The 72,089-nt window shown below is 39.6% G+C and overlaps 2 protein-coding genes and 1 long non-coding RNA gene across 5 annotated transcripts; 2 read left to right on the forward strand and 1 right to left on the reverse strand.

The window, feature by feature from the left end:
* Positions 1-1,933: 1,933 nt before the first annotated feature.
* tsnaxip1 (translin-associated factor X interacting protein 1) lies at positions 1,934-8,373 on the reverse strand. The gene is made up of 11 exons (XM_053319618.1): positions 8,328-8,373; positions 7,423-7,531; positions 7,126-7,266; positions 6,904-6,997; positions 5,757-5,953; positions 4,918-5,059; positions 3,811-3,977; positions 3,577-3,690; positions 2,624-2,733; positions 2,257-2,380; positions 1,934-2,019 (listed from the first exon to the last, which is right to left on the reverse strand). The coding sequence occupies exons 3-11, from the start codon at positions 7,204-7,206 to the stop codon at positions 1,945-1,947; spliced, it is 1,104 nt and encodes a 367-aa protein (XP_053175593.1). The 5' UTR covers positions 7,207-7,266; positions 7,423-7,531; positions 8,328-8,373; the 3' UTR covers positions 1,934-1,944.
* A 135-nt stretch (positions 8,374-8,508) lies between these two features.
* Positions 8,509-41,709, forward strand: ranbp10 (RAN binding protein 10). 3 transcript variants are annotated; one of them, XM_053319224.1, is made up of 15 exons: positions 8,509-8,793; positions 18,897-19,008; positions 26,980-27,032; positions 31,977-32,144; positions 32,284-32,306; positions 33,094-33,278; positions 34,382-34,494; positions 34,800-34,908; positions 35,034-35,182; positions 35,317-35,533; positions 37,694-37,833; positions 38,053-38,204; positions 40,074-40,185; positions 40,860-41,001; positions 41,279-41,709. In XM_053319224.1, the coding sequence occupies exons 1-14, from the start codon at positions 8,592-8,594 to the stop codon at positions 40,988-40,990; spliced, it is 1,866 nt and encodes a 621-aa protein (XP_053175199.1). In that variant the 5' UTR covers positions 8,509-8,591; the 3' UTR covers positions 40,991-41,001; positions 41,279-41,709. The 3 variants fall into 3 exon arrangements, with proteins under 3 accessions (XP_053175199.1, XP_053175198.1, XP_053175200.1); XM_053319223.1 differs by lacking the exon at positions 41,279-41,709 and having other exon boundaries at positions 40,860-41,254; XM_053319225.1 differs by lacking the exon at positions 41,279-41,709 and having other exon boundaries at positions 38,056-38,204; positions 40,860-41,254.
* Positions 41,710-41,746: 37 nt separating this feature from the next.
* On the forward strand, positions 41,747-44,782 carry LOC128358831 (uncharacterized). The gene is made up of 2 exons (XR_008321416.1): positions 41,747-42,741; positions 42,804-44,782. It is a non-coding gene; the product is annotated as an uncharacterized LOC128358831 (long non-coding RNA).
* The last annotated feature ends 27,307 nt before the right edge of the window (positions 44,783-72,089 follow it).

Genomic DNA, 72,089 nt, shown 5'->3' on the forward strand with positions numbered 1-72,089 from the left:
AAACCACATCTCAGGTCTCAGGGGGCTATGACCCGTATAGCTCTAATGTTAGCTTAGGTAATTATTGCTGTGTAACCTCACATTGCTGAGTCAGTCTTCTCTACTTGTGCAACTGTTACTTTATGTTTAGTATTCATCATTATTTTACAACTTAACTGTTTGTCAAGAAGGTTTATGTGAGCAGTGCTACAGCATTACATCCTTCTACAAGATCTACTGATTAATATGTCAGTCTACTCTAGACCATCAGGTGATCCTTTATATAAATGAAACCTAATATTTTGTTTGGATCTAAGTTTTGTCAATATGTTCAGTGTGGACTACCTGATTCAACAAACATCCTTTATTGTTTTGTCAGTATCTGTAAGCTACATTTCATACTTTTAACTTTTTGTCAGAGTCTTTCTCCATCTTTCTTTCGGTTTCTCTCCTGCTTTCTTGGTTTCATTGTGCTTTTTTTTGGCCAGACACCCCTCCAAACAATGCGCCAAAGCATCAAAATGAATCAATAATGTCATAAAAGCTTGCTGTAATTAATCAAGAAAAAGAAACTGTCGGCATGCATTTAAGCCGGTAGACCAGCCACTCTGTCAGAGACCCTTACTCAATATTAATGATGACAGCAGTGATACAAAGTGAAATATTTGGGGCAGGGAACAATAAAGCCCTCTGTCTTATTAAAATCTTTACTTGTACAATTTTAGTTAGTTTTCAAATGATAACAGTATCTGACTACATGATATTAAAAGGTTTTGTCAGATTGTCCATTGTGGGTGACCGTTTGTCATCTAACAAATTTCTAGCCGTTTTTTTAATAAAAGTTGTTTAGCTCAAAATCTCCTCACAGTCAACGTTTGAAGTATTAATTCATACACTTGTCAGTTTGCACATGATACACAAAATATCTATATATGTGTGTCCATTTACTGGCCATGGAATTACTTTTATTCAGACTTTGATCATGTAGAAAAAGTTGCAAAAGTTGTTACAAGGTTCTGAATTTGCAGATTGATGGGATAATTTAAACAGAAAAAGGAAGGGGGGGGGTGCTTTTCAAACATGACATCAACTTGTACAGTAATATTGGCATTTACAGATTACTGTGCATGTGTGAAAGGACCTTATCTGAGCTGGCCACTTTATCATTAACAGCACATTCATTAATCTCTTTCTCCAGACCATGTACTACAAGGACTGGCTGGGTGTATGTATAAAATGCATGGCTACACTTCAACTTAATGTTACAGTGAGTTAAACTTATTGTTGATTCATTCCTGCGTTTGCTCTGATGAACCAACTGTTAGTTGATTTGTTGGAGAGTCAGTCTCCCAGTGACTAAAAGCTTTCTGCCCCAGCTGGACCCTTGTTACCCCACAACCAAGTGACAAACAGAGCATCGACCGTAACTTGATATCCAACTCTGTTTTTTCTTGGGATGAGGCTCTAGGAGGTTCTCTTCAAATGACAGATGCACTGGGGGTTGCAACGGGCCAGGAGATGTCTTCAGCAGGGTGTCTTGAGTGTCATATGTGGTGTGACTTGCACAAACACACACCACACACATATTTTATGTATTTTAGAGTTGAAAAGCTTACGATTGTAATACACTAATAAAAAGAAAGCCATCCAAATAAGTTGCATTTGATACTAAATGTGTCCTTATTTAATCCTCTAATAGTATATACATAGTTAGGAAGATATATTATTTGATAAGGTTTTAATTTCTGAGCTACTGTATCAGTGACAGCAGCAGATTCATAATTTTTACCTCTTAATCTAATATTATTGCTCATACATCATCAGGAATCAATAATCTATTACAGAGACTCAAGACTTAATGTCACATACAACATTTTTTTCTGGTATGCCTTTAAGCTGACATGTTGGCCTGCTTCAGAAATCAATAAAATGAATACTACCATCTCGTATCAGTTGGCGAGGGGTTTAAAAGTTTGATAAAGCAGATTCTTCTGATTCATCAAAAGCAGGAGGCAAGGCTGCCACACCGGACTCTGCAAGCTGTCAGAGTGAAATCAAGAGAGCAAAATGTTAGAAACTGAGCAGAAGAAAGTCATGCTGTAAAGAAATAAAGCTTTTTTTTTTTTTTTTTTACATTGTTTCTCTGGGATATCCACATTGGTCTAAGGTGGTGACCGTTCATGTAAATATGTGGTAGAATAGTTGCAAATGGAAGCCTGGGGTCACATTTTCAAAACAAGTTCTGAAAAAGACATCCAAACCCCTGCTGGTACGTACTAGGTTGCAGAGTCTCTGGGAGGAGATGGTGTCATTGCTGCTGTCTGATTCACTTTGAGCCGAGGCCACAAGTTCATCTATTTCCTGATCTGACTTCAGGGGGAATGCTGTCCTCAGGGCTGCCCTGTACATACACGTACACGTACACATACAAACACACACACACACAAACACACAAAAGGCTCTCTTTTGACACAGAAAAACAGAGACAGCCATAGAGAACAAAAACTCTTTTTCTGTTTGAAGGGGTTTTTTTGTTCTTTTTTGAATTGCTGGTTTAAGGATTGAGGGTCTAGTATGTTGTCCAAAACGTAAAGCCCTTTGCAGCAAATCTGTGAACAATAGTATGTGCATTCATTTATATCACCTAAACTCCTGGACAGTGAGTGTATCGCTCTCGGAGACATCAGACTTGAGCGGCTCTTTTAGTTGGTCAGACTGAACCTGGCTTTGCTCCTGGGACACACTCGCACCCACCTAAAAAAAAATCAACAAACAACAAGATTAGTATCACATAGGCCCTGTTTACACCTGGGATGAATATGCATCTCGGGTGATCCGATCAGAAGCAGACAGCTGAGACACATTACTGTTCACACCTGTCTCCTTTATGTGTCTCAAGCTGTGTGTGTGTCCAGATTTCGTTGCTGCCTGCGTGACTTCTACTAGAAGGTAAAAGGACCCTGTGCAGTTATCACGTCATACAAACACCAGATTTGTTTTTAGTGTGGGCTGAAGAGTTAATAACAAATGTTTCGAGAACTAACATGTATGACTATTCCAACTGTTGATTACTCCAACCACGTACATCTGTGCTCCTCTCCATTTTTTGCCACTTCTGGCACGCTTTTACTGAAACAACCGCCACACCCTACACTGATGGCCTATTTTCCTGTAACATCCTGGCTGGGGTGTCAAAGATATATTAGTGTTTACACTAAAAACAGTTATGTCTTCAAATGCGCCCCAGACCACCTCAACAAGTGGTTTAAGATGATTTTTGTTTATTATTTTGTTGTTGTTGTTTATCTAAAAATGTTGCTCTCATTTCTATTCTGTTTTATTTCACTGCCTATATATTTTATTTTGTTATTTCAACATGTTCGAATAAATAAAGTAAACTAAAGTGGTTTAAGTGATTGGATAACAATACGTCTGGTGGATGTTCACAGGGCCTTAGTGAAAGAAATCTGCGCACATACATAAATCTGTATGATACATTTGTGGGTAAAATGTTGAGGAGACTTGTTTGGGGGTTGCATGTGTCACACAGCTACCATAAAATGAGGAGAAAAATGTGGCCAGTAATCTATACTGTACCTGCACAGTGTCAGGGTCATGTGTCTCAGTCTGCATGCTGCTTCTTTTGAAGAGCTCCAGCAGGATGTCATATTCACTCTTCAACTGATCAAAGTCGCCCTGCAGGGTCTCTAACTGGATAAAAAACCATGGTGGAGACTGTGAGGATTTTAAAAAATGTTTAAAAATGAAATCTGTGTATGTGCACATGCAAGTCAGCACTATTTGCACAGTATATGAGTCTACATGAGGTACCTGCTGCTGGGTCTGTTTGTGCGTTTGTTCCAGGCTGTCCCAACTGCGTCGAGGTACCACATCCCAGTACTCTGCCTTCATCCTGCTGAGCTCCTCCTGGGCTTTGGTCAGGTCTTTCCGACACACCTTCAGAGCAAGCTGCAGCTCCACAGGGTCCTTATTCTCTTCTATTCACAATGTTAACAAATACCATCATATCTTTATGTTTGGATATTACATGTTTGGTTGATTTGCTATATAAATAATTCATTTCTTAAAGATGGAGCAACTCTTTTACCCACTTAATGACAGAATTTGACAGAGCCTCGACCAGAGATTATGAGTCAAATGTTTTTAAGGCAGGCCTTTATCTTTGGTCATCAATCCTCATTCATCACTATTTTGGGAGCCCTTCCTTAAAAGTCTCATGTTCAAACCATATGGATACATATCTGAAAATGACCACTATTATAAAATGTGTGTGATTCACAGAAGGGCTTGAAAGCTTAGAGTATCCCCTTTAAAATGATAACAAACACAATTTTATTTAATATTGACAAATATCCTGAACATGAGTCTAAATCAAGATATGCACCAACGTCTAAAATGCTTCTGTTTTTTATAGGGGGAGGTTAACTTCAACAGCTGATAACTGTCATACAGCTGTGACTCAGGAAGGGTTATCATACCAAAATATTATCTACAGACATGGATCCTTTCCAAAATTATAAGTAACCTTTGCCACCTTGAGTGGTATTGACATCTGGTCTGGCCCATGGACTATATAGTACTTAAAACAGTTTGACAGGTGATGCATTTCAAGCAGTGTGGGATTAAATTTCAGTTATGCTTCTTCTTCTAAACCTTCCACAGAATAGAGGCAGGTGATCTTCCATGAAGGCCACATTCTCAGCCTATCAGTTGGGCAATCTTTATGGGTGCTTTTACTATGATTCATATAAAAAAGCCCCTTGAAACGAGTTTTTGTGTTAGTGCATGCATATGGGTGAAGATTAGCCAGAGACAGGCCCTTCATTTTTAACACTTACACAATCAGGACAACCAAAGTGGAAAGATTACAGGTCAGTGGGCAGGAAAATGATGACATGATTTTCTGCCTGTACTCACCTGTCCTTTCATCTGCAGGATGCTCCTCCTTCACAGAACATCTTGTTAGGTCATTGAGCTGCCAGATCAGCAACTTGCGGGCATCACGCTCCTCCCTGTATTGCGTATACTGGTTGGACAGTTCAGATTTCAGATGGTCCACCTGGAGAGGAATAGAAGATAGTGGCGCAGCTGACACGAGACAATGATAATCTACCATCTACCTTTCAATCTGAGCAAAGTCTGTGATTCTCAAACAAAGCAATCTTTGGATAAAGAGATCTCAACCTGAGACCTTAGCTTTTTCATACATAGGAAGGTCTGTCACAATAACTACTTTTGTTAGACAATATATTGTCTCAGAAATAATCATGATAAATTATATTATTGTCATTTGAAGATCATTTTATACCACTGATGTAATAATGATATAATAGCATAGTAAAGCAAGAAGGGTGGGGGGTGGGATTGTAGAGTGGGAGCTACGCTTCTGTAAAAACACAGACTGCCATTGTGGGTCAGGACAGAGTTATTTACCTTTAATTCCATATAAGCAGCGCTGCTGCTTCTAGTCTCCACTCAGGACGTACACAGTGAGGAATGGAGGACACTACTTGCTTAGCCAATGTGACATGAATAGCCTCTTAGCTGCTGAAGTGTGGCAATTTGATAATATAGTTGATATTAGTTATTGTATGGTAAGTCGATAACGTGAATGTGACAGGCCTATACACATGTATAAAATAAACAGTGCAGAAGCAGGGATTCATGTAGATTAATTGCACCTACTTGTACATACTTAAAAGATACATGAATAATAAATGAATAGTGGTCAGAATGCCAAAGTTTATGTCATGTACCACTGCCTGCATGGTCTTTTCTTTCTCCCTCATGGCCTCAATTTCCTCCTGCAGCTGCTCTTTCTCCCTTTTCAAGGCTCCAATCTCAGCTTGCTCCTCAACCCAGCGAGCTTGAATCTTCCTGTCACATTCCTCTGTCACCAGCCTCAGATTGGATCGCAGCGGTTCCAGTTCTCGGATATGATCCTGCTGATATGCTGGACAGACAAGCAACCCAGGGAAATGATTCCCCCACATGGCTGAAATCATTGTAGGTGATCATATTATCTGATTTACGAAATAGGTCATTTTATAAGCTTCTCCAACTCAAAGACCTGCTTGGTTTTTCTCATTTCATATAATTGTAATTCCTGCCAGACAAAACAGAATCATGCAATCATTTCAGAATCTGAGAACTTGTGCTTAAGTATAACATTTCAAGGGCTGGATTGCTAATTGATTAATTGGAAAAACTATATGAATACATATTTTTCAGAAATGAAATAATCAAGTGTAGTCTCTTGTATGAAACAACCACCATTTAAAACACCTCCCACAAATTTGCAGTAGCCAACTTCTCATAGCATTTTTAGTCTTAATTTTCAGCACCATATGTTTTGATTTTGTCAATATTTTGTACTCAGCAATCTGTTCAGGCTCAGTTTGATTATGAGTATTTCATTATGTTTTTTCTCTTTTTTTTATTATGTTCTTGTTCCCTCTGTTTGTTTGAAAGCCAAAATATCTCCAAAAGTATCAAAAATTAAGACTCTAAGGGGCTTATTTTTTAATATAGTTGTTATTGTCTCATGAGTTGCCAGGCTTAAGTGGAACGTCAGTGTATTTAATATATATTTTCAATTCAGATGCATTTCTGGATTTCAGGCCACGGCACACACACAATATATACCCAATAAATGTGCTCTTTTCTTGAAGAAAGGCAATCCATTTCTTCAAAGCATAGCAGTTTTCTATTTCTGGTCGGCCTGAAAGACAGGATTTTCCTTTATTATAACTGATTCTTTGTTGAACTTGTTTTTTCCCCCCTCTCCTTGTCAAAGGCTGCTTTGTTCCTTTTATAGCAGTTTACGAATCCATTCAGAAGTGTAGTGTAATTCTTCTTAGGAAATGCAAATGATCAAGGCAGCTCACTTGTACAGCTACTGACCTAAAGTGTTTTCATATTCTTTTCTGATGGCAGACAGAAGGGGTTGGTAGGTTTTGAACTCTTTGATGAAACAAGCAAAGACATCACGGTAGACCTGTGGTCAAAGCAGATGAAGATGTGTGAGTATACTCTCTCAAACAAAAAAATAAAAGTGTGTGTGGCAGGGATTATGTGGATTGAACCAGAACTTTTTCGTCTTGTTTAATGTCAAAAAATAAACACCTGTAGCCTCAGTTGCTGATATTTAGGTTCATCTGGGTTGATAGTATGCAGCTCCTTGATCACATAGCTCTCCAGGTACATCAGGAGTCGAGGCTTTCTCCCTGAGCCTGCATAAATGTAACTGCTTCCTGTGCAGCACAACTATAGGGTAAAACACACACACACACACACACACACACACACACACAAACACAAATTATCTGGGTGTCAAATATTCAAGCTGTTATTCATCACAATTGCTTATCATGAGTGCACTTGTGCCAAATTTGATGAACCTTTACCTGGCTTGCTTCTTACCTTTCTCACTGGAGATAGTTGGGCAGGAACAGCATCAGCACTTTCTCCTTCTAGCCCTCCCTCTGACGTCTGGACAGCGTTATTTTGTAGACTGTGGTCATATATATGTCTAAAATAAAAAATAAAAAACATAGCTCGAACATTTTAGTTTAGTTAGTTTAGTAACGTTAGTCTGAATAGTCATAATAATACAATAATGTCGTTGTTAGTCAACCCATTTTAATATCTTGCCTTTGTTTTTGTGACGATGTTAAAGGTGGAAATTTGATATCTTTGTGCGGTGACATCTCTAGCCAATATACAACGACTAAAAAAACTTTGAAAGCTCTTGTTCGTTTTAAAAGTCTGAGTTTAAGCCTGTTAATCTCAAAAGACACATCAGCATTGTAGCAGGGTTTCCATGGCAACAAGGACGGAACACGCAGCAAAACCCATATAGCTGACCGCGGCGCGCCTGATCTATTTTTCAATGTGAAACTTTCTTTATGAATAAATATAAAGAGAACATAACTTTCTAACTACGGGGAAAATCGTGTGTGTATGAGCAATTAAGTGTGGCTACCTGTAAGAATGATAAATATACTTGAAAAAAAAGAAAAAGAAAAAAGGTTACTACATATCACGTAAAAACTGGAACTTCAAATAATTACAATGCAAATATAAGTTGATAACACAGATACATTACACATTCACTACATTAAAGGCTCTGTACGTGTCTCAAACAATACGCATATTTTGGGGATATTAAATATATATTTTGCTATTACTGCTGTCCATTAATTTTCATCGAACTAGCAAAAAAATAAATAATGTTCTGCTTTCTTTGATACATGTAAGACGTACCGAAACCAAAAATATATATGTATAATTTTAAAATGAGCTGATGAACTACATTTCCTAGATACCTTTCTCAGCAGAACGGTAGTGGAGAGCAGTGTAGTCCTTTCTAGAGACATTAGCGTAACAGCGAGCGAGCAGCGGGACTACACTACCCACACTGCACTGCTCCAGCCTACAGTACATTCTGCTGCTTATCCGGGGATGTCACACCACTGCTATTTTCTCCCCTCTAGTCCCTCTCACTCTCTCAGCCTACAGCTCCAGCGGACTGACAACGGTGGGGGGATTTGGTTAGAAGAAAAGAAACGGACAATACAGAAGCCACAAAAATGGCAGAGCTTGGAGCGGGAAGCCTGCCGTTAGGAGGGGATCCTGCTTTTAACTACCAGGAACATGAGCTGAACGAGCGGCTGAAACGGCTGTACCCGGCTGTGAACGAGGAGGAGACCCCTTTACCCCGATCCTGGAGCCCCAAGGATAAATACAGCTACATCGGGCTGTCACAGAACAACCTGCGGGTGCATTACAAAGGTAAGAAGAAGTAGTCACAAACAACAGCAGCAGGAGAGGGGTCTCACCTCATAACTGTCACTGTGTTGTTGCGTGAGTGTGTGTGTGTGTGTGTGTGGGGGGGGGGGGGTCTCACACATTCACACTCACACACTCACAGTATGCGATTATGTTGACTGTGTGTGTGTGTCAGTGTGTGTATGTGTGTGTGCAGTCCTGGTAAATCTAGTCTGAGCTGCCTCTCCTGTCCTGTAACCTTGCTTTGTTTCATGCCCAAATGGGTGTCAGTGAACTCGCTAACCTCCTGTCAGTTGCTCTCATTACCGTCACACTAAAGAAAAATCACCTTTAACGAACACGACCCTCCTTATTTGTTTATTTACCGTTTATGACGTTATTTGTTTGCAGTAAACTGACACTGCATGTGACGTGCTCCACAGTTTGTACTGGAAGGGGGGCATTGGCAGCAATAACGACGCATAGACTGGGGGAGGGGGGGTTCTGCCAATAAGCGAACTAATGGTATTTAATAAACAGAAGCTAGCTAACGGCTAGCTATCTCTAGCAAATACAGTAGTTAGCCTAGTGGCTAACTGGCTAACGTTAGCGAGCCTAGCTTTTCCTTGTGACTAATATTGTACTGAAAACAACAGGATAAGCTGCCTACAAGATGGATACCAGCCAAACTTGTTGTTAACCTTCAACAATGTAGCACTGTAACGGGTGTAACGCTCCCAATTGTTTGGTGTTTTTCTTTATTACAGCCAGCACCAAAATAGAATAAAAATGGCTTTGTTTTGTTTTCTCGCGTGATTTCTGTGACACAGTTTTAACTCGTCTTAACTATCACACGATGTGTAAAAATCATTTTCTCAGCCTGGAAGCAACCGGTCCAACTCCTAACTCAGATGTGTTATGTGCCCTGAGCACAACAACAGTCTCATGCCCAGCCTCCAACAGGCAGCCAGCTCGTTCTCAACAGCTGCTGAGAAGGAGGAGGCCTCTGCGCATTACATTAGGCCAAATGTTGCGATCTTGTTATAAATCTGTAGTATCGGCACACTCTGGCATTTACACAATAACACAATAACAGCAACTTCGCTCATCAGATGCTGGAGTCAACTATCTATCCGGATGGCTAAAATAAGTCTGTACGAGCAGCCAGGCCTGTCAGATGGATTATTTTATATATCCAGCTCCTAAATCAAAACAAGTGACGTCTCTGTTAAGTCCTTGTTCTCAGTTTTTAGCCTGCTGTGTTGTTTTTCATCAGTCAGGGCAGCTCACCAGTAGCAGGCAAGCTAGCCCTGCTCTTATAACACATCCATGCTTCTGTGGAAAGTATAAATCTTAAGAGATGCACTGAAAGGCCATTCTTGGCCCTGCTGGCTGTTTACACCAGTGAAACATGTAGAGGATGAGAGGATGCAGGCAGGAGGCTGGGTAACCCATTTTGAAAGGCTTATTTGGCACATACCTAGTAGGTGATCCTGCTGTTTGTGAATAGCAGCTCAGGCCTAATATTTGTTTAAATGTGGACTCACAGGCAGACAGCCTGATATAACCCACAGATTCTTTGATGCATAATTGATCAGCTCCATGTTTATGGGAACAGTGTTCACACTCAATATAACCTACATTTTATTTAATAAGTCATATAAATGCAAATGATGTGTCCTTTTCTTTTCATGCTGTTTTTGCTCCATAGAGTCCTGATAATGACTGTATTTTCTTTACATTCCATTTAATCACAGCTATTGATATTCTAGCATGTCTATAATTAGCTATGTGCTTGTCATAGCTGTGACATTAGCACCAAATGATGAAATGGGCCCATGTATGCCTTCATATAAGACATGTCTTTTAATGTTAGGGTTATGTGGGGCGTCGAGTCTTCATGTCTATGAAAAGTGCCTAGATCAAGTGACACTGCACAATTGTTCAGGGATGACACATAAATAGGCCAATTCTGGAGTGTGTAGGATAATTTCTCTCCTCCTGGTTGTTCTAGCTCTCTCTCTGTTCCCTCACCCTTGTGGTTTGGATGCTATTTTGACCAGTGTGCCAATTTTCTCTGTTCAAGGCCACCGTGTCTACCCAGTCCTTTTGTGCACAGACACAGATTAATCTACACAGTCTTAACAGATAGCTACATAAATAAACACTGCAGCGCGGTTAAACAAATATATTGACCCCAAGCTAGAGGTATTACACTGATTGAAAGATGTCACTTTGTACATAAATTACAGCACTCAGGTCCATGAAGGATTTATCTGCTTTATTCTAATGGAGACATAATTACATCTTTCTTTTGACAGGCTTTATAGATTGATAGACATACAGTTTTGCTTGACAGATAGGGCAAACACATATACACACAGAACATTCTGTAATGTATTGTAGTATACCTTCTAGTGTGTGTGCTCTTGTGAAGTATGAAATGATATATTGCTGATAAAAATGGATCCAATGAATCTCTTGATTGTTCTCTAAGGATGACTGACACGATGATTAAGGACTAGGAAAAATAAATAACTCATTAAAAAATATGAATACAAATAGGTTTTCTGTGGGCGTGTGTTGGAGAAACATACTGTAAACCTGCTGTTAAATAAATCAGGTATTTTTAATATTAACCATACATTTATCCTTATGTCAACTAATTCAGCTAGTAAAAATGTATCTGATATTTTTCAAACAATAGCTACTAAGTGCTTCACAATAGAAGCATTTAAGCCCAAAGCATATCAGATATCTATCTGATCAATCTATAAATAACTAAAACAAGATCAAATAGTGAAGGTGAATAACTAATGAAGAGTTGAAGCAGCAACCTGCTTTCCCACTTTGTTCTACTTTATAAAGTGGTTTCCTTTTTTGTTTTTTTCTTCAAAATGCATTTCAATAACCTCTTGGGAGGGACATGCATTTGCTCAAGTCTAGTACACTGGTTCTTTTCAATATTGAAAAGCATCAACTCATTGAGCTCTGAGCTCCCCACCCTACCACTAAACACTGTGAAGGAGACTCGTTGTGGCCACTTGTTGACCATCTCCTCAACCTATTTACCTATAGTCACTATCTAAAGCTGAAGGCCAGATGAGGGTTAAATGATTAAGGTTAATCAAGCTCAAGTCTATTGTTCCCCTGAGCTCTATGGAGAAGTGCCAGATATACTCCAAAATGGACATGAATGCATTTTTTAATATACTACTTTTATATTAAGGCCTACATGTTTTTCAGTGCATGCAGTTTGTGCATACGGTCTGTATACAGATGGTCTACTAAGACCCTTGTGGCAGATGACAAAAAATTGTCACGCAGACAATAGAAAGCATAATGTGCGTTTTAGCTTCCTTTAGCTCATTGTTTTGTTTTTTGGCCCACAAGCTGTGCTCTGGTCTCTTTTTTCCTGGTTATGACATGCAAAATGTAATAACCAGCTGTATGGTACCTGCCCAGCATCAAATGACAGACAGACACATTTAACAACCAGTCAGTGAATATAGTGGAGTATTTAGCAGTTTGAGAGCTAGATATATCCCTTGGCTGGTAGAGACCAAAACGAAGCTAAAAGGAGAGTGAATATTAGACTCTGTGTCTGCTGGATGTATAAATAAGAAATGACTTGTAGCATGTTTGCAGTGACACCTTTACAAGCTGATGATACATCAGTGTTGTATTTCGAGTTTGTTCTTCTGCCCCAATATCACCAAAAGTAACAATTCATGCAGCTTTCAGCTTCTACACTTGTGACGGCAGTTCATTCCTCTGAAGATGAATCACCCTTTTCTGACATGAACCGTGAAAGGTACTGACCATCATCCCAACTGCTCCACACCCACTCAACCTCCCCAAGTGATGCAAGTCACAGCCTGACAAAGCTAACAGAACTACATCATTTGCAAAAATCTGACATGCAATCCGGAGGTCACCTAAGCGGACTGGACATCCTCCAGTGCTTGGCTGTGCCTAAAAATCCTGTCCTTGAAAATCACAAGCAGAATAGATGACAAAGCACAACCTCGGTGGAGTCCATCTATTGAGAAAGTGCTTGTCAAAGTGCCAAAGATGAAGACAAAGCTTTTGGTCCAGTTATACAAGGACCCAATTGTTCATGGTAACAGCTCCAGCAGCCCATAATCTCACTGCAGCCCCTTTATGACACCTTGGACTGTTTAAGTATTAAACACACTGCTACTTTGATACAGAGAGTCAAAAACCTCACTTAACCCCTCTTGAAAGAGACCGGAATACAGCTGGGACCACTATATTTAGCTAATGTTAGCCGATACCTGTTGTCAAGTAGTGCATTGTGATTGACACAAGCTCCTGATTTGTCATCTGCACCCTGTGTCCTTGATTCTAAATTATTAATCTATTTATGTGATAGGGGTGAAACATGTTCAAAAACAAATCTATTGAATTCCCTTTGAGTCAGAAATTGACATTTTTTAGCTCTATGGCTCTATGGATAACAATGCTGTCTTATAGGTTGGTCGGTTAATTGGTCGGTTGACATTCGAAGGGTTGCCACAAAACTTTCTCCAGAGATTCGTAGTCCCCAGAGGATCAATCACCATGAAATATCCTGTCAATAATTGGGTGGATTGCCATAAATATAGTGCACACCATCATATCCACCTCAAGATGAACTGTAAGATGGTGAACATGGTAAACATACCTGCTAAACCATGGTATGTTAGCATTGTAATTGTGAGCATTTTAGCATACTGACATTAGCATTTAGCTCAAATCACCACTGTGATTCACAGAGCCATTAGCATTGCAGTGGAATCAGCCCTGTAAGACTATCAGAGTTTTTAGATAGATGTTAAGACTTGAGATAGTTAATAATGCATAATAAGAATTTTAAAGCTGTAAGTCATCTGTGGTAATGAATGCAACCAAATGAATGTGGGTGTGAGGGAGATGTCAATCAATGACTATCTTTATACATCAACACAGTCATATGGAGAGGTGAAAACACCTGTGTATGGGGCCTATAAGGGATATTTCCAGTTTATAACAGCTTGGGCCTAATTTGTCTAGTTTTACCATCACTACTCATTTACTTACTAAATGATTGACTTTATTCATTGCCGTTAGTTACTCTGTGAGTTTTATTTTCTTGATATTGAGTATTTGCATTTTTGTGCAATACACATATAGCTTTTTAAATTTTAATCAGCCCTACAGTCTTTTTTTTTTCATCCAGTCACAATCCAGGGTGGCAATCAGAACTACTGCTTGTTATCTTTTGTGCACTTTGGTTAGAGTTTGACAGGTTGTAAGATGCAAGGACCAAGGTCTGCATGTGAGGAAAAGGTCAGGTAAAAAAAAAAAAATCAATAAAAACATTGATTTGAACATTGACGCCTTGGTTACTCACTAATCTCCTCCGCCTGCTTTCAAGGTGTTTGTACTTGTTCATTTGTGGTGCTCTTTTGAAGAACTCTGTACCCATTGTGACAATGTGCATGCAGCCTTCATAATTGTGTCCTCTATTTCATCCAGATCTCTCTCTCTTCTTCATCAGTGTACTCTTCTACTGCTATGACTAAACTGATAGATTTTGCACTCTTCTCTATTTTATGGTCAAGCATAAAACCTGGGGTGGGATAGCTAGTAGTCAGCAACTGAGGCCTCACAGTGCCCATAAGAACAAGACATTAACCTTTGATCCTTGACTTCTGGTGGAGAGGTTTGATGTCAAGTAACAGCTGAAATGTGTGACACCACAATGCCGATGCGGCGGCAGTTTTGTCTCAATATTTCACTTCAGTGATATATTTATTTAACTATTACAATTTGTAAAAAATCCCAGGTGACTCCAGTATTTTTAAGCATGATATATGAACACAAAATTCATATCTAAGTAGTGCAGATTGGGCCGAACCGATTATCCAAATGACTTTACACTCGACACCACACTTCCGTTGTTCCTCAGCAATACACCTACCAAGTGTGGAGTAGATCAGCTGTACATTTGTCAAGAAAATTGATTCCCGGAGCATACTGACTGATTTCTTAATGTTTGTAAGTTCCATAGGTTCAGAAAATGTTGTAAACTCAATTATGAACAGTTCAGCCAATCATAGTGTCATTAACATGTAGGACTTATCTTAATATTACAAATCCTTGTTGGTAGTTTATTTTGAAAGTCTGTCGTTGCCTCGCATCATTTTATTTTGATAAATTGTGGAAGTAGCTCAGTCCATGTGTATTAGCAGAAGCAGTCAGAGATGTAATGTAAGCAGGCATGCAGAGTTCAGATATATTAATGAGTTTTTTTAGTAAGTTAAACCTCTGCAGTGACATACCTCTGCTGACCGACCCGTATAACTTACGGTTAGCCCTCTGCTAACGCTATTGTGGATGAAATACTCTAATTGTGCGTGTAAAACATTATGAAGTTGCTGTTTCGTTAGTCTGAATAGTCATAATAATTATACATTCACTACATTAAAGGCTCTGTACGTGTCTCAAACAATACGCATATTTTGGGGATATTAAATATATATTTTGCTATTACTGCTGTCCATTAATTTTCATCGAGCTAGCAAAAAAAATAATGTTCCGCTTTCTTTGATTCATGTAAGACTTACCGAAAACAAATATATATGTATAATTGAAAAAAATGAACAGCTGATGAACTACATTTCCTAGATACCTTTCTCAGCAGAACAGCAGTGGAGAGCAGTGTTGTAGCTATGCGTCTTCGCCACTGCCATGTTGGTGAGGTCAAGATCTGCTAAATGTTTATATCTTTAACATTTCTCATCCAAACAACTTCACACTCAACACTACACTTCTCTGGTTTCCCAACAATACACCTGCAAAGTGTGCAGTAGATCAGATGAATGGTTGTCTATAAAACACACACACACACATACACACACATACACACACACAGACTCCTTCCTTTACAGTTACAGTTACACTTTATGTGGTGATGTTAAATGTAGTAGCCATCTCTTCCTACCCATCTATGCAGTTGTAAAGAGACCTGTTGGCCTGCTGAGGACTCGTTTTCACCGAGAGGAGCTAAAAATAGGCCGCATGACTGTTGCTGCAACCATCGGACCAGACAGTCACACACAAATCACACAACACACACGTGCACAGGCATGCTGCTGGTGACATGAATAAGCATGTAACAGCACACCACAGCAGCACAGTCGATTTGTGAAGTGGCAGAACAGGCAGAATTGAATTTTATCCTATAAGTCACGCTTACCTGTCTCGTTACTCTACACATTTCTTTGGTTGTTCTGAAGACTACTGTAAAATATTCACAGTATTACATTAACCATATTAGGAACTAATAGAGTGACATTTATACCTAATTATGATGAGTTCATGAAACAGGAAACCCCAAATGTTACATCAAATTTAAAAAGTAGAGATATGTATGTGGGTCAGTGATAAATAAGGCTTAGCAAGATGAACAATTGAAAAATATCTTAAAAAATAGTGTTAAAAGCAGCAGGTTTGTTAAAATGTACATTATTGCCAAAGGTCAGACTGAATGCTCCTGAAAATGTCAAATGGTGTAACCACAAAAGAATGATAAATATTAAATATTTTATTTACCAACTGTGTTTTTAAGTGTACTTACACAAATAATTACTTCATTTTAAAACATAAAATGAAAAGAAACATTTTTGGAGTATATCTACATATGGATTTTAAAGCATTTTGTCAATATTGAGCAGGACATATCCTAAAAACAACCATTTTTTTCTAAATAAGTTTTGACAATTGATGTGAAATTTGTTACAAAACATAGTGTTGCATTACAGCAGTGGATTATATTTATTCCAAATTTTAGTTCACATTTTATTTCTGTACATCAGAATGATAAAATACTGCTTACACCAATTGACACTGGGTTGCATCACTTCATTGACCCATATATGTCATAGCTGAATATGAACCCAGTTTGAGTCATATTACACCATTAAGTCATCACTGTGTGACAGGGCCAGCTCGTGATCATTACTGTATGTCTTGTATCTGTTTCCATTCCTCATTTTTTCCCCCTAATCTTAAATAAATCTTGAGTTGAAATACCAGGGTTAAAAAAACATTTTTACACTTGGCTGCAGTGGGCAAAGTTGGTGTATTGATGGGTGAAAAATGTGTCAAAGTGGAATGGAAACTTGGCATATAAATCGTCACATACATGAAGCATGTGACTTAAATGTTTACTGATACTTCCATTTCACTGTAGAGACAAAATATGTCAGCATCAAATCATCAGAGTCAAAGTTCCTCTAATTAACCCCCAATACATAAATATCAATACTTTTCTGCATTGTTTTCCATAAAAACTACTACCCATAATTGTAATGAATGTGGAACGCCACACACACACACACACACACACACACACACACACACACACACAGCAACAGCAACAGCCTCATCCTATCTGCTGACAACCAGCTGCTTCGTATAAGGTTACAGCCTATCTACATTTCATACATACATACTCACACACTCACACACTCACACACACACACAGAGGACTAACAATGACTTGTATATTACAAGTTATGTATCAAGGCAGGTGAACTCAGTCAATGAATGATGTGATTACATGAAAAAGATAATGATGTACACGCATACTGTGGAGGCTAGATAGTAGTTATACAACACACTACTGAATATGGTAGTCTCTCTCTCTCTCTCTCTCTCTCTCTCTCTCTCTCTCTCATATGACCCAAGGGATTGCATAAGCAGCCATCTATACAGAATGACAGACAGTAATGATTGTTGTGCTTGAATCTAATTTGTTCACACGCAATACATGAGCCCTCTGACCTTGTTGTGTACATTTTTACCACATACTGAATATACAGCTTTTATATCATATTATTATTATTATTATTATTATTATTATTTTATATTATCAGTTATCTTACAGTTTAACCCAACATATTTCTCCACATATCTGATTGATCAAAATCAATTCCATATTTAAATCAACTCAAAACCTAGCTGTTCAGTCTGGCTTTCCACTAAGAATTGTTTATAGTCTTTTTGGTCTATTTTTATTGTATTTGTTTTGATGTTTTCAGTTTTGTTCTCATTTATTTAAAATTTCTAAACATTTTAAACATCTGTATTTTCTGTTCTTTGTCTTTTCATTTTCTTTTATTCTCATAGTTTTTATTCATTTCCTTTATATTGTCACTTGTTCTGTCTTATTATCAGCTTGTCAATCAACTGTAAAGCACTTTGAGCTGCATTAACCTGTATGAAAGGTGCTTTAAAAATAATGTTTGATTGATAATCTCATTACACTAAAGTCACTTTGAAAAAAAGTCTTAATTATTGAGTAAAAACCAGCAGTGATTACCAAATTTCAATTTAGGTCCCATATCAATCTGATAAATGGATTCTTGAAAATTAGAAGTATTACGCAGAGGAACATAATAATTAATAACACTCTTGGGTAAATGTAGGATAAGAAAATAAAAGCTGATGAAAGCCACATTAATGTAACATTGAGTGCCTTTGCTGTTACCTAGTGTGTGCTTTGGCTTGTACAGAGAGCAGTCAGCCTCTGGTCAGCTGGCAGGCTGTGTGTTGAAAGCCCTACCTCTACTGCTGGATCAGATTAAACCGAGACATTTTTTGATGCTGTAATCAGATCAGAGAATCTGCGGAAAGCCAAAGTGGACACCAGATTTGCCTCACATAATTTCTTCTTAGGTTGTATTCGGGTCACAAGACAAATTCATAAAATGCCCAATTAGTAAAATAGAAAATAATGTAGCGTCTTCCTTCTTACAAATGACACTGCTACAACTTACTAACCCAGTTGGTGCTGTTATAATCACCAGTGCAAAAGTGTTAGATTTTTACATTCATGTGCAGAAAATCAGCAACCAAATCCAGGCCAGTTAATACTCTGAATCTCCATTTTGCTGGTTAAATAATGATGGAAGTGGCACTCGACTGTCAGCCCAACTCTTTACAGCCACCACAAGCCTTCACAATGCATTTCCCAGCTGTTTGAAACAGACTTATTGACTCCCTGTACTGCAGAAGACCTCATTCCTTTTGTGAAATCATTTTCTCATGTCCACCTCGTGTCTCCCCTCTCTTTTTAGGCCACGGCAAGAACCACAAGGACGCAGCATCAGTACGAGCCACACACCCAATTCCCGCCGCCTGTGGGATCTACTACTTTGAAGTCAAGATTGTCAGCAAAGGGCGAGATGGGTAAGCACTAAGCAGATACTTATACTGCCAGTTTTAGCCGGTGTGTCTCACGGTCCTGTGATGGCTTTTTCTAGCACGGGGTCAGTAGGTCAGTGTTTCACTCCTTACAAACACCGCACTGCACCCAGACAAAATAACAGCATTATTACAGTACCTCAGTCTTTCCTGTTGGCTTATTTTTGTTTATTTGGTAGTGCTTTTAGATGTACTCTCCAGATATTACACCCATTTTTCTTCAAAATGTAAGATAAGAAAGCTCTATGCTCCTCATGGATGCCTGGAGATGGCAACAAAACACATTTTCTGCATTTTACACCACCTAAACTCCTGGATTAAGTCAAGAAACAGCCGTCTATATTAGTCAGATTGATGGTTCTATGAAAACCAAGAATGTGTTAAGAACAGTATATAATTGGGTGGATAAAGACAGGAAATGATTATTAGCTAAATGGCCATTTCATATTTGAAGTTGTAGTTTTAAAAATGATGTAGCCTAAAATGGTAGGTAAAGGTGAAACAAGGACAAACAATTGATATAAATGAAATAGCCTTCCAACACACCACAATATGATTTAGATGATTAACCTTGGTTAAACAATATTAAAGCTGAGGGTTGCTATTCACAATACTCATAAGGCCATCTTTTTTTTTTGATGAAAACAAACAGTCTCAGCAATAAGGAAAATAAATAAACAAAGATAATGATATGTACATTTCCACATACATATACCTACATATACACATACACACATACACACACACACACGTACACACAGCGCATCCATATAAATAACCGTATAAGTATTAACATATATTCAAAAAAAATAGATGTGCACTCATACCTACATACTTATACCCTACCAGTTAGCAATAGTAGTATTAACAGAAATTAACAATATTTATCATTGTGCTAATAATGTAATAATTACCTATTCAAATAGAATAAATACACAAGGCCATCTTTAAAGTCTAGCAATTGCAACAAATTATTTTGGATGAATGAAATGGCCTTACAACTCACTTAAAAACCTATTATTGGCCATAACAAGAAAGAGACACAGAGCGTCCTTGTAACCATAGTAACTCACTTTCACCCCACTGTGACACATGGCATGAGAGGAGAGAGGGAAAGACACTGTGCTGCTGCCGGAAGAGCCGTTGGTTGAGGTTGCCCTGAGCAGCGGGCATGGGAATACATTAGGCCTGCACGATTAATCGAATTTTCATCGTCATTGCGATGTGAACGTTCGCGATGAACCCATCGCAAAAGCTGGTCTGTAATGCGATAAATTGGCCACGCACACTTTTTTTTTTTTTCGTGGCGTCCAAAACATTTTGCCTTGTAACAGTAGACCAATAAAATTGATGAGTAGTTCACAGAGGTCCAATGAAATTGTGTGATAAATCAAGCACGCTTTATTATTGTAAATCAGTCATTTGTACTGACTCTCATCAACATGGAAAATACTCGAAGAAAATCATATGATGCGGCTGTTACGTACTTTATTATTTTTTCACTTTGCTTCATGGTTGATACACGTTGTCGTCCGACTCGTTCATAGGAGAGAACGGGAGAGTTCGCTCAGTAGGTTTTAATTCAAAGCAAGACGTACAATGACAGGTGCCAACGAGGTAGATTACTCCAGTAAAAGTAAGACTTAGTTTAATGACTTAGAAGTCGCCAAATTACTTACTTTAACGAATTTCGTTAGTTTATATAATGCAGATTTGTAAAATATTACTTTTATGAGGGTCACAGTCACAGACTGTAGAAACTTAGCATTTGATAATTGTGGTAGCAGCGGTGCAGCAGATGTATTGAAGTCCATGCAGCACGCTGTATGCAAACTAATATTAAGCATATATCCTATTCATTACAATGTCCATGGACATAAATTGAGTTCTTTTGCCTTAATAATGATAAAATAATACACAATAAATGCGTGATGGCTGTCAGGCATCGCCAGACCAACCATAGCTAATATCTCATATTACAACGTGGGACACCTGAGGCTTAAAATCCGGCGCGGCTTGTACAAGTACAAAATTGATTTTCTTTCTAAAATTAGAGCATGCGGCTTTTAATCAGGTGCGCTCTGTAGTCCGGAATTTGCGGTAATTACAATCAGCTATTCAGTGTTTTAGAGTACCTAAAAGCAGGCAATCTTTTAAAGCTGAAAATCTGAAAGAGACAGGAACTGTATGCAAACTTTAAATATTTTCTTATTTATCGCAAGTCATATCGTCATCGCAATATTGAACAGTGTGATCGCACATCGCACATTTTGCTGATATCGTGCAGGCCTAGAATACATCACCATATAGATCTGTGTGTATTTTTCTCTTTGCCCCCTTGTTCACACGTGCACTGTCACTGTCCTTTTTCCAGTGTCACAATGTTATCAGTTATGAATTTGTTTTCCACTGCGTGACAAAATGGACGTGTGGCATGTGAGGCTGTGAAAAGTGTCGACTTGGCAACTCTGATTCTAAGTTAAATGTGCAGAGCCTCTGTTCTGGTGTCACACAACACTGACTACAAGCTTATTGTTATTGTTAGATACTAAAACTAAACTAAACTAAATATCAACCTTTTTGTGGATTTTTCCAACATAAATCTAGTGCTTCCCAGGAGTTATTTACTCAATATTTAATTGAGTCAGTATTAACTTGCAATTAAAAATGTATTACTCTCAGTATTAAAACTAAACATTCAGCCTCAGTTGTACTTTGAGATTAATAACATTTTAATTTTGCCTTACATGCTAAACATTAGCATGCTAACATTTAGGGTGTCAATTTAGCATGGTTGTGTAAAACAAGAATAAGGCACTGACGTCAAGAGATATTTGATATATTGCAGATTGAAATACAAATAATGAACTACCACACATGCTAATATGCTAATGTGAAGCTAACATTTCAAATGTTAGCATTTATCACGCTCATGTTATGGCACATCAAACATGACAGCCTAAATGTTGCTGTCGGTGTTTAAACATAATGAGAGTGTTAACATGCTACCGGTGGATCTAAAAGTGGGGCCCTTGAGAGGGCTCCAGGGGGTCCCCAGCAAAAAGGGGGGAATGATTTATTTTCAGTAAGCTAATGACAGAATGTATGACTATTTTGGTCATGGGTTTCATACACTTTCTGTTATAAGACATCTAAAAGCAAGAATCTTATAACAACATGGGGAACCCTGGGACTAAATTCTATCAAATTGGTGGTCTATGGTCTGGATTATGTCAGTTTAGGGGTCGAGTTGGAGACCCACTGTGATAGCAAACTAATCATTTAAATGTAACATACTGAATTTGAGTATGTTACCATGGTTACTGCATGTGTGAGATCTGATTTCTACACACTTAAAGTATATGATTTTTGATAGGTCTATAATACATTATTATTATAGAAGTTAATCTAGAGATCCTGGTATATTATGAGATTGAAATTGTCTCCACCAATACATGTTTTCCTCCATAATGTGTGTGTGGCCTGTCTTTGCTAACCTTCTTGTGGTTGTTGCGGTGGGGTCAGACATCCCAGGGCATGATGATAGCTTGCAAATTTGCAAATTTGTGAACTTGCTTCAGCAGCATTTCCCTCACCTTGAGTCTGCATGAAAACAGCAATCTTTAAATCACCGGTCCAAGATCATTGCCAAATACGACAGCACCTTCCCAATAACGTCACACACGACCTTCACTAGGTCTCCCTCGTCTTGTTGTCCTGGTTCAGTACCATGACAGAGTTACATCAGCAGCGGTAGACATTTAAACTGTTGTATATGTGCAGCTTCAGTGAAGACAGGGATGTAACAACCCCAAAAAACGGCAGCTTTAGCAACAAGCCCCGGCTCGTCAGGTGTGAGGGGCAAAACCTGACTGTCGAGGTTCAACGGAGCTGAAAAATTGAATTTGTCTGAGTGTGACATTTAGCCCAGCTATTTCCAGAAACAGGAATATGACAAGTAAACCGTAAAAATAGACCAAGTATTCATAAATGGCAAAAGAACTGTCTGTATGTGTATCCTTTAGAAAAAAAAAAGTTATTCTTTTGAGGGAAAACAAGAGCTATTTAAAAGGATGGGGTCCTTTTATTAATCTTGAACATATAGACTTGGAGAGCATACTGAGTCAGCAGAATGAAGTTGGACATGATTGATGGAAGCTTAACATGTCTCTCTTTAAGTTGGCTGTATGGTGAGATGAAATTGGACATGGTGGTTTCTTGCTGTAGGAGAAATATTTGTATTTCTTCTTCATTTGTATATTGTGTATGAAGTAAATGTATATAAAAGAACGTCTAACAGAGATGAATGGTAGAGTAGTTTGTTTAAATAAAATTTACTATCAAACTTACTCTAGTTTAACAGTACTTATGCTTTCATTGTGTTGTTGCTTATACTGATATGTTATCTGTGGATTAACACTCAGAACTACGACTAGATTGGATTAATCAACCAATCCAGGCATTGTTTGATCCCAAATGGGTGTCTGAAGGGATGACATCATGCTGGTCTGGGTATTTCTAAGTTCACTTTCCCATAAAACCAAATTGAAATATAATTGATCAGTGCTCAATAGTACTTCACTTCAAATGTTGCCCTACAGTAAGCCATATGATAGTAGCGGTAGGCAAATGGCGACATCAAAACTTTCAAGTAATCTTTCACAAATCTACTGTGCAATATATTTAATTTCCCGCTTCTCTTTTTTCTCCTTTTTTAACAATTATATACATTTATTTTTACTCTAATTGGAACTCGCGCTCAAAGAAGCCAAGTCTCTGCCTTCAGTGTTGCCACCTGTGTTGCTGTGCATGTGATAATAAAAGCTCTTGAATGTTGAATTCAAACAGAAATGGTCTGTTGAAAACATTTTCTTTTTTCAACTTTCAATCAGCCACAAATGAAACAGGCCAGTGATGATCATGTGTGAATATTCAATAAAGTAGCGATCTCTACATTTCTAGTAATATGTTCTGCAACACCGAACATGAACTCACTCATTTTCTTTAGCTAAATGAGTATTACAATAAGCTGTAACTCTGTTAGCTCTCACTTACCAATGGTGGAAAATGGCATCTGCCATCAGATACCATCCAAAACAGTGTTATAAATCAATTTCATTTTAAATGAATTAAAGGAAGGAAACAAAACATAAAGGCCTGAGTTTCCCCCATATGAAAATATAATGAAAAACATGGCCCATGATTGAACCTGCCCTCAGCTAAGTATTTGCTGGGATTGATGGGGTTGTCGATCAGAACCAGTGACTGCATTTTGCCAGGCGCTTAAACATCTGGTTTTCAAAACTCACTTTTAACCTTTACCCAACACTGGAACTGAAACTTTCCCCCATCCTCCCCATTTCAAATCCGAGGTTACATAATACACTGTTAACACTCCCCAGTTCCAGCTGAGCAGCTCAATGCAAAGCTGTGGTGTAAAAGGTATCTACAGTGCTGGTAACTAACGACCTTAGATACAAACAGGAAATCCTTCTAATTCAACTGAGCCACAGAGAGACACCACAACTTTAATATAGGACAGAACAACATAGGGAATTCATATTTAAGGTTTGACTTTGCCACAGAATCCAAATGAAATGAAATTCCATTCATTCTTCAGAAACAGAAAGACACCACATATCAGCAAACACTGCATGAGTAATGCCATGATATTCCACTACAATAACATACATACTACTGAAACTGGGCTTTAGAAGAAAACGTGAAATTGACCTCTGAACAAGAAAACTAGAGCCAGACTTATATATCAGTCAGCCAATATTATTGGCCGATATTGGCCTATCACAGATATATCGGTATCAGCATTTATGTTGTTCGATATGCACCAATATTTTTATATAGGCAGCATTTTATGTACAGTACTGTACAAAAGTCTTAGGCCACCATTAGTTTGTTGTTTAAGCAATGCTATAAAGATGATATGTAATTATTTATCAGTCTCTTTAATAGAATACAAGCAGAAAATACAGGACATGTGAATGCAGTATTAAAAAACAGGAAAAACAGCTTCTATACGCTAAAGTGGCAAGTATTTAGTGTGACCTCCTCTTACACCTGAGTAATAGCAGGAACCTGATTCTTTTAAACCTAAATGGAATAGAACCTTAATTATTGTCTTACTATTTCATGTCAAAATGACTGCTGTGAAAAGGGTCAGTTCCACCAGGTTTGAGCATTACATACACATGTTGTTTAACTCATTGGAAGCTTGCTAATATGTATAAGACCAACTTTCAGTCACATCATTCCATTCAAAATGCCAAAGATCACAGAATTTGACAGACATAAAGTCATTATTTAGCATCAGCAAGGCCACTCTCAAAGGAAAACCAGCAAACAAACTGGATACTCAAGACGTGGTATTCAAGCTGTTATAAAGACATTTGAAGAATCAGGAGAGGTCAAGGTCATGGTTTTATTTTTCAGCATGATAATGATCCCAAGCACACTGCTAATGCACTGAAATCATATTTGGAGAGAAAAACAGCTGATAAAACACTGACAGTCATGGATTGGCCTCCACAGAGTCTAGACCTGAATATTATAGAGACAATATGGGCTCACCTGACAGAGGAAGAAATAAAAGAACAACTCTGGGAAGTGCTGTAAAAAGCCAAAAGACCACTTCAGAAAACTTCAGGGCAGTCTCCCTAAAAGAGTACAAGCTGTGCTTAGTGCAAGGAGAGGTCACACTAAATACTGAGTTTTGCCTGTAGAAGCCATTTTGTTCTGAAAATGGTGTTGTACATCTTGTGTACATATTTCCTGTAGAGACCGAAAAATAAAAAGTCTCAATACAGCCTCAGTCTCTAAAATCTTGTAGAAAAATCTTGTTTCAGCCCACCAAAATGTAATGAGGACTGTGTTTAATATACTACCCATGCAAACTGCCATTTCAGGTATTCTTACTTGACTAATAGAGACCCTGCAACGGACACAGATCAACATGTACAGTAAATAACGTGAGGAAACGCAGTAGATACATTTTCTAAGGAAAATGATTTTCATGTAGGTGTGTGACAAGCAAAATTGTAATTTCTGGTGTTGCAACACATACACAGAGGAGGATTTAAGATTGCCTTCTTCTGCATAGGTTATACATGTACGGTATGGTTTATTATATTTGACTCATATGGTAACCTGCAATGATACATGAGGAGTTGTGTTGTCTTTATTGTTGTTTTCACACCCTCAATAGTGTTTTTCCATGGCCCAAGTGATGGTTTTATCCATTTTGTTCAAGCTGATTAACACAACATAATGAAATCTGTGTCAAAGCCGCTAAATGATATTGGATTTTTTCTGTTACTCTGCATCATGGTTGTTAGTCCCACTCCCAGTGCGACTTACTGGACAACGATCAAAACATCTTCCAGTCCATAGCCTCCGGTGATATGACATCAGCGTCTTTCCCTCCTCTTACATTCCCAAAGTCATTGAGGAAAAAAAAGAAGGAAACTGGTGAATAAGGACACTCATTGGGCTCACACCCAAAATTTGTATTGCTGTGAGTGAGTTGAGTGATGACATCAGCGTGACATTGCCAAAGCGGGCTGAGACTTTTTCAAACAACTGTCAACATTGAGCAAAGAGATGTTTCACTTGCCTGTCAGAAGCTTGCTTACACAAAAAGGAAGAGGGCCAACAACTTAGCCTCATTCGACAGACTTCCAATGTCAACGCTGACCTCTAACCTTTTAACTCTCGCTCTCACTTTTCATGCTATGACTCTGCATTGGAAGCAGTAGTCCACAATGTTAGGAGATTAGCGATAGTATAACTTTCTCTAACAGCCATCAAAATATCATCGGAATATTTGAGAAAACGGCTAAAGAACTAAAAGGTTTCGGGAGTCAGAAGAACTGAAGTGAATACAGATGTGTTTATTTGTATGATAAGTAAAGATGTTCTGATGTTTCTTCTCTTGTCATGCAGGTACATGGGTATCGGCTTGTCTGCGCAAGGAGTCAACATGAACAGACTGCCTGGTGAGTAACACGTACCATAGATAGAAGGATAGACATTTTGATCAGATATCTCAACGCTGAAATTAACTTAAGGATGTTCCAATGGGCGGGTAGATGTCAAAATGTATTGATACATGGACTGTAGAACAACAGGACTCAGTCTGTGGCCGAAGCAATCAGTGAGATGGGGTGAAATGAAAGGATTCCCCAAGGTTACTCGATGTGAATGGAGTATTTTGTGAGTACCGCATCACGCCAGCATCCAGCAATAACATCGGCTTGCTAGGCCGGTGCCAGAATTTCAACCTCTTAGCAGTCGGATTGGCAAGTTGAGAAGAAAAAAACAAATCCTGCTGCGCTCCATCTTTTGTTCAAGTTTGGTTACACACAGAACGGCCCGCGCAATACAATTAAGCAGCTCTGGAGGGACTGGCCAAAACCTTGACCCTGAACTTTTCTAATCGCTTATTGGCCCCGCAGTTGTAACTCTACAACCCCATTGGCTCAGATTACAATCAAACACTGACAATGCTATATATGTGGTGGCTTAATTTTAGCCTTTACATCATCAAATTGTTTTATTAGTCAGTGGAAAAGGCTTGTTAAACCGTTGTCAGGTTGTAGATATTAATGAGGTGGATTTGTGGGAAAGATGGTTGAGGCAAGATAGAGTAAAAGTAGATGAAAAGAATAAAATAAAAGTGACAAGATTTTGTGGATAAATGAAAGTTTGTGACTAGCTGGAGGAGTGCCAACATTTATGAGATTTGGGGACGAAGGCAGGAGATGAGGATGGCGTTGCTATAGTAATTGGAAGTGGATTGCATATCCAGTCTGAACAGTCTGTCAGCTGCAGAGAGAACATGTTGAGACATGTCCCCGAGCAGTCATATGGATCAGTGACGGATGACGTTGATTGGGTTTGTGGTCTGATGTAGGACCAACATTGCGACTCAGTTTGTGAAGCCAAAGTGCTGAAAGTCTATTTTCTGTAGGAAATATTTTTAGCTTGAACATTTTATAAAGCATTTTATGAAATATGTTTTTATACAGTTTCACCAAGTATGTTAAAAATACTTTAGTTTACACTGCACCTGACCCTATATAAACCAAACTCACTGGATTATTGGCATCTAAATGAGGGTGAAAGTAAGCCCAACACAAAGCAATTTCTATTTAAAAAACTTCCTTCTGACTTGTGAGAGATTCAAATATTTTTGTCCCGCATATGCATCCAACTCTAAAACCGCTGAATCCTACATTTCCCATAATACAACTCTTTTGTTAGGCTTTTCCTGCCTAGCAAAAGAGACACTAAGTTTGTTAGGCAGGCTTTCTGTTGTAAACTTATAGTCTCCAAGCCCAGCTAATCATGATGACATCACTGTGACATCATCTGCGCCTTCAGATTGGCCATAAACAATATACAGTGGTTCCCCTTTAAAGTTTTTTGTACATACTTGGGCTTTTTTTTTACATGGCAGCACCAACTAATTACCAAGATAAAGATGAAATAATATCATGGAGAATTACCAGACAGCTTTTATCACTCGTTTCTTTTCATAATTTCAAATGCCAAACGTATCATTTTATGCGGACTGCCCTTTTCCTGTTCCTTTGTTTTACATGTGTGAATAAAGCTGGATTGACGCAAAGGTGCTATCATGTAAGAAAGCAAGACAGTGTATGAGTTATCCAAGCCTTTGTCTGTACTGACACACAAGCATTTATTGTTTGCTGTGTGCTGACTCTGAATGGTAACACAAACTGTCACATGATCGTGTTATTTATTGCTGTGAGTTAGATATGAGTTTGGAAAAAGGGTTCGAAGCACAGAGAAGAAATCCCACCCTCCACACACACACACACACACACACACACACACACACACACACACACACAATGACATCCATGAACGGCTCAGCGATCTCATAGCAATGACATAGGCGGAAGCATCGTGGCCATATAACATCCCGAGGGCCTGACTAAAGCCCCCTTGCCTCTCCCAACCAATCAGACCACTCCTCTGCTCAGACCAATCACATTGTTGTGCTTCCAGCTCTGTCTGGGACCGTTTGACCTGCTTATTGACCAGTCAAGATCAGTCCAGCGACCGAGGTTTGTGGAATGCTGTGGACCCTGGGGCGGCCAGTTCAGCACAGTCTAGATACACACACACACACACACACACACACATACACACATACACACATAGACACACACACTCATTCATTCATTCTCCTCTCTTCTTGATTCACATGTGTCAAATGTGACACAAAGGGTGGAACAGCGTGGAACGGTGATGCATGTATGGACGCGTTTTACACACCTGCTCACACACAAGTTATGACAATATTTCGGGTTGCTAGGACACCACTACACATCAGTAGTGGATATAGATCCTAACAGTACTACCCTGACAGACTGTGTGTGTGTTTGTGTGTTTGTGTGTTTGTGTTTGTGTTTGTGTGTGTGTGTGTGTGTGTGTGTGTGTGTGTGTGTGTGTGTGTGTCCTGGACTGATGGATTGAGTTTATTTGTTTGCGTCCGCTCCTCCTCCTCTTTGTATCTGTTTCTGTGTGTGCTCACTTTATGTGTATATGTGTGTGTGTGTTTCCTGGTGACCTCACGCACCTGTTTGTCTTTATATATCTACAGTATATGTGTGTGTGTGTGTGTGTGTGTGTGTCCGTCCCTTAATAGTACAATGTTCTCCACTGCTGACCTCTGTGTCTGATCCTGCTGTGGAGGCCTGCCCATTTCATTAGCATGTTGGAGCAGTGAGCCTGGCTTTAGAGGCAATATCCCTGTCAGCAGATTAATCTAATACCTCACCACACACACACACACACACACACACACATACACACACTCTCACACACAGAAGTATATACACATATGCAGAAAAGAAAACATGGAGAGACAGAACAATATGCAGCACCCACATTAGAGGAAACAGCCCCGGCGCAACGCAGCGCTAACACAAACACAGATGCACACGTTTGGCTTAGGTTAATACTCTGTTACATACTCACAGATACACATACATACAAGTACGCATCTAATATCTCAGCTCACCCACGACCTACTTTCACTAACCCCCGCTTTGCTTTTTGGCAACAGCGGACAAGCTGTGATTGAGGAGAGACACCGACAGAGCAGCAGCAGCAGCAGCAGCAACAAGCTGAAGCCCAACTCCGTCCACCGGGTTGAGTCCCCCACCCCCCCACCCCCCACCACCGCCTCCCTCCGTCTCCCTCCGTCAGCCCTCTCAGCCCAGGAAGAGGAATTCCTGCAAAACTAGATTAGCGTAGAACTTAGGGCACGGCGAGCTTGTCATCCAAATAACTGCGAGCGAATCTCTGATGACAGTTGTTTTTCTCTCCGTGTGGAAGAATGCTGCCGTAGAGAGAGACTGTCGCCCCGTATGTCAGCTCCGTTTGAACTGAAAATCACAGTGAAAGAATGTCTCTGTTGATCCAATCTGTTCAAAAAGACAGGAGAGCCAATTTAGATTCACTGGACTGGAGATCTATCTTGTCTTTTCTGTTAGTAAGAGTTACGATCAAAGTCAAGCAGAATTTATTAGCTGTCATTTTAGTAAAATATCATCCCTGAGGTGGTTTTAGGCATCAGATCAATACCGGTGTCAATATATATTTCTCATCAATAGGCTGTACATATGTAATCCTATAGGGATGGCTCTATAGCAGAAGACAGGGATATAAATACATAAAGGTTATTTGAGGTTAGACTGTAGGTTTGTGGTTTGAGGTTTAAGGCTTTATTTAGCTTATGCAGTGTTTTGGTGGTTTTGATGGTTCTTATGCTTATAAAATGTGTTATAATGATTTATTTTACAGATCTGCAAGTAATGTGGTTAATTATAGAGGTCAAATAAGAATAGCTGCTCTAAACCCAGTTAATGTGAATTCATTAATAGCTTACGATTCTCTGTATTGCCTTCTGTTCTTACGTCTTTTTAAAAGAATCTCTCAGTCACCGCTTCCCCAAGATAAATCTGATCAATCTGAACTGTGGCAAGATGATAAAAAAAGAGGCATTCCACCTAATTTGACACATAAAATTCAGTGAACATGTCATGAAGAAGTACTGCGGAGCTTCTGAAGTGTGCAAAAATAACACGGGTGATATGATGAGGGTTATCTCAGTTCTGGGCTCGAGGCTTAAAACATTTTAGCGCTACAAAACTCAGGAGGGGTTTGACAGAAGTTGGCAGAAAAGGATGTAATGAAAGACACTATCCAGTTGCATTATAGGGAATGACAGATCCAGCTTTAGTTGAGATTGATAGTAAATGTCAGAATATTGCATCTTGTTTCCTTTTGATTTTGATTCCCTTTCACCAGACTTCATGCAGTTGCAATATAAAATAGCAGTTACACACTCATCAGCACCAGAAAGAACAGGAACTTGGGGGAATTAAATGAGCAAATCATGACAATCCTCCTCCTCCTCCTCCTCCTCCTCCTCCTCCTCCCCTCCCTCGTGTTCTGTACTCCTGATTCAGCCTCCTGTGCCGCTGTTCCTGTTGGCGGTGACTCACCAGTTTCTTTACATAGACCAGATTCCCCTGCTGGTCATCCAGTGCACTGCACCACACGCCAAATAGTTAGAAAGTATGTGCGTGCATGCATGTGTGTCTGTGTGTGTGACGCCCTCCAGGCAGCAGCAGTAGTCAGATGGGAAAATCTGAGCAGCACAAGTGAATGAGTAACTACCCCCCCCTCCTTCCTTCCTTCAGCAGCAGCTACTCAAGTGACCTGGAGCAAGTCACTTCACCTCAACTGCTCCAGTGAACTCAGAGGCTGTTTATACAGAGCTGCTCCCGCTCCATACGTGCAGCACACACTTCAATAAAAGCAGAAATCCTCACTGTCAGACTTTTCATAAGAGGGCAAGTATAAAATAAAAAAAGCTAATCCTAATCCTCGTCCTATTTTAGGATGGGACAAGCACTCGTACGGTTACCACGGAGATGACGGCCACTCCTTCTGTTCCTCCGGGACCGGCCAACCGTATGGCCCGACGTTCACCACGGGTGACGTGATTGGCTGCTGTGTCAACCTCATCAACAACACTTGCTTTTACACCAAAAATGGCATCAGTTTAGGTCAGTGAAGATGATTTTTATTCTATATGTGAACAGTTATTTGAATTATTAATTGTGTGATGTAATAATGGATTATTTAACTGATAGCTTGTTATATATGTATATTAACTTTTAACTGCTTGTCTTTTTTACTTCTTAGGTGTAGCCTTCACAGACCTCCCAGTAAGTATCATCATGTGACAGCATGATATCCACAATATACCAAACAATACACATCTTCTCCTCTGCTCTTATCATTTTATTTTACAGCAGCTTGGCAAGCATTAAAAAAAAAAAAACTCTGAACAGAATCTTTCCAAACCAATATTCACATATTTCTACACATCATATTATCATAGTAAATCCACATGATGCTTATCACGCCGCCTCTGTAACAAACTGTAACAGATATCCAGCATGCAGGTCCATATCTAATTGCAGCTTGTGTTGGCAATTGGATCAAAAACTGAAGCTTTTTATTTTGTCCGGTGGCTGCAGTCACCGGAACATTTAAAGCCACTTTAATGGTTTTAAGTGGCCAAATCGGTTTTCAAGAATAGAACAGAAACTCCAAATCATAGTTGGCTGCTGGCCGCCGTGGCTTCCAGAGCAGATGGAGTTACCAACCACTGTCAAACTTAAAGAGCACTTAAATGGATGTTTTGGGGTTTTTTTATTGTTAAATTCATACACTGCTGGTGGCTTTATGTACAGCAAAAGACATCATTTAATAATGAGCTCTATGAAGACAGTCAAGTAAAGAGCTTGTTCACAGCTTGTTATGTTAACCAACCTGTTTATCCAGCGTTCATTTCTTCATTACAGGAACAACCTGAAACGCAGCTTATTACTTTCTTATAATAATAGCTTTGTATAGTAATGAATGATCTAATATAGACTTTAAAGACTTTTATGAATCAATAAAAAAAAAAACGTATAACTTGACTGGTTTTCTTTCTTTCATTACCAGCCCAACCTATACCCCACTGTGGGGCTTCAGACTCCTGGTGAGATCGTAGACGCAAACTTCGGCCAGCAGCCGTTCGTCTTTGACATCGAGGACTACATGAGCGAATGGCGAGCCAAGATCCACGGCATGATCGCTCGCTTCCCTATAGGAGAGAGGCTCGGGGAGTGGCAGGCCGTCCTGCAAAAGTAAGAGTCATTATTATACCCACACCTCTCCAAACACACACACACACACACACATACCTGTCACCATCAGGCCACCATGTTGTTGTGAAAATGACAGCATGTAGCAGCTCAACAGAAAAAAACAAACATGAAATGATGAGCAGTAAAAGCTGGCAGTGGTACATTTTACACACAATTTACAAAACATGACCGTGTTTTGAATGAGCATACAGAGACTGCAGGCTCCCATCGGAAATGAAGGTGATGTGACACCTCTTAAGCAGATGAAAACACGATCACTCTCATTTAATAGTTTTAAATATTCCTGGCTATATCAGCTGCATTGTGACTGATAATGAGTATATTTTGGGACTTTTTATGCAAATGGACAGTAGAGAGAGAGATGGGTGGAAAAGTGAAATTCATGCATTAAAGCTCCCTCATCAAGCCGGAACCAAACTGGAAACGCTGTGATCATATTCTATAGTGTCATATTATATACTGATTTTCCAGCAGAGTCTACTGTCTTCCTGGTGTGATCAAATGTTGCCGCAGAGCAAAACCAATGATTAAATTCAAGATTTCCACATCGCTGGCCGCCTATACTCTCTGTCTTTGCTGTTAAGTCCACTGTGTAGGTGTAGTTACCTGCACAGTCTGTGAAAATATTGGAGTTTTTTCATTCTGGGCAGACGGTAGACATCTGTGAGATAAGAAAAGTACCTTTTTTAAAGGTGCAACTCTTATGTGACTGAGTCAAAGAGTTACATGCAAAGTGCTGAGCTCACAAATTAAGTGACTTAATCACTCCGTTTAGATACTTTTTTGCTAAATTATAAACTCCTCTTTTATTGTTTCCAAATGCAAAGTGATGCTACTAATTAGTTGAGCACCACAATAACTGATTTGTATGAATGTGATGAATCTATGTTCTCATTACCTAAAGGGATACTCCATAAAATTTGTATTTACATACACTACATGAAGTTGTATGGTATCTTTCAGTGTCCACACCACAGCTCAGATGACCAATGATAAAATTAAGGAAATATGGCCTATTCATTTAAATCTGCAAAAAATTTAATGTTGAACCTTTAACTTATCTTTGGTGTTTTGTCTCCTAGTATGGTGTCCAGCTATCTGGTGCACCACGGGTACTGTGCCACCGCAACAGCCTTCGCCAGAGCCACAGAGACCATGATACAAGAGGACCAGACATCTATAAAGAACAGACAGAGTGAGTGACTTAAACAACCACACACACACACACACACACACACACACACACACACACACACACACACACACACACACACACACACACACACACACACACTACCTGTACACTGTCTTTACTTCTCCAGCAAAGGTTTAGTTGCCTTTTTGCTATAGAATAATTCCAGTAACGGGAATCCAGAATAACATACTTATTTATTGTATATTGTTTGTCACTAATGATGTAACCTTTATGAATGATGTATTGGTCTCTATCTAATGATCAATATACTGTATAAATAGCATCCTGCTTTGTTTGTCTCACAGGAATACAGAAGCTGGTGCTGGCAGGACGGGTGGGTGAAGCCATAGAAGCCACTCAGCAACTTTATCCCGGCCTGTTAGAACACAATCCCAACCTACTATTCATGTTGAAGTAAGTCAGCATATTTTTATATACATATATAAAGCCAAACAAATCTAGATCTAGAAGTCAAGTCAGAAGAGTATGATTCAGCTTCCCAGCGTGTAACCCTAACACCGGTATACCTTGGCCTCCAGGTGTCGTCAGTTCGTGGAGATGGTGAACGGTACAGACAGTGAGGTTCGCTGCTTGACCATTCGCTCCCCCAAATCCCAGGACAGTTACCCTGGCTCCCCCAGCCTCAGCCCTCGCCACGGAGCCGGCAACACACACCTGCACACCGGAGGTACACACGCTCAGAAGCAGCATGATACACAAATATAATGACAAACACCTTAAAAGAACAATAATCATTTCTTTTGGCATCTTAAAAAATGTTTTTGTTTTTTTCTCACTCCATCCCATCACCCTCCACTCCAGGAGCAGACAGCCCCACCTGCAGTAACGGGGTGACTCCCCCCAACAAGTCAAAGAGCCATGGCGGCGTTGGCGCCGGCAGCGTCAAATACCCCAGCGCGTCCTCCTCCGCCTCCTCCTCCACCTCCTCCTCCCCTTCCTCCGTTAACTACTCCGAGTCCAACTCCTCCGATTCCACCAAGAGCCAGCCGCACAGCGCCAACAGCACCCAGGAGACCAGGTAGGCAGCAGCACCGTCACTTTTAGACCTGATGAGCCTCTGTCATGTGTGTAATTAACAGTAACAGGTGTGACGCTAAGGGTCGTCCCCGGTATCAGATGCAGCATGTACTCAGGATATGTGCTCATGAATAAAAAGAGATGTCACAGGTAATGATCGGTGTTATCACCTCATCATTAAGGACCTATTTTTTATCACCCAGTGCAGCGTGATAGGTCTCGGGTACCTGCTATTTTGGTTCATGTATGTGCAGCGGCACAAAGTGGGAAAGGGCAGGATGAAGGTGGATACAGATGGGAGGGTTTGGTGATGAGTAAATACACTCTCAGCCAGTCACATCACCGGTCCCCTAGCTCTGAAACAGCCGAGCCAATCACAGCGAAGCAACGACATCATCGTCAGCTCTCCGCAAATGAAGAATTAGAGCAGATTGTCAGCAACGCCATAAATACGCCAGTGATGATAAACAAAATAGTTTGGTGAAGCCGTCAATCGTGAAATGTGACACAGCTGCATTGATGGTGTAATGCATTTCAAAATAGAACATGACACACTACTTTTTCTGAATTAAAAAAAAGTTGTAAAAGAAGTCGTAAGTGACCAGTCTGATATATGTAGAGGTGTGTGAGGTTATTCTGTAGCTGCCTGGTGTCATTTGCACCTCATTTACTAAAGTTGACGGCTTCTGGTGCGTCACTTCTCAACTCAGAGGCTGCAGATGAATCAACACATCTGTCCTATGATGTTAGGATTTAAAGAAGAATATTTTTTATGCTGTATAAAGCAGCTACGGGAAACAGATACTGCAAGAATCACCATCATTTATAGATACATAACACTACTCTCCTTCTTTCAACCACCATTATTTGATCATATTTGCTTTATTTGTTCCAAGTCATTACTTTACTCACACAGATGCGGTGGTGAAATGCTTCTTCTCAGCACATCTCAGACCACTACTTATCCAACAGTTTGCTTTGCACCGCTTCATATGAATGAACCTTTCAACTGACGGAGCCTCTCCTCCACGTGTGCACCGTGTGCTCTGTGCTTAACACCAAAATACCACACAGACATGCAAAGGGAATTTCAAAGTCAGGAAAATAAACTGCGGTATGGGATGGTTTTATCTTCCATAAATCACCACCGCAGTCATTTTCTGGTTTTTGATCTTCTTTGAGTAGATGAGAAGGATGTGAGCGACCTTTACCATGCAAATGTATCAAAATACTAAGTTTTAATGGAACGCCAAAACAAGAAGTTGTTGTAACTCCACTGCATGTTGTCCAATTTGCCCCAAACTTCACATGACTGATTGGAGTCCAGGCCTGAACACAATACATTAATAACCATTAGTAATAATACAATATTGAGTCATGTTCACAACACCACCTACTGACAACAAGAAGACTGCCTTATGTGACAAACATCATCTAATTTACATGGTGTAGTCTATATGTGATATACATTAACATGATGTATAATTATAGTGGACACAGGAAGTGGTAGTTAACTTAACTAAGAGTTCAGGCCTAAAGACATCACCTTTGTCCCTTATAACATTTTATGAAATGTAATCATATTCTCTAAACTACTTATTTAAAATTTGAAAACAGAGAGGAATGTTAAGCCATTACCCAAAATTTCATCTTTGCTGACCGTCCTGCAGTGACATAGACGTGTACTCCAGGGTGTGTGAGTACACTGTGACATCGCTGCAGGATTTGGTCAGAGGTGCAACAGAGCACACTTCTGCTCGCTGTTAAAGTAACTGCACTCTAGACCATGTATGGAGGAAGAGCTTCTGTTGGGCTTGTGATCACTGAGCTAGTGCAGCCCTTCCTTGCTTTGCGCTGCTTTAAATCACTGCAGCAGAGTGTGAAAGCAGCATGTGGTCACCACCAGCTGGCAACCTCAGCAAGAGTATCTGCAGCTAGCATTTAAAGAGCCACATCCCACATGCAACTATTTAAAGTTTTGAATTAGTAGTTTCCATTTGGATGACTAAACACTTGTGTGCCCTAATGGACCTCTGTGTGTGTGTGTGTGTGTGTGTGTGTGTGTGTGTGTGTGTGTGTGTGTGTGTGTGTGTCTGTGTGTGTGTGTGTCTGTGTGTGTGTGTGTCTGTGTGTGTCTGTGTGTGTGTGTATGTGTGTGTAGTGACAGTGAGATGGACATAGAAACAGAGCACTATACCAACGGGGTTGTTGAGAGTTCCTCAGCACGGATCATGAATGGCACATACAAACATGAAGAGATCCTCCAGCCAGACGACAACAGCATTGGCAACGGTGTCACAGGTACACACACACACACACACACACACACACACACACACACACACACACACACACACACACACTTCTCCTTTCATTCATCTTTACATGCTTTGTTGTATTCCTCTGTATGCCTCTTGCTTTCTTGCATTTCCCTCCTTTTTCTCACGTACAACTTTCCAATTTGACGTTTCAATGTGTGTGTACGTGTGTGTGTGTGTGTGCGTGTGTGTGTCTCACCAGCAGATGAGGGTTACAACAACAGTAGACAGCTTTGTGGAGGCAACCAGGCAGCCACGGAGAGGATGATCCAGTTTGGACGGGAGCTGCAGGCGCTCAACGAACAGCTGTGCCGCGAGTACGGCAAGAATGCCACGCACAAGAAGATGTTACAGGTACACACACACACACACACTGGCTTGAGTTCAACAAAACATCTGTGCTACAACAGATTAAAGCGGTGCCAAAACTGGGCTGAAGAGATTTCTTGTGTTGGCACCAGTTAAACTCCTGATGGCAGCGGTGTGTACACGCTGCAGGAACTGGAGCGACTGCTTTAATAAAGCAGATAGTGTCCAAACTGTCTACTACTATTTAGTTTAGGCCAGTTCTCCAGTGCATGCTCAAATGACTTTGTACTCCATAAAAGGAGGTGGGGGCAAAACATTCAAACCTGCAGTGAAATGATGAAGGATCTGCCAAAGAGCTTTACTGTAGCTATAAACTGTTTTATAATATAAGGATTTTGTAGTAAGGAAAAGCAGCTTTATTTATATAGCAAGTTGCATACACAGGTCCAACTCAATGTGCTTTATAAAAACAAACAAGTAACAGTAAGAATTAGAAGCATAAACATACAATAAAGAAATAAATAAAACCCACTTATAGTAAAAATTGGAAAGTACAGAAAAATACAAAGAGAGAAAGAAAACAAAAAGCTAGACTAGAAAGTGCAGCATCAAATAATAAATTGTTAAAATGATTCAAACAAACAGTGCAAATGAAAGATTAAAATTTAAAGTGCTTTAAAAGAGCTCAGTCATAATAAGCACATGAAAAAAGTTTTGAACCTGAATTTACAAATGTTCACATTTTTCATAGTAATCATATAAGAATGAGCTTGGATGCATTTGCGAAGACATCTATATTGAAATTCTTCTTTCTTCTTCATTCTGTGCCTGTTCTATTAGTCATTAGTCAACATTTGTGTCTTAAAAGGTGCATGGAGTGATTAATGGGGGGACAGAAACGTAGCACTGATGCAGCGTAACATTTTCAACCCATCTGGAGTCGTGTTTTTGGTCACCTGACTAGTAGTGGGGTTTTTCCTATGGTACACATGCTGATCCATGCTGACACAGCATGAGTATTTTTGCAGAAAATGCATTAAGAGTCTGCCATTTACAGCTCTTTATCTTAACATCTCACTGTGGCTGTTTCTACTTTTAGTATTCCTCTCTGCTCTATTTAAAACTGATCCACTGACCATATATCTCCACATCTTGTCATGTAGACCTATTTTACAGAATAGCACTGCTATTAATTAAGCTCTGCTACCTCTAAAACACATTTAATTCCCTTTAACTTTATCTTAGTGAAAGCCTTCCGGAATCTTTTAATTCAATGCAGCAACAGCGACAGGAAGTGTTTTTATCAGCAGAAACTTAGCACGACTCTGAAAGCGATCAGAAACGGTAATGTGTAATAAGATATCTGAAAGTACAAACAGGAAAGAAACATCAAATCAAACAGATTCAGCTGGACGAGAGCTGAACAGTGTCTTGAAACATGCTGCTTGTTTGAGATCATTAGTTTGCTTATCTTTCAGTTCTGGTTTGGTCTCCACCAACTACCGAATAAAAATGCTGCTTGTTAGCTTGCTCGCTAAAAAGTTGCGTAAGCAGCACAGAGCTGCAATGATGTCTCAGTAGATACAACACTAGCTAGATAGCAGATGGCTCTATTCCTACAACTGACCTGTAGACACAGCATGGTCTTACAGGCTCAATCATTCATATTTAGTAACACCTTCAAACTAATACTAATGCTGCTGTTTGTATCAGTAATGGAGTCTAATCGGCTATCAGTCAATGCTTCACTGTCTCCAGGAATATAACATGAGCTATGAGATCATGGTCATTTTCTGGCCAGATGGTACATCATCATTCCAACCCAGCAAGCTGCTGAATGTACACGCTGCTGTATCGTTCCAGCTGTGTTGTATTCACACGGGCCTCTTTCTGTCTGTCTGTATATGTGTGTAGGATGCATTCAGCCTGCTAGCGTACTCAGACCCGTGGAACTGCCCCGTGGGCCAGCAGTTAGACCCCACGCAGAGAGAATCCCTCTGCTCCGCACTCAACAGCGCCATATTGGGTAAGTAAGCACTTGACATTGTTCCGGTCTTTGATTTCAAGTAGGTCACTTGTGACTTTTAAAGTTCTAGCCAATTTGCCAACACAACGATTGTTGCACCCTAATTATACCTGCAGTATGTCACTTTACAGTTCAAATGTAGAACTTTTAAAAGAACTTTTATTAGCCTTGAAGTAAATTTGAATTGAAAACTTGTGACACATAGGAAGACATGGATGTAACAATGAAATCTTATCATATGAGATATGATGATATATTTATATTTTGTGTATCAGACATAACGTAGTCCATGCACTAATGGAACTGAATGGATTATCTAATACATCTCTGTTGTTGGGAAAGCCATCTAAAGCCATCTCACCTCAAGGTTCATTTAGTAGCTGTTCTGGAGCTTTCGATCACATTGCATGATCTTCATCAGCAGTTGGAATTTGCTCTGTTGTCATGGAGCTGTAGATGTTAACCAATATCCCCTTTAACGTCCATTTAGTAGCTGTTCTGGAGCTTTCAATCACATTGCATGAACTTGATCTTGAAAACAGCAGTTGACGTACCACTTAAAATATAATATGTAATATTTGGAGTACACTAACCTACCTCATTGTTAATGTGTTATGACTTCTACATTTCATCCATCTCTGACTCTTTATTGTGGGTTTTTTTTTCTGCTTCAGAGTCCCAAAATCTGCCCAAGCAGCCTCCTCTGATGTTAGCGCTGGGCCAAGCCACAGAGTGTGTTCAGCTCATGGCTCGAGTCCGATCTGGTTCCTGCTCCTTTGCCAGAGTAGACAACTTTTTGCACTAGCACATGGCCAGGTGAGTATGTTAATGTAGTATGAGACATTAATACTACAACCACGCACAATACTTAAAATACTGATGCCTTAATTATCACTTACTTAGAGCATACACACATATAATGAAACCCATTTGTGCATTGTGTACATATATTGTTTACATTAAGAGAACAATTACTCACAAGCTAATAGTGAGTCAGTGTATCTGTTCTGTACATTCATATAAAATCAATTAGTTTGAACCATGCTACTATAATTCATTCACCTGGCTTAGACAATTACCCGTCTCTCCACAGGTTTTATGTTAAGTAGCACTGAGAGAAGGCATGTCCAGCAGGTAGTTGTCAAGGCGACGGAGGAAAGAGCATGCGTGTGATTGGTGTGTTTGGCTGTCCGTCAGACCGAGCCAGCGGCACAAACAGAGGAGAACGGAGGAGAGCAGAGAAGAAAGCTTCCTTTTAATTTAGTATTATCAAATAAAGAAATGTGTGACACTATTTAAAGATAATTAATTATTATTCTGTTTATCTAGCCTTTTTTTTTTTTTTTAGTTCTTTTTTTTTTTTTTGTCAGTTTGTTGTGCTCATCCAGGACAAAAAAAACTTTTGTAATTCCCCTTTTATTTTCTCTTTTTGTTTTTCATGGGTTGGATTTTGATTCCCTATGTTCAGTATTTTATTTTATTTTATTTTTCACATGTTGTTGTCATTGTTCACCATATCACACACCGCAAATACCCACAGCTGGTTACCACGGTGACCCCCCCCCCCCCCCACAACTGTAGGTCACTTTAAAAACACTTGAAGTTTATTATTATATCATTTAATAAGTTACAGACAGGCTTATAACTGCACCTATAAATGACTGTCTGCTAAGAGACATTAAAACATTAATGTGCTCATGCTGTCAGTTCAGGGTTGCTGCTTCACTTTTATTTCAGGATACTTTCTTTTGATTGTCTATCAATACAGCTGCTGTCAGACTTCAAGCTCTAATGAGGACAGTGCCATCCAATCCCTGTCAAAGTCACTCTGGTTTGGAGGTGGGGCATATGTGCTGATGGGGGCTTGGTGTGGTGTTTCCATTTGAAATAAAGAGATAATAACACTTCTTATAGCGGAGAGCAGAACAGAAAACACTGCTACTGCCTAAATTGATGACGAGGGATTCAATTGGAGTATTTGAGGTGTTAGAGCTTTATTTCTTACAATGCAGGACCGAACCTAACACTGTTATCATGGTCACCTTAATGCCAGCAGAGAAAATCAGTATTAAAGGCTGACTAACAAGCACTGTGTGTGTGTGTGTGTGTGTGTGTGTGTGTGTGTGTGTGTGTGTGTGTGTGTGTGTGTGTGTGTGTGTGTGTGTGTGTGTGTGTGTGTGTGTGTGTGTGTGTGTGTGTGTGTGTGTGTGTGTGTGTGTGTGTGTGTGTGTAAAAGTCAAGTTACCCCTGGGGATTTCATTACTGCAGTCTTTTCTTCTTTCTTTTTTTTTTTTTTACATCATCCACAGCCTGAGCCGCTGTGTGCATGTGTTGTTAAAATTTCAAATACACAGGTGAAAAACAATTTGCCAAACAGGAACATTTTTAATTTGAGGATGCCCTTTATGATAATTAAGTAACACTGTTTTTTTCTTTTCTTTTCCATTTTGGCCAACTGATTTCAAAACACCCCAGGGTTATGAAAACTAGTTCTGTGTGTTAATTCATCTCCTCTCCTCTCACATAAACCCCTCCATCCATAACACCCATAAGTTTGTTCATAGAGAACAAAACAGTAAGAAAAAAAACAATCTCTTTTCTCCAGTTCAGGTGTTCAGATCACTGTAATACAACTACCAAGCACCACTTCCAGCCCCCAACAGCATTAAAATGACAGTCACAGCATCTTTACTGAACCACTGCTCGCTGTCAGCTGCTTTGTATGGAGTCCCAAACATGCCGTGCTACATTAAAAACTAAAACATGATGATACACATAATCAGATGAATACATAGAGTAAACTATATAATTGAAGCAAGAGCTTGTGAAATAAAGTAATACATTATTATTGAAACTAAAATGTTTCTGAATGAAAATGTTATTTTTTTATCATTATTATAGAGTTTTGCAATTTGTCATTATTTTTATTATAAAAAAACAAACTATGGCAAAATTTCCATTTGTTTTTTTTAAAGCCCGTTTTTTATTTCGTGATGTCACTCTTCATGACAGTAGAGCTGTCAGCTGTCTCAGCCCCCTCAGTCACATTTGAGTCAGTCACATGCCTCTAGCCCAAGCACAGAACTCATCTTTTTTAAATTTGTCTTTAGAGCATTTTGCCAGGATCACAGTAACACTGGCACATTAACAAAGGCTTTCATTAAGGTGCATTGTCTTCATAGATAAGATAAATGAAATGTGTCTTTAAAAAGGCTACACATGCTACCAAACCAGCTAATGAGAGATGTTGGCTTGTGAACTTCATTTGTAACTAGCTAACTGAGTGATAGTGATGATGTGTCTAACTGAAAGTCACACGACTCTGTGAAGAGATGTAAAACACTTCTCTTCTCTTTGGTTGCTCAATAGAAGCTAGCTAGATGGAAGGTAGGGGGCATGTGATTGGTTAAAAGTTGAGGAGGTGGGAATTGGTGACAACTGTGCTGTGGTGCCATCGTGAAATAAAATCCAATAAAACTGTTGATATAAAAATAAGATGATGAAATAACATTTCATAATGATGGTTATTTTCTATATTTTACACAAATCTATTCATAAGAATATTTGTTTTATAATTAATTTATTCTTTATTTAATTCTGCACTATTTGGGCCTCCATACCTCTGCTCCTCTTCTAGAAGTTCAGATTTTGACATTTTATTCCAACAACTTGATATTTGTATATTTGACAACTTCATCTTTCACCCTTTTTTTGGGAACTCCTCTTTGTGTATATAAAAAGATGGTTGTTCAAAGCAAAATGATTTTTGACTGTAACCCATTACCATGTGTATCATTCATTGGATTTTGATAACAAACAGGATTTGGTTCATCCCTTAGCTTGATCTAAACCATCATTTTGTCTTCTCTTCTAACAAATGTTGTCTGGCTAGTGGCAAGCTGTCACTCTAGCTGCTTTGCTGTGACCTGGCAGATGGCTCATGGATCCACCCTGAAGTGTATATTTCCATTCATAAGAGAATTTCAGTCTATGGTAGAGAAACATTGAATAACATAATACTGGAGATGTGTGTATGCAGTGTGGGGTTTACTACAGGGTATGTGGTCACACTTTTTACCAAGCTGGTTTTTTAAAATAAACACACACTTCTGCTATAATAGGAACTATTCTAATAACTACAAACACACATGCAGTACACACATGACATCTGCTTCTGCAGCTGTAAAGGACTTCTGTTACACAAACACTTGTAAGTGAAAGAATAACCTCTGTTGCATACCTGTAGGGAACCAGTCTCCCAGCTGTCTTTTGTGTTGGAGCCTGGGCTGCGTCCCAGCTCTGTTACCACGCACCCTTCCTCTGATCCCTGCGTAGACATAGACACTGATCTGATCAGTGATTGTTTAAGGAAGCGAGGGATGTGAACAGTTTTGGAGAAAAAAAGCCCCCCCTCTCCCCCCTCCGAGGCTTTTGAAGCCACAAAGACTTCTTCTGGAGATGCCGGAGAGAAATGGATATAGGCATTGCAGACAAGCTGTGCACAATTGACTTCTATCATGAATTTAATTTCATATTTTGACTTTTGAGTTTTAGCCAATGAAAAAAAGAAAAAAAAGAAGGAAAAAAAAAAGAAAAATGAATTAAAAAAAATTGTGAAATGAGTTACCCTCTACTTAGCATGACTTTTAAAACCTTTAAAACAATATAAAAAAGGAAAAAATGATAATTGAAAAAAAAAAAACTATGTACTGGAAACATGTTTAAAAAAAAGAAATATTGTATTCTGTTTAATTTTGACAGAATTATTTTTATTAAAATACATCCATAAGCATATGAGTGATCTCCTGGTTTTTCTTTTTTTTTTTTTGCTATGTTTTCTATTCATTTAATAAGTTTTCTTCCCCACAGCCAACATATGAACACAAGGTAGACTGGACATAGTGGAAGTTGTGTGCACATATAACTACTGTAATAATCAATGTGAGCACACAGAGTCACCTGGAAGTCTCATCAGGCCTCCAGGTTAATCAATTCAAACTAAAACACTCAAACATTTCCACTATCTCAACACGACACCCTGCTGAGAGGAAGCTACACGTTGCTCTCGTTAATGACTCAAATCGATGCTATGGTGTTGATGATGTGTACTTATAGAAGTGGTAATTGGGATGTTTCCTGTGAGATGTTGTCTTCTCAAAATTGTTGTGAAAGTGTGGAAACATTTCTTTCACTGACTGGGCGCTTCCTCTTTACATGTTTCCTGTTTATTCATCACTTATTTAGTAGGGGATCATTATCCAGTGAGCTGTAGCTGTGTCAATACTAACCAAGTTCTTCCTGGATTTCTTAAAACACACAAAGGCCTCTTAGTCCTGAAGCATGAATTTAAACAATGAATTAACTTTTTTCTTTTTTTAACAGCCTCCAGCAGGTTGTAGGCTTGGTGATAATCTTAATTATAGGTGTCAACTGTGCCTTCTGTGTGACGGCAAACTTTGATTAAGGCCAATGTTATTTTACCCACCACGAGCATTCCTATTACCTGTCAGACACTTTAAACTGCATGGATGCTCCTCAACTCCACAACTGTGAGTGAACAGCAGGAAGCATTTAGCAGTTCATGATTAGCACCGTGTGTCGTTTAGCCAGCCTCGTGCTTCATATTGCAGACTTTAATATGGATTCCTGTCAGCTAAAGAGACAAATGGCGTGGCGTGACTCAGTCTGATTAGCTAATTATTAAATGTGCTGAAGTATTGCCACAATAAATCATTTTACAGGAAGAAAGAAAAAAATAAATAGAACGTACAAAATAAAGTGGCACTCAATCAGATCATAGAGATTTGAGACTTTTACTTTGCATGTTACTACCTTTAAACTGTGAGCACATGATATCACTATATATGGAAGAGAAAGTTAAGTTTGTGTTAAATGTGATCATGCATTGAGTTATAGTGCAGACATACAGCATGTTAAGCATTTCCAAAAAAGGAGGAGAGTCATTTGTATTGCCTGTGTTGCACCTGGCTGTTGTACTGTAGTTGGACAGCAGAGGGCAGAATGAGGTTGGAAAATACATCTATACCATCACAGCACTGAGAGACTTCCTTAGATTTTTTTTCCCCCACTCATTCAGTCATTTCATAGTTTAATTTTTAAAAATGAAAACTGACATATTTTCCTAAAGTGTACCATAAATTCCACTGATAAAACCCTACAGATGATCAAACTGTGATCAAGATGAAACATTGCACACTCTAATAATAGTATGTTCTCTTTCCTTTGATAATCACATAAAGAATAAGCTCCAGCTGATCAGTCAAAACTCACACACACTAATACAATCTCTGTTCATGGGGAAAGTCATGTTAAAGAAAACAATACAATAGACAATACATGAATTATGTTTATAGAATATTGTAAAAATGGTTAAATAGTGCTAATGCAGACATAGGAAGTGTGAGGAGATAAGTATGGTGCATATGTGTGTGAGAGAATCTGTACATTCTTGTTTTTTCATGTATGAATCTATTTTATAGCAAAGTTCTATAGCAATCATTTGTTAAACAAGAAAAGAGAATCATCTAACACATTTCCTCTGAGAAGCATTCATAGTCTTTATTTGTCTTCAATATTGCAGATATTGAAGACAAATAAAGAATGCTTCTGTGGAAAATCTGTGTGAGAAGTTAGACGAAATCAAGTCATGAGAAGTCATCACTTGCAAACTTAGAAACGACACAACGTCAGTGTGTGAAAATGATGCAGGGGAGAACAGGGTTGGTGGTCACACTTTTTACTGTCCTTTGAATCCCTCATTAACAGTATCTTGAATAGATTCCCTTTCAGTGTGAAATGAAAGCCTGAAGTGTCAGGTAGGAATAGAGTGGCCTTACTCTCCTTTTATTACTAACCTTATTATTACCATTACTTTTTAATGGTAATGATAGTTTAATTATAAACTCACTGTGTAAAAGCCTAGAAGAGAAACACCAAAGAGTTGGATATTAACATTTTCACACTAAACGTCCTCTCATATCAATATCAGGTGATTTATTCCAGAAATGGGTTAGGGTTAGGGTTAGGGACTTTGGAAATAACATCTCACTCAAATTCTGAAAATGTCAGTACCAACACTTTTAAACAGCGCCCTCTAGGGACTGACATCTAATGAATGAGACAACCAAACCTGTTCTCCACTACCTGTATTCTTGTTTAACTGAACTGTTTATTGGAGTAGAACAGTGAGGGGGTTCAGCTCCAGCTGTAGATAAGTTAATTCAGAAAGTTTAGAAAATGGGCAACATATTTATTATTATGGATGAAGAAGTGAGATTATGGTTTGAGTTCAAATGGTTTGGTGTAGGCTACTGGTGCCAGAATAGAGGGGACAATGAGACTTCTTGTCCCACCACCTTCAGGTGTTATGATAAAGTGATACAATCTATAAATCATGACTGGTGCGAGTGTGTGACTTATCGTGTGTGAATATTGAATGTTACACAGCAGTGGGAGATGCAGCAGGTGCTTTTAATGAGGTGGACAAGCTACTGCATGTAGGTCAATGATGGTCGTGTTCAACTTACTTGATAACAGGATAAACAAATATGTAATGCAATATTTAGTTTTTCTTTTTTTCATGTGAATTTTAAAAAAGAAGAAAAAAGAAATCCCAAAGCCCTTCACAGAAACAGAAAGAAATGAAACCGAAAGCAGGAAAGGATGTGTTTTTGTGGATATTATCTGCTCCTGCTGCATCTTTGATGTGTGTGTGTGAACACCATTGATTATTTAAATCTCTAGACATGCTGTCAGGATCAGTCAGGATCTCAGGGTAATTAATGTTCTGTGTTCTTCTACACATCCAAAAGGTCAGCTGTTACATACACACAGTCCAGGTTGATGCAGTGAAGCAGATAAACCCTGAACCATCTCAAACATGTGATTTCAGAAGCTAAAAGTTCAATTCTGCTTCTTCTCTAACTTAACAACACAGAGTCATCTCTCCAGGGGACTTATCAGGACAGCTGTTATACTCCAAACTATTTCACTGTACAGTATAAACCTTTAAACTGTGTGTGTGTGTGTGTGTGTGTGTGTGCGTGTGTGTGTGTGTGTGTGTGTGTGTGTGTGTGTATAACAGCTGACCTTTTCAATGTGTAGAAGAACACAGAACATTAATTGCTATTAGATCCTGTTGGTGTGTTTAGAGATTTAAATAATCAATGAAGTTATGCTGCTGAGCTTCATGCAGGATCGCTGCAGGTATTTAATAAACTCAGCTATATTATTGTGGGGTGGGGATGGGAAGGGGGGTTAAGAGTCAGCACCCCTGCATGAACCCCCAACTTAAATCATGTTCCTGTGTCTGTCTGTCTGTCTGTCTGTCTGTCTATGTATCTATCTATATCACAGATGCAGTAGGAGCAGGAATTATATATAGAACATATAACATTATATATAAAAGTGGGGAAAAAAGTTGTTTTCAGGTTTAAATTTTTCTTCCAATTGCTGATTTGAATACGACAACAGGAAACATATGTGGATTTCTGTTTTTTAAAATCCACACACACAAGAATGGAAAGAAAAAAAAAGTATTGTGATTGTAATGCACTGCAATGGCAAAAACAAAAAAAACCTTGAAAAACCAAAGCCCCTTTGTTTGAAAACAATAATGCTAAAAAAAAAAAAAAAAAAAAAAGCTTTAAAAAAAAAAAAACATTTTTTGTTGTTGTCAGAATTAAAAAAGGCCCAATTTTGTTCTTTTGTTCAACAACCTTTTCTCATTTTTCCTTTTTGAATTGAAGAATGAAAGAAAGCAGACAGGTAAATGAGAGACTGGCCAACTCATTATGTAAGCACAGGATCTATATATGGCTCCTTCACTAAACATCATTGTATCTAAGGTGTGTTACATTGTTTAGTTGTGTAGCATGTATTAATAACCTCATTCATTATATGTGCTAATTTAGCTTGTGTGGTCTTTCCCCATAACATCCCCCTGCTGATTGGCTGGAGTAGTTTTGTGTGGTTTCCTTTAAGTCACTGTGTGTTTATATGTCCATATACAGAGCCAGCGATGTGTATGAACACCTGATATTTTTTCAGCACTTAGAACAGACAGTTAGTTTGCTGAATTTGACCCCCCCCCCAAAGAAAAATTGGATTAGAATCACTGACATTGAAAATAGCTACCTGCATTCAGCTGAACTATAAAAAAAGAGCCTGAATGGGAAATGATTGCATGTCTATACGTGTCATTTCCCCAACCTATGTTTATGAATGGTTGTTGCCATATCAACGGTGGAATAGTGTAATTCCAGCCTGTGTAACACTTGAAAGCTGGGACCAGGATGCAGATGGCAAAGCAAAACTTGTGTGCGGGGTCCATTATATATGCAAATGAACAAGTTTGACCTGTGTTTATTAAAGAATTCAAATATCAGCATTAAAACATGTTGTTGTATTCATCATATTGTAGAAAATGTTCTCCTGGATCATAAAATAGTGATGGTGAATGTCTTTTTTTCCCCATAAGAGTAACCAAACATTTATTAATGACTGATGGGGAATTTATGAATGTGAATTGGTGTAGAGAGAGACTAATTATGAGTCAAATGAACAGTATGGAAGGGTTAAATCTGTTTAAATTTGAGGTCTAGAATATATCCTTTATTGCTGTGTGAAAAATGTCGTTATTAAGGAGTGATAACCCGATAAACTTGTGTGTTTGGTTTTTTATTCTTCTAAATTTGTCTTGTTTTCTTGTTATCACCTGGCTCCTCATGTGTCTGCTGCTTGTGTTGTTTTTTTTTTTTTTTGCATCCATACATTGCTCTGTTGTCACTAGCACGTTAATGCTTGAATGCCGCTGCTAGGTTGAGTTTTTAATTGATGTGGACTGGGTAAACTGTGCAACTGAATTACCCTTCTGGAATAAATGAAGTCATCTGAATGTGAACAAGACTGAAACAGAGCTGACAGCGTAGATCTTTGACGACTTAATGAACACGAGGCCGGCTTCTCTCGCTGATGCTCCAAGCAAGATCGTTAAATGTTTGGCTACACTTCATTAAGAAACTGAGCTTCATTTTTCAATCACACACATGCAAAAAGGAAAATAATAATTGTACATTTTATTACAGGGTAACTCAATAAACTGGATAAAATAGATAATCCTTGAATTGGTGATTAATTAAATTTTATTTATATAGAGTCAAGTCACTACAAAAGTCATCTCATTCTCAAGGCATTTTTTTACACATAGAGAAGGTCAAGAACACTCTAAATTGAATTTAAAGACCAAACATTCCTCACTTGGAGACGGCAGCAAGGAAAAACCTCAAGCAGAACCGAACCGTTATGTGGCTTGAACTCACTGTGCTAGAACACTTTTTAAAATATAAAACCTCAAATTTAGCCAATCTAAAACGTTGCAGTACAGTATTTAATGTGTTTTGTCACTCTTAGGCTCATTTGTGGTCCATTTGTGGTCAAGGCTGGTTAAAAAGGAGTGGATGCATGTCCTTACCTGTGTAGAGTCATGTGATCTTAAGAGAAAACATTATAGAAGTAGAATGGAGGAGAAGCTTGAAGCCAAACACTGTTCAGACTCTCAGCAATTTATTTCAGATATCTGGTGGAGATCTCAGTGTTTTCAAAAGATCACAAAACATGTCCGAATGTGGATGAAATTTTGGGGGTAAATTAGTTTAAACTGATGCGCCAGACATATAGATTATTTCAAATTGATTAAATGGTTAAAAAAAATCATGGAGGATTAGGTTTGTAGAATTCATACAGCTTTGATGAAGAGCTGGAACAAGGTGATACAGACTACAGGTGCTACTGTTAGTGTGGAATGAGAGAAAGGGGAAATAAAAGGTACATACACTCAATAATTTATCATTTAACTCCCAGGCTGGTGACACACAGATATATGCCGGTTGTCCGGAGGTTAGTGGTTCAAACACATGCTTGACATCTCACTCGGCGTGCTATTAGACTCTGTTTCTCGTGCACACGGAGAGATGAACCTGTAATTACACACACGAGGTGAGAGTGGTGGGCTGAATGAGAGTGGTGGGCTGCGTTGTGGTCGCTTAGTTTCCGACATTGTATATTTTTACGCCCTTGAGGCCCGCAGACATCCTCACGGTGCCATGAGACCTCTGGCCTTCAGAACTGGGGATGGAACATTAAGCGTGGTTACTATGGTACACGTAAGTCACCATGGCAACCTGCTACAGCGTTCTCAGGAGGTGGATGGGGGCTGGGGAGTGGGGTGTAAATAACACCCACTCTTATTGCCCAATTGCTGTAATGCATATTCATAGTCACATGCAAGTCATTAGGGACATGTTTTATTAGTCTACCCACCCATCTACCCATCTATCTATCCATCCATCCATCTTTCCATCCCTCTATCCTTTTTGGCTTGACTAAATAGTAATTACTCTGAGGCCAGTTGAAGGATGCAGCCCCCGCCTGCTCTCAGCTAGATTGTAATGGGTTCATAAGCGCTGCTGATTGAATTGATTGCCACAGTTGGAGTCTGGCTGAGATGTACAATGGGGTAGAATATGCAGAGCGCGGAACATTAATCAGCTCACAGAAACGGGCTACAGGCTCTCATTTTATTTCAGGTACAGTTGAAAACATACAATACAAGTCATATGTAAGAAATGATAGCAAAGAAAAAAGAGACCCCCCCCCCCCTCCCCACCGGCTTTGGAAGATGTGCAAAAGTGTTGCTTCGCTGTTCTGTCGTATTCCAAAAGACACTTTCATTCTGATTTTTCTCTTTTTTGTGTGCACATATATTCTCTTTACACAGTAGCATACAGACATAAAGACATATACGTTCAGAATCAGGAAGGTACTTACCTTCATAACAGCAGGGACACAATCTTTTATGGACCAATATCACAAATTTGCCTCATCATCTGCACTGTACAGCAAACAGCATCCTCTATCTATAGAGCTTCAATTCATATAATGAGGGAAAAAAGAGAATATGGAAAATCAGAGGTTAAATACAGGACATATGCAGCACCATTTTGGTGTCATGGGGGTCAAGATTCAAACAAAGGCACCTCTATAGCATTGAGCTGACCTCAATTACACAGACTGTTTCATTTTGTTTCCTCATTTTCTCATACAGGCTCTGACAGAATACATGAATGTACATATTTAAACAGGGACATTTGAGTCAGAGCACAAAGGCGCAGGTATGTTTGTTCAGGTTGTTCATGGGTCTGTGATAAATAAGGGTTGGCAAGATGAGCATCTCTTTAAATCAGGTTTGTTCAAATGTACATTTTGTATTTTTTTTATTTTGAAATTACATTTGCACCTTTTTTTTGACCAAAAGTAAAACTGAATGCTCCTGAAAATGTCAAATGGTGTAACCACAAAAGAATGATAAATACTAATATTGTATCCACCAACAATTGTATTCCATTACCCTTATTTAATATAACATTTTATAATGTAAGATCATGCCAAACTAGTTGATATCGTGTTTTATTGAGAATTTGGCGTTTTTAAGCACGTTGAATTATTTGTTATTATAAGTTTTTATGGTTACACCACTTAGACATTTTTGCCATAATCCTCTAATATATTCTCTCAAAATGGATTAAAAACAGAAATTCTATGCTGGTTCCACAAAAAAAGAATGTGTGCAAGTTATTCATACGTTTATTTTCCACCTTTTAAATTTTGACTAAACCACATGGACACAAAAAAACCCTCATTGACCCTCATACATTTAGTTTCCAGGAGGGAGGTGGTGGGGGGTGTTGATAGTTATCGTAAGCTGGAAGTCAAAAAAGCAGATGAATACAGACAGGAAACAGCAGAGAGTGAAAGAGTGAAGGAGTGGAGGGACGTGCGAGCGTGACTCACTGAGGTAGACTGTGACTTGTTGTCAAGAACGTGAATTTACAACAACAAAATCACTAGTCTTCCACAGCGCGTCACACTGTAGCAGAAAGCTGAATGGATTGTAATCATTTTATTTTGAAAAATGCAAGGTGAAAAAATGAACGTGAAGACCAAGTTCTTACTTCTCACTGGACAATCATTATGTAGGATTTTCCTCATTAAATAAAAAAGCTTGTATCTACTCTTTAGAAGTGTGAGTTGACACAGCCTGGGTAAAAGGTGAATCATTAAAAAGAAATAGTGTCAAATGAAATACTCAAACTGTAATAATAACACTAATGTCCTCTTTAAATATCAAAGATCATACATCTTCAGACAGGAAGTTATTAACACTAACACATTGTGCAATGTAACAATGTCACGGCACACTCCACACTGTATAATGATGACTTACCGAAATGTGTTTGCACTTTATTTCATTGCATTACATGAATCACAATCACTTTATTCATTCTGCACACATTATGGAAATATAAAGGGACACTATAAAGGGCATTTAGATTTGCATGTGTTGATGCAAACAGGAGTGTGAGGAAATAATGCATGATGAAGCACTAGTGATGAATTTATTAGAGAGAGCATCCCTGCTGGTAATAATGCACCCATAACTACCACACACATACACACACGCACACGCTCATGCACGCACACACACACACACACACACACACACGCTCACACATACACACACACACACACACACACACACACACACACACAAAGCTGAGCAATTGTGACAGAGCTGTGCTGTTTTAATAACAGAGGACTAAAAGGACACAAGTTTAATCTCCTGGTATTGGTTCTCTAAAGCTCTGCCAATGAAGAAGGATCTCTGCTGGATAAGGAACGGGGGAGGAAAGGAAAGGTAAAAAGGTGGGAAGGCAAAAAAAGGATAAAAAAGGAGTGGAAAGGGAATGAAATGAAGGGAAAGGAAAGGGAAATGGATAGAATAGGGAAGAGGATAGAGGAAAAGAGGATATGTAAGGTTATAAAAAAAAGGAAAGGAAATGAAAGGAAAGTAAAGGGACAGAAGAGAAATTGAAATAGAAGTAAGGCAAGGAAAAAGGAAAAATGGGGGAGAAGAAAGATTAGAAAGAGAGAGAGAAAAGAGGGAGAGAGAAAGGAAAGGAAAAGTGGTAGAAATGAGAAAAAGAAATAAAACTGAGGAAAGGAAATGAAGGGAAAGGAAAGGAAAGGAATGGGGGAAATGGGTAACAAATGGATAGAAGAGGAGAGGAATTGAAATAAAAGAAATGCAAGGAGGAGAGGAATTGAAATAAAAGAAAGGCAAGGAAAAAGAGGAAAAATGGGAGGTGAGAGAGAAAAAAGAGGAAGAGAGAAAGGAAAGGGAAAGGAAAGAGTGAAGGAGACAAAAGGAAGGAGAGATGGGAAAAACAGGAAATTCAAGAAATAAAAAGGACAGAAAATGAATAATGGGGAAAGGAAGGAGTGTGGAAAAAAGAAAAGAAAGGAAAAGGAAAAGAAGAAATGACAAAAGAGGAGCTGGAAAAACGAAAAAGGAAAAGGAGATAGAAGAGAGGTAAGGGAGGTAAGGAAATGAAAGAAAAGAGAGGAGAGGAAAGCAAAAATGAGTGTGAGTAAAGTAGTGATAAGTGTTTCCATGTTGACAGTTGTCTGTTATTGAGGCCAAACATCAGAGCACTATGTGTGAGTGCAGGTTGTGTTGTGAATGATAAATATCCTGTAAATGAATGATAATGGCTTGTTTAGCTGTAGCCCGCCTACAGCGTCTCTGCTCCATCCTATTTCCTGTTAATATCACTGGCTTCAGCCTCGCTGACCTCTCTGCCGTTCTTCTATTTCTATCAATCTTTAATGGTGTGTAAACGGCTCGGCTCCACACACTGACCAACCGACATGGCTTTCCCACCTCATTACTGTCCCGGAGGAAAAAAGAAACAAAACAAAACAAACACAAAAATCACTTATTTCTCTGAAATCTATTGGGCATGTGGACTTTTGATGATATTTCCAAGCAGCAACCTCCAGGGCTTAAAAATTAAGGCCAAGGTGGAAATGTCAAAAACTGCATTTCCTAGAATGGCCACCTGAGGCTGGCTCCGAAAGCAAGTCAATCCTCATAGAGCCCTATGGTAAAATGCCCAACTTTTGCCAACATGTTTACACCCTGGTATGTTTTTTTTGTCTTGCTAATGGGGATTAATAAAGTTTCTCTAATCTGTAATCTAATCTCTAATATTAAGGTTTAAAGTTTTTGTGTAATTAAGGACCTGGCTGCTTTGAGTAACGTGGGTGCTTTCACAAGCAAGTCGCTACCAAGGTGACAATATTAGGTAACGTTATCATGACATGACCCTCGATTCACAGAGTATTGGTCTCTGTGTGTCGCTCTTTCAGTGTGTTTTCAGTTCATGAAAGTTAACGTTAGCTGTTCCTTTTTTTTTGCAATGAGTATTAAAATGCCTGTTTTTCACCAGCTAAAATTAGTATTAGCATTATCACAGTTAACAATAGACCATAGTAAATGATCAATAACGTTAGACTTGATAGGATTAGTGCCATGCTCTTGGCCAAATATGGTCACTTTTGGCTCCAAAAATCCAATATGGCGACAGTCCAAATGCAAACTTGAGGCTTCAAAACCAAAGGGTGGTGCCATGGTGGCTATGTCATGGCACCACTATTTGTTTTACAATCTATGGATATTTGTAGTGTTTCTCCATCATTTGTTTGTCTCTTCAGACTGAATCTTCAATCTTCAGTAAATTCCTATTCTTTAATTATAGCCAGGATGGTCAAGATGTGTGACTTTAACACTCTAGAGTGTAAAAGCCATCTTTCCCTAGCTGATGATCCCAGCAGAGCAATAAAGTTATAAGATGTGTGTGTTTTTGCACTTTCTCTCTGTTTTTGCTCTCTCTCCTTTTACCTTGTTTGTCAGGTCAATTATGTGTAGCCTATACACAGAGACACACACACAGACACACGCAAAGACACACATACTGCTGCCCTGCTTGCTGATCTCAACAAAGGTCTGTGACACAGTGACATTTGGAAGTAGATGAAATGACCGGCAGGGTCGGGGAGAGTGCTGCGCTCCATGTTTTACTGCTCAGGGATAAGAGCTCTTAAGATCTGAAAAGAACACACACAAACACACACACACTCACACACACACACACACACACACACACACACACACACACACACACTCGCTCTCGCTCTCTTTAGGACCTCAATACCTGCTTCAGTCCTTTTCTATCCATATCCCTGCTTTCTGGGTGCTCTGCTCTGTGGAGCCTTTCAGGTCTTTGTTGTGGTTGAAGCACTACAGGACCCAATCAAATCTCAATCTAAAGCCCATTAAGAAGATGGACCAGGGGCTGTAGAGCAGTTGAATGTATAATTTAAAATACATATATTACTCATGCTGGAGGAAAACTTCATTTCTCAGAGAAGCGCTGTTTTTTTTTTTACCCCCCAGGAATTAAGTACCAAACTCTTATTTAACCCATGACATGAATGATTGATGTCTGAAACCACAGAACAGGACAAATGGATTTCACTGCTTCGTATATTATAATATATCCAAAGAGGATTTTGTGTGTGTGTGTGTGTGTGTGTGTGTGTGTGTGTGTGTGTGTGTGTGCTTGAGTGTGACAAAGAAAAAACAACGACACTCGAGCTAGTGTTTCACAGACTTAAAAGCATGCGATTACTGTTAAATGACAGTTTTCACAAGAACAACACTGTTTTCTCAACACCAAAAAAGTGGTAAATCCACAAATTCCTTCTTTAATTGATTTTCACATTCTGGGTGTTAACTAGCTGAGCAAAGCTGTGGCATTTCTGCTCTGCACTTCCAGATAATTTGTCAGCCAAAGTGAATGTGTGGCTCTTCTCAGCAATTTTTGTGTTTCTCTAGTGGCACTCTTTTCTATCTATTTTCTATATTTGTTTAACTGTCAAAAAATCCCATAAAAAGACCATCAATAATCAATAATGAATTGATGCTATTAACAGATACAGTCTGTGTACCAAAACCTTGGTGCCTTAGAGCTCAATTCTAGAAAGACTATTAAAACACATTAATGACATGAACACACAATGTACACTTATTTGAAATCAATGTCACACACATCCTGCTACAGTAGATACTACAGCACCATATTAATACACCGCTGAAAATAGTCCCCAATAAATACACTTTATCCTGTTTTTAAGTAACGTTTGCGCAAATCCACAGTGATCAGATGTTTAACTTTATAGTGGTAACCAGTTTTTAAAGATCATCCATATGAACCAATGGGGAGGGGGCTTCATGTGTGGCTTCATGATGACCAGGCAGAGAAGTCAGAAAGTATTGTGAGATGGACTAAAACTGCTAGTTTTGGTGTTTAATGGGGTTTCAGGTGTTTCAGATGTGGGCTCTCTTTTAATTGCCTGTTGCAGTTGTGAATTTGATCCCAGAAAAGGGTCCTTGACTGAAACATTTAATTGTTTGAAGTGTGTGGCAATTCAATTTTTCACATCACATGATTACTTCCATGTGTGAATTAGATAACACTCAGAAAAATAAATGTAAAAGCGTTTATTAAGTGGCTATTTCTTCATATCAAAATGATAAAACAGCCGCAAGTAATTGTAATTTACTTTAATGAAAATGTCACATGTTACTATTTTAAAATAAATACCTAATATAGTTGTAAATTTGAACAGGAACAATCATTGATAAAGTCTTCCTGGTGTGTATAAAGAGAGTAATAAGGGACAGACTGAAAATTACTGGGAGAGGGCTGAAGACAATCTCTAGCATTATAAATATATTTTTAAAGAAAAACGGCACCACACTCTTCCTGGTATCTCAAAATATTATTAGACAGTATTCATTTGGTACAGCCAGTCTCACCATTTACCCCAATTTAAACCTCATTGTCTTTAGGGAAACATAATAAAGCTAGCAAAGCGAATGTTGAATGTAGAAATGGAAATTCTTGGAAAACCAAATGTTGACTATTCCATCCACTCTTTATTTTTGAAATAAAAGCTACTAATAATACACCAGTGCTCTGAGGGAGCTGATAGAGGTAAGCTATAATATTTTTACCTCAATTTATAAATGTATGTTGCACATTGTTACTCATGTATAAGGCCAGCTGTATGACTGGCTGGCCATCATATTGTTGTAACCAACACAATGACTGAGTCGCCTAACCCTGATGTAGCTATTCATGTAGCTATTAACTATATTAAAGGTGGACTAATATGAAATATGAATCAATGGTGAAAAAAGAGCGCTTTGCTCTCCCATCAACTAAACTACCCTACCCATTTTCTGCCCCCAACTTCCCTCCAAATCATTTTCCTACGGTCCCTAACTTGACTGCTACAGCTTCAGATCTGAATCTTCATCATCATCTCGTGGTGAACTTGCCTCTACGTTGCACCTCGTCTTCTTCTGAGTTTCTCTCTTTACAATGCCCTCATCAGAGGTTGCTGTCAGAGCCAACAATGCTCAGACTGACAGCTGCCTTGGTTGGCCCGCAGCTCCACCAAGTTTATGTTACAGGAGCCATTGATTCTCTATGGGGCGCTGGCTGCCTGGGTTAGCACGCACAATGCCGGGCCAACAATGTGCCCGCATTGTCCAGGTCACAGTGCTGAGCACGAGAGTGACAGTGTACAGTGAGCTATGAGTTCATTAGACCAGTGCTGCTCTCCTTTCTTTCTCTTTGTCTTTCTCTCTCTGTTCTCCAAGTATTCATCTCTCTCTCTCTCTCTCTCTCTCTCTCTCTCTCCCACTCTCTCTCTTTCTCTGCCTGGCGAGGTGTGCCCTTCTCACTACTCATTAATGTCCAGTATGAGCCACTGAGTTACAGGTATTAGCCGAGGAACATTGAAGATCGTCACACAATGGTATGCTGCCTGCTTAAACCCGTGAACACCCCCCACCCCTCACACACACACACACACACACACACACACACACTCACACAGAATCACACATTAGAAATTAGCTCCACGTCCAGTCTGCTTCTAATTTTCACATTTAAAAAAAAAAGCATATTAAGAAATAATGGGTTCCCCATAGTTCACATAACTTACTGACTCTAGTTATCTCTGCCTCTCTCTCTCTCTCTCTCTCTCTCTCTCTCTCTCTGTGTGTCTGTCTTTCTGGAGGACTTAGGTCACCGAATGTACTTAGACTTGTGCAGATGAAAAGCTCGGAGGGTGAGAGTTTGGGACTATTATTCTCCCAGCCCTGGTCCAACAATTATGGGCAGCCTGCTGAATAGTTCTATGTCATTAGAGCAGGCTAAATTATGCTCTTCACTTTGGGATGAAGGTCCTTTCACTCAGAGCCAGAGAGAGAAATAACTGAGAGAAGACAGTAGTGTTCACAATGAAGCTGACAGAGTGTTCAAGGACAGCAGGCTTTCATTTCTCATCTGGTAATGTTCTATATTAGACTAATGTTCAATTAGGTTGTCAAGGCCAGTTAGTGAAATGTAATTCTTATACAGAAGAAGAGGAGGAGGAGGAGGAGGAGGAGGAGGAAGGGGGGGTCTTTTATCATATTCCGTCATATTCAATGCGAATAATTTCCCTTTACATGTATGGTAAGCTAATCAAATCATTAACCATTCGTTCATGATGATGAATTCAAATAGGTTAAGATTTCATGTTAATGAAATGCAACAAGAGAGCCGCTGTAGTGTCCAAGGAGTTTATTCTAATTCCTGCTGCCACTTCATATGGACGAGGCTCTTAACGCGGTCATGATGCGCGGCCTTCACATCAAGGGGGGGTTAAAAAAAAAAAAGAAGAAGTCACGCGGAGTGTGCAGGTGACATAGCACGGCATGGACAAAATAACAGGTACACCTTGAAATGTAATAATCCAACTCTGAGCTGATTTGGAGCATTATAAGCTTCACGGAGGCAGGATCTATAGCAGGGATGTTCTGTTGGATCACATTATATTCTACAGGTGTTGCTGTTATTGCACGTACATCCTCTGCATTATATATTAAAGCTGATTTATCCACACTCACTCTCCTGTCTCTACCAGCTGTCTCGTGATTTGCAAACATGTCATCAATCACATTCCTGCTTTTGAATTCATGTTTGTGGTTATGTTTTATAGAATAGTTAACATTGTCTTCATTCTCAGCAGCAACTAAAACACTAGGAATGATTTTTTTTTTTGCTACACAAACCTCTCATTCTGTTATATTTCTGTATTTCAGAGTCCTGTTTTCTAGTTAAATCATTTAGCTATGGTGATGACTTTTCATTCTCATCATGTGGTTTAACGAACACTAGTTAAAATATGTTTTACAATGATTTTTCAATTCTTCTAACTGAGCTACCGAGACAGTAAATTCAACTGTATTTAAGGATTTCATTGTCTGAACTGAAAACGATTGAAGATAATAAATAAAATATATAACAGCACACTCTTGCACTCGCTCCGGATTGATTCTCGCGTTAATAAAGAACATTACGTCTGACTGGCGGAGCCCTGATGCTGGTTTTTAATTGGTGAAGCTGACCACTGGCTCTCCTTGGACTCGTAAAAACTAAATGTCACGAGGGGTAAACGTGGCATGAGCAGCTGCAGGAGCGCAGAGGGAACATTAGCTGCTCCGTGGCAGTAAAAACAACACAATCTATATACAGAGCACAGAAAATGAAAAGAGGAGGGTTTCTCTTAAATGAAAAAGCTTCCTCAGGGTGTGAATATAAGGTTTCTCTAACTTCTCGGCTTCTCTTTTGCAGATTTTAATAAAAGAAATCATTATGGAGAATACATTTTACTCAGACAATCAGTGGAGATTGTGATTTTACAACAAGCAGCTGAGAATCCTAAAGCTAATACTCTCCTCTTTCTCCTCCTGTCCTTCTTCACACCCTCTCCACCCTTTTCCTCCTCCTCCTCCTCCTCCTTTTTTTCACTGTAAGCACCCCTCCTCCTTCTCTCACCTCTCACCTCATCCACAGTTCCTGTCCTCCTACCTCCTGCTCCACCTGCTCGGGATCGATTCTGCGTTAGTGAATTCGGAGCAACGGGGGAGCTCAGCGGATGGATAATGGCCACTGAGCGGAAGTGAGCAGGAGCCGGACGTGGCTACTTCCTGCACAGCGTGGCGGTCATTTCATCACCTGGGGTCATTTTGTCTTACACACCCGCCCCCCCCTCTCCTTCCCCCCTCCTCCTACTTCACCACCACACAATCCCTACCTCACAGCCTGTTCCATCCACCCACTTTCTTTTCTTCCTCTTCTCCCCACTCTCATTTTCTCTCTCTTTTCAGGATCTCTCTCTCTCTAAATACCACGCTGGGCTGCAGACAGAAAGATGACAGACCATCAAGGGTCGCTGTAGGCTGATCATTAGCAGTGCCCTGTGGTTGACTTCAATTAGCCTGCAGAGACACTGCGCTGTGGTGAGAACATGGAGTCAGGTGGGCTTCACTTCACAGCTCTCAGATTTACAGTTAAATTCAAGTCCTGGCACGTTGGAGATACACAGGAGTGGATGTAAATTAGACAGGTAGAGTCATATTTTAAAGTTCCATAATGCAGATAATGGATTGGATTGTAAAATGCGTTATTTAAATTTAGAGAACGATACGAGTAAATACGATGAAAAATATAGCGTTTGCGTTAACATAAGTGAGCGTGTTCTGTTATAAAGTAACATTCTTTGACTTTCATTTTTCATTGTGAAGCTGCAGATATATCCTGATTGACCCAACACACTCCTTCTACATATTTTGTAGAAAGAAGAGAGTTGGGGGAAATGTCACCGAGCATGGTGACAGTTGATGAGGAGGAAGAGGAGGACGAGGAAGAGGGAAAGAATCCGGAGAGGGTAAATGGCGTGACGGGAGAAACGGAGACGAGACGGAGAAGAAGGAGGGAAAAAAAAAACGACAAAAGCAAGGAGAGCCAACGTGAGCAGGGAGAGCCAATCTGCTGTAACGCTGAACAGACAACTCTGGGATTATCAACAACAGATGATGATTATTGGTAATGTATGTGTGTGTGTGTGTGTGTAGAGGGGGGGGGGGCAATTATGTAGAACCCCCCCCCCCCCCTCTCTCACTACCACCCCACCCCCATCTCCCTCTCTCTCTCTCTGTCTCTCTCTCTACCCCCTACGGCGGCCCTGATGGGACACAGCCTTTCATTTGCTCATTGCGGTAATTGGTGTACATGTGGGAGGTACATGTGTTCTGCTCCCCCTCTGAGTCTGTCAGAGAATTAGAAAATGGGATTCTCTGAAGAGCAGTGTGCGTCTGCCTCCCTCATCCAAGATGACACATTTTCATTATTCGCTCGGTGACAGAACAGATTTCTCTGTCCTCTGGCCGCCAGCATACATTATGATTTGCAATTGGGAAGATAATTCATATTGTGATTAATTTTTTTTTGCCAAAATACATTAAAACAAATGAATGGTAAATTAATAGGTTCTGCAATTATTCTGTGTTTTTCTTCTTCTTCTTCATTCTCAGCTTGGATGCAGAATAATAAGCGATATAATCTCTTTACAACTAAACGCAGCGTTCAAATTGGTTTACAAATTAATTAGCCCTATAGAATTAACTAAAAAGGAAATGAACTTCTTTTTCTCCCTGAAGGATCATTAATTCATGTCACCTTTTCCCTGTTATATTAAATCCCCTCTTTTGAAGGGTAGGCTACATATAGAAAATGCAGGTGAATTCTTTTTGCTCATTTGTTAATGCAAAACAAACAATGTGAACGAGTGCTGCTTTAAACCCATCAATACTGTAAATATGTGCAATAGTGTTAAAATGATTATATTTTTAATTGATTGGCTTATTAGTAATGATTCTACCAAACAGCAACACTATGGAATGTATACTGCATGTAGCCTTAGTTATATCTTTTTAAGCAAATTATGAATCATTTCCACTGATCTTATATAGAAAATATAACATGTAGAAGCTACACTCTGCATTTAGACAGTCCAATGGTTTGAGGAAGAAAGCAGTGTCTACTTCTTCCTCTTTCTTGTCCTTTTTGGGGCTACTTTAATGAATTTGTCTTTAACATATGTATCATGTGAATTTAGTAGTAGGTAGTTTAACCACAATCAGCTGACTAGGTTAACAGGTGTTTAGCTTCTTACTGGTTATGATTCGATTTAGCTACTGGCTTATTAATGTGATATAAACAAACTCAATTACTGAGATGGTTGAGCAACAAAACGGATTTTTCAATTACAGGGAAAAATATGTTAAATTAGGTTTGGCTAAGAAATGCCAGATACCTAGAGTAGCTGTAGTGCAGCCACTGCAGGTTGGTTTGAGGCCATTTCTGTTACATGATGATTTTTCATGGTATTCATATTCTGCTCACAAAAACATGTAGTTACAGCACCCACTTACAGTTTCACAATGTTTCACAACAGTAAGTCAGACTAAGATTGCTGTTTTGGAAATATCACGTGTATTTTGTTGGCTCTCTTCACAGACATAAAGGAGGGAGAAAAGTAGCAGCATTTTCTTTTTTTCCCAGTGAAAGTGAAAATAAGATCTGAATTTTGGGAAGCAACAATAGTAACAGTGGTGTCCTACCATCATGTAAACTCGAGGTGATGCTCAGAATTCATGTGGGAAAGCATTTATGTCTATAAATGTCTATAAATGTCCTGATCTCTGAAGAAATCAAACATGAATATGAGACATGGCACAGAGCACAACTGTCTAAAATAATCTGAGAGTTCAAAATGTGTCTGTGAAAAATATTGGATGTATAAATATATATTTAACCCTTTGGCATCCTATTCTAGAGAGAATGAAAGACTCTGTGATCTGCAATCATTGGTTGGAGAATCGCTGAGGGGAAGAACAGAGAAAACAGCCAGACCACTGACCTCTCATCGAGGGAGCATCCTGTACACAGCGGCCTCAGACGAGGGCTCGCCGCAGGGGGAGACGCAGACATAGACGTGGGGGGTGGGCGGTGAGGCGCAGTGGTGGTGGTAGTGGTGGCGGCTGGGGGGGGGGGGGCTGTTGCTGGAAGAGCAGCGGGGAAGGTGAGGAGGAGAGAGGAGAGGAGAGGCGAGCTCTGGAGAGCCGAGGTTATTGGGTTAGGGGGGAAGGAGCGCGAGTTGAAAGAACAGAGGAGGCGCAGCGAGGAGGAGGGGGGTGGAGGGAAGGGGGGGGGGGCTTTGTTTAGGGAGGAGAGGTGAGGGAAATGGTGTAAGAGGTGGCGAGGAGGAGTGTTAGCGAGAGAAAAGGAAAAGGTGCGATGTTGGGATTAAAGCTGAAACGAGCAACATATGGAAAAGGATAAGAGGGTAGAGGTGGAGGTGGAGGTGGAGGAAGGCAGCAGGCAAAAGGAAAGAGGAGTGACACAAATCTTATATTTAAAAAAAGAAAAAATAGAAAGGTAAATAAAGCAAACTGCTCTTTGCACCTGGCTTCAAACTACAACCTAATGTAACATATGTGATGCCAGATAAACCGCAGGTGTAAACACACCCGGTGCAGTTCACATGTAGTAATTGTGTACACAGAAATAAACTGGCAGGCAAGGTGGAGGACATGCATTTTGTCAATATGGATTTATGAGGATACTTGTTGCCTGAACAGCTGACTGAACAAGACTTCCTGTCAATATTAATTATCTCTTAAATATTATCGAGGGAAGTCGTGTTCAAAGCAACCGGAGGGAAACAGATCCCGAGGCGCACGAATGTAGAGAAGATGGATTCTAATATGACATGTAGCCCCGCTCTGAATCACAGGAGGCCCTATGTTAATCCAGGAGAGAGACAAGGTTTAAGAGGTAAGGGCAATTTTTGGAGAGGGAGCTTATGTTTGTCCTTTCAGGTTTATTAGATAGGAGGAGTGGTGGTGGGGGTAGGGGTGGTGGTGGTGGTGGTGGTGGGGGTTTGGGGAGGGGTAAAAGCAGAAGCCACAAATCAGATTGGATGCATGTGCTTTAATCGACAGGAGGACGATGCCTTATGAGGAGGTTAAAGTGGGCGCTGGAGGATGGAGATGCGGGCAGAGCGGGGGGGGGGGGGGGGGGGGGGGGGGGTGAATAGAGGAGAACAGGTGCTGGTGGTGGGGGGGTGGACGGGGAGCTGTGGAGAACAGCAGGGTGTGAGGTGAAAGGGTGAGGGTGGCAGCGCGGTTCACACAGGAGGGGGGAAGAGAGAGCCACGCGAGCAAAGGGAGGGAAGTGGAGGTAGGGAAGTGGAGGGAGGGAGGGAGGGAAGGAGGGAAGGAGGGAGGGAGGGAGGGAGGGGGAGTCTGCAGGTCAAAGAACCTTTGCTGGGTTCAGGTTTTGATTCAACCCTTTCTTCCCTGGCTCTCTGGACCAGGCCTCGAGCACTTTTCTCTGGCCTTCAAATTGTCCCCGTCCTTTCATTTTTCTTATTTTGTTTCCTTCCCTTCTCTTCATATTATCTGCACCCTGGATTTGTTTAAGTACAAGACTAGTATTCAGGCAAATAGACTGAATCAACAGGGTCTGAAATAGTGTAGAGGATCATTTATTCTTTAAACTTAAATCTTGATCTTTAACATCAATGTTAAAATGTATCTTAAAGACCCAAAAATACCCTTTCCCTACTATGTGTGATGGGTTTCTACATGAACACATGTCTTTTGCCAAACTGGACACTTTTGGCCACTGCAAGTCAAATCAGAATTAGTATTAAACTCTAAAAGTCTATGAAAGATGGATTGAGCTGTATTATGGTTGATGTAGGATCCAGTATTTTTGATGTTGACCGAACATCTGGATATCTCATTTTTTCATTTTTGTCTTAGGTGCACCAACTTCAACACTAAATTGCTGGAGTGCTCCTTTAATGTTAAAGTGAACTACTTAAAATCTGAAACCATGTATTCAGTGGCTTTAAACTTTAACCCTGACCTTATTCCAGAGCTCTAAACCCAGCACTAGGTAGTAGTGTAGCAGCTTGAAGTGATGACCCACTTACAAAAAAACATCCTCTCTCAGAAGAACTAAACCTCACACTGTTTCTCACAAAGACAAGTACAACAACACACACGTACAGTACACACACACACACACACACACACACACACACACACACACACACACACACACACACACACACACACACACACCAGTCCAGACTAGGACATCAAGACAATATTTTTGAGCTCCTGCTGGTTTTCACCAGTGGCGACAAGCACCTGTGTGGCGTGTGCAACAAAGGTTCCTAGCAACAGTCGCCGAGGAGCGACATCGTCAGGATGCACACCTGTTTGATCTGTCGGGACCATCTATTATAAGTGGCCCCGGTAACCATAGCAACCAGGATATGGGATGGATGCATGTGGTGCTATTGAATGGCCTTGGATTATAAACACGCATGCACATACAGAGACACACACAGACACACATGCATCCACAAACTTAAAGAACACACATCATGCTTGAAGAAGTACGCCGCACACAGGCATGCACACTCACACACATTACACACACATGGACACGCTCAACAAACAAGCATGCATGCAATAGGAGAAACCAAATTCAAAGAAGGCTAAATTGCAAACCTATTAAAGGCGTACATAACGACGCTGTGGACCAACTCGGAGCAAGCCGGGTTTCACACCTGCAATGCTGACTCGTAACAGACTTCACACATGGAGAAACGTGCGGAAAAGGTCTCACATTCAGAATAAAATTAAATAGCAAAACGTGCACGTTGGCTGACTCCAAACATTCCAATCAGAGAAACAACACAATGCAATGTGTGGAGAAAAACAAGGCAGCAGATGGCAGACATGCTGACAGTTACTCACAGTGTGCAGGTGGACGGGGAAGCGTTTCGCCTCTCGCTACAGAACTCTGTGTCGACCTTGGAGTGAACAATATGAATCTTAACTGCAGTAGTAATTCACAGAAAAATAGACATACAAATCTGCACACTGTGACGCATAATCATCAGTGCAGTTACATTTTCTATAGACTGAAAGGCCTGAGAAAAGTGAGTATTTCAATGCAATCAAACATGAACAACGCTGCTATGTGAGCTTTTCCTCTACATGCCCGTCTGATACACTGGATTGTGAATAGTTACCAATTAAGATGTTTGAAAGTGTAAGTGCTCTGCTTTGTAATTGTGTGTATGTACTGTCAGGCCTGAGGCATTGAAATGTAAATGAAGCAACAATCTATGTTGTATTCAGAAACATTTACATATAGAGATTAAATATATCTGTAATAGCTCTCTCTGTGCATATTAAACCATGCTTTTCTATACATACATCACATTAAATATGCATATAAATCAATTAATACAACCACTGTGATGGAATTCTATTTACAATACAATATAATAAGCATGAATGTTTCTTAGCCTATCCCTGACTAAGGAAGTTAATCAATAGATCTTGAATTCTACTTCCTCTCATTATCTCACTGAACATACATGTGAATCGTGCTGGAAAACTGTTTTTAAATGATTTAAAGTTACAGTTATATATTGTTATTACTCTGATGAGCCAAACATTTTCTCCAAGATTTACTCCACCAAAGTGTGTTTTTTTCTTTCTTTTTTTAACAATGCATTTCAAGTAATAACATAGCAACCTCTGTTCAGACAGTACACATAGATTTATTTATTTTTTTGTGACAAATTTAATTTAATAAGTGGAAGTGACAATACATGGTAATTAGACAGCATACTGACAGTGGGTATGAACAATACAGTCAGTGATGCATAAATGTAGATGTGACTTGGATACATACATCGCTAATCATCTCCTCATTCTGCCTGTCATTTTCCACCTGACTTGTAACCCTCTGGTAACATGACTCCTACTAACCACAGCTATTCCTTATAGCTTTTTTTTTGTTTGTTTTTTTGACAATGTGTCATCAATTCTGATTGGTTTTAATTAGTTCATGTTGTACAGTCTATTCTCTTTCATGGATCAACAGCAAGTCCTCCTTTAAACAGTTAAGATGGCTGTCTCCCTTAAACTGTGACAGGAAGTGGAAGGGGAGTCCTAGTTAAATTCCCCAACAGTCCCCAACAATTTTTGGACTTTATATTTTGTTGTTAATGATTGATAGTTTAATTAACTGTAAATACTGTGCTTATTTATATGTTAGTATGTTGGTATTAACTTAAGTTAAAGGGCCCTATCTTTTTAAAATCTTTGTCCAGTTTTCCTATATTGTATATTTTGAAATATATGCAACTTTGCTGAATCCAAATTAAAGGACCAAGATGTAAGATTTAGTGGCATCTAGTGTTGGCGTTCTTTGTACTTCTCCCCTTTCAAGCGTGTAGCAGAACCTATGGTGGCTTCGAAAATCGCAAAAGGCCCTTTCTGGAGCCAGTTTTCAGTTTGTCTGTTCTAGGCCACCATAGAAATAGCAGTGCGACATGGCGGGCTCTGCAGAAGAGGACCAGCTCCCTGTGTAAATATAAAGGGCTCATTCTAAGGTAATGAAAACACAACAATTCTTAATTCCATGGGATTATACATCAAATAAAAGATACTTATGAATATTAAATTCCACTTCTGCCAAGTCTGTTGTGCTAGATGTCAACAAATTCTACACACAGCACCTTTAAATGACTATTTTTGCTTTGCACATTTGGCGTACTTAAGCTTTACCGTGGAGACCCCTGACACTCAGAACTCAGAAGTGTAAACACATGAATAAACATGTCATCTACACTGCAATGCACAGAAGCAGTCGTGCGTATGATGCCGTTCTTGTCTTTGACCTTCCAGTTTCCGAGCATGATCGTTTATTTGCATTAATCTGTGTTTAACATTATGCCGACAGTTCTTTGTGAGCGCTATTGAAACAAATCCTTTTCTTATAATTGTGCAGAGGGGCGAGCCTGACAGCTCAGATGTTATAGCCTGTCAGAGAACAGACAGCCATGTCCTTTATTCTAAGAGCCAATCATGACTCACAACCTGCATGTCATGAGGACTGAGCAGCTCGAGCAAAGCTCCGTTTTCTTCTCTGCTCCGTCTTCAACAACTTGCCTTTCATAAGACACATTTTCTCAGCACGGGAGGGAAAAAAAACCCCAATGCTCATGACTTCGACCATCAGCTAATCAGTCAGTCAACATCAATGTTCTTTCTGGCCTGTGCTTCTTTAACCAGACAAGAATAACAAGGGAAGGTGCCACAGCTCGCTATCAAATGTCAGACCAGATGAGGAGATTTTCATTCAGGGGGTTTGAGAACTACACGGCTGCCTGCCTGGCTCATCTGCACAGTCTCACTTACCAGTTGAAATGACTGTCAATAAGCCACTGTTTGATCTGATCACACACTGGCTCCAAATAAATGACAGGTAATGAGTTTACTGCTCGTTAGTCCATTTTTGATACTGCTTCTCATTTGTGCAAAGTGAGTCTGGTGTTCACTGCTGTTTTTTCTCCAACTAGTCGTAATTAGGATGTTTCGCCATCTGTCAGTTCAGGATATATTTAATTCATTCACTTTTCAGTTGGGTTCGGTGATTATTTTTTGAGGCTGACGTTGCCAAGAAAAGACTTGACTGCTGAAAAAAGCATCACCTGGAAAAATAAACAGCCTGTTTTCTCCGGTTCTTTTAAAAAACAACATGTATCTACTACACTTCCAATTTATTTCACAAGATACATTTTACATGTGGACCACAGTTATTATCCATGAACCTGACACAATGCTGCTCTATGAGAGGATCGTGATTCTATGTAATATACTAGCTCTTTTTGAAATGAAATAATAAGTTTTACATTTCACGCGAATGCGCTTTTAGGAAGTAAAAACTAAAATGAATTGCATTAAAGTCGTTTTGATCACATGAATGGTTCGACAGTGTGTTGTTAGCAATGTTGGCTAAGAGTAAAAACTGATGGAAATAACATCAGAAGGCAGTTTTTAATCTGTCGTAGCTTGGTAGCTTGGTGTTAGCGCCGATGGACTTTTTTTGTATTGTTGGGTCACTTGTTCAATGAGCTAAGTGGCAGGACAAGACTCCAGCACTTTAAACTGCCTTGTTGAAATGTGCTTTACAAATTGACTTGGTTTGAGTCTGTTTTCTTTAAAGCACTGAGACATTAACAGGAAAGCTAACGTGGCTGCTAGCGTGACTGTCAGCCTGTGGCAGAGCAGTAATGTTATTAGTTCATATAAATACAGTCAAAAAATTCAATTATTCAACTGAAATGCTTCAGATATAGAGCTAACAGCACTTTGGGAGCGTTATGATGAAAAAAAGATTATCCCCCCCACCCCCCCACCCCCCTTTGGGTACATTGCTCTTAGTTTTTTCTCTAACAAAAACACAGGATATGATTAAAGGAGCGTATACTGTATGTGCGCTCGATAGTTCACACACACAAAAACACACACACACATACACACACACACAGATAGATATTCAAATCTAAAAGCCTACAGCAAACAGAGCAACTACATCTTGAAAAGAATATCCGAGGTGCAACATCATATTTCATCAACATCTCCAATTTGGTATTTGACTTACTTGTTAAAACTGACCTCTAACAGCACAGACTCAAAAGAAAACATGACCTCACTTTCCCTGCGTCAGTAAATCACCGGAAGGCAGCTCCACAAACCCTGACAAGCCTGTTGCTCCAGGACTCTGGCTCATACATCCCTCACCCCCCACTTCATTTTTTCTCTCTCTCTCTTTCTTTCTCTCTCTCTCATCCTCAAGTGACCCACTCCTCTCGCCTCTCCTCTCCTCCTCTCCTCTCCTCTTCCTCTTCCTCCAGCAAATGAAAAGGCCACATCAAATAATGGATTTAGCCAGGAAACATCGGAGGACGATGGAGAAATGAAGCAGGGACAAAAGAGGGGGAAGGGGGCGGGGGTGTGAGTGGAGGTACAGTATAGAGGTGGAAGAGTAGGGGGGAGGAGTGATGGGATGATGGAGGGTAGCTGTGGTGGCAGTAAAGAATATGACCTAATGCTTCAGACCTTTAACGAGATATAATGTGACATTTTAGGCAGATTCCCATAATTCCCCACATTCCCATTCATTTTTACTTCCTATATATCCTTTATTTGGTTATGTTTTTTCAATTTGCACATTCAACTTTATATCTTTTATTTTCCTCCATTATCTTTTTCTAACTTTGTTTTAATGCTGATATTTATCATCTCCTGAGTATTTGAGAGTAGTTTCTTTACCTATTGAGACTAAAAGAAGTTAAAAAATAGAGGATTTTAACATCCTGTTCCTATGTATTGTCAAATTTTCTTTTTTCCCTTCTTTTTCTTTTCTTTTTTTTGCTGCTGTTGCCAATTTCCCAACAGGCCTCATGGAGCAGAGCTGCAATAGTAGCACAGAGAAAGCTCAGATGTTGTTTTTTTTCCCAGGCAGTATTTGAAGAAAAGGCCACGCCAGAGAAACAGGGACACCTTGTTTTCACAGCTTTACAAAGAGGGCTGGGGTTTTTTTTTCCTTTTTTTTTTTGAAGTTGGAATGAAAGAGATCTGACGCTGTAATAACTTTGCCGGGAGAGCGGAGAATCAATCCCGATCCTGCCTCAGCTGCCTTGGAACTGATGCAATGTCGGCCACTGAGCTCGAAGGGGAAGTGAGGAGGCAACAGGAGAAGAGGAGGAGGAGGAGGAGGAGAGGAGGAGGAGAAGGAGGAGAGGAGGAAGAGAAGGAGGAGAGGAGGAGGAGGAGGGCGGAGAGAGTGATGGCAGCGAGTCTCCCACCAGCGCTGTCACAACCACACGCTTGGCTGCTGTTGCTGCTGATTGTGATTGCTGTTCAAACAAAGCCGACAGCTGCCACAAACATCTCCTGCTTAATATGACACACGTGTACGCTCACCTACGGACACTCTCTCACACACACACACACACACACACACACACTGATATTACTCGCATGTTACTCTTTGCTGTCCTGCTTTATAGCACCCTGTTATCTTTCCTTCTTGTTCTTGCTGTCTGATAAGACCGGAGCCACTATGATTGCCCTCTGC

Source organism: Scomber japonicus, chromosome 5, assembly GCF_027409825.1.
Source record: "Scomber japonicus isolate fScoJap1 chromosome 5, fScoJap1.pri, whole genome shotgun sequence".
In the NCBI taxonomy this organism is placed as follows: Eukaryota; Metazoa; Chordata; class Actinopteri; order Scombriformes; family Scombridae; genus Scomber; species Scomber japonicus.

Coding starts and splice junctions, on each gene's coding strand:
- ranbp10 (XM_053319224.1), top strand. CDS start 8,592: ATGGCAGAGCTTGGAGCGGGAAGCCTGCCGTTAGGAGGGGATCCTGCT. Junction 34,495..34,799: donor ATCTATAAAGAACAGACAGA/GTGAGTGACTTA, acceptor TTTGTCTCACAG/GAATACAGAAGCTGGTGCTG. Junction 35,534..37,693: donor AACAGCACCCAGGAGACCAG/GTAGGCAGCAGC, acceptor ATGTGTGTGTAG/TGACAGTGAGATGGACATAG.
- tsnaxip1 (XM_053319618.1), bottom strand. CDS start 7,206: ATGTACCTGGAGAGCTATGTGATCAAGGAGCTGCATACTATCAACCCA. Junction 5,060..5,756: donor AAAAGACCATGCAGGCAGTG/GTACATGACATA, acceptor ATTCCTCTCCAG/GTGGACCATCTGAAATCTGA. Junction 2,020..2,256: donor CCCAGAGACTCTGCAACCTA/GTACGTACCAGC, acceptor TCACTCTGACAG/CTTGCAGAGTCCGGTGTGGC.